Source organism: Gossypium raimondii, chromosome 13 (assembly GCF_025698545.1).
Source record: "Gossypium raimondii isolate GPD5lz chromosome 13, ASM2569854v1, whole genome shotgun sequence".
Lineage (NCBI taxonomy): Eukaryota > Viridiplantae > Streptophyta > Magnoliopsida > Malvales > Malvaceae > Gossypium > Gossypium raimondii.
This window is the reverse complement of record NC_068577.1, coordinates 44,167,258-44,239,346: the sequence shown is the minus strand read 5'-3', so window position 1 is coordinate 44,239,346 and position 72,089 is coordinate 44,167,258. Positions and strand designations below refer to the sequence as shown.

The window sequence follows — 72,089 nt, the reverse complement described above, 5'->3', positions numbered from 1 at the left end:
ATTCTATGTACATGTTTTTTAAATGTCTTTGATTGTAAGAATTTTTTTAACGGATTTGCAATTATGAGATTAGTTTTAATGTTTTTTTATAAAAGCTTTTTGTTTCTAAACTTTGTCACACCCGAATCTTTAAGGACTCAAATTTAGAGGAATTTTGGGACCTAATTGTATGCATGGTAAGATGGCGAAATCTACAAGAAAATTTGGGAAAAATTTGTGACTAACGAGTAAATAGTTAGGCTTCAATTCTAGTTTGGTTATGATTGAATTGGCAGGTTTCATAGTGGGAGACATAATGATTGATAATGATTGGCTAAAATGGACTAGGAGGCCATGCAAACTTTGGTTGTATATATATATGAGTAGTGAGGAGAAAATTCTCCTGAATATTAGTTAGAAATCTCTTTCTCGTCTGTAATGTGTTCTTCTATTGCACTGAAGAAGAAAAAGAGGAGGCTCGAGAAAGCTCTGCATGAGGTGCCAAATACGAGGTTTAAAGTTTGGGGAGACAATAATTCAATAATCTGGTAAGCCCTAAGCCTCACTGTACTCGTGGAATAGAGAAAAGAGAAGTAAGGATTCTCAAAAAGTTTTGTATAATTATGGAATCTAGGTTTTTAAAGTTTGAGTACCTTCAATTTAACCGATAAATGATTGTTATGCTTAGCTACCAGGATAAAGGAAGCTATGGCATTTGGACAAGCTAAGTTGTCCGTGATAAAGGAAGTAAGGTGAGTCTCTGCACCTGACTTTTGGATGATTATTGATGTTGTGTTATTTGTTTAAACCACATTCGTGGCTACTTTTAGTTATGTATTAAACCATGGTCGTGTATTATGATGCAGGTTAAGTAAGCTGTGCATCCATATGATTGCAAGTATATTTTTTGAGTGTTACATGGTTGCAGAATGTCGAATAGATGCATGATGAAAAGTATGTGATAGCCACTAGCTCGATGAATTGCATGAAATACATGAATATAGTGTATACAGAGCACGGAGGTATTTTACCTTAATGAGGTAGATGAAGTTAGGAATATCAGTGGAATGGAAGAATGGGCGGATTGTCAAGGGAATACATGGAAGTATGGTTATGCCGTGGAATGATATCGTCTAGCTCGCTAGAATGAAACCGTGATGATAGTTATCGACTGGTCCTTCAGGGCGACACCATGATAACAGTTTAAAGGTTCCATAAAGTAATAATACAATGACAGTCTACAGGTTCTATCAGGTACTACGAGGTGACATCTCAAAAGAGATTCAAGGTGTAAGACCATAACTTCGGTATGGTAACAAGTAAAGTCCATTAAGACATTAAACATGAGGTTACAATATGTAAGACCACAGCTCAACTATGACAACCAATAAAGTTTGCCAAGACGTTAAACATGGGGTTACAAGGTGTAAGACCAGCTCGGCTATGGCATCAGGTGAAGTCTGCCAAAAATGTTGGGCTAGGGAGATGACAGGACAAGGTAAGGAAGATATAAGTATGACCCACTCGGAGAGTAACATGAACAGATGAGTACGGCGCGTTTGAGGATGCAGGTAAACGGGATAGCCCAAGGATCCACCAAATTAGAAATATAAAAAAAGTAAGTAGGAACATCTAAGAATACAGGTAAGTTATAGGCAATGGATAACTATGTAAAGATATGAATCCACGAATTTTAGCGAGTAAACCAAAATTGGGGTGATAGTGAAATGATCAAGCAGAACCTAAGTTTAAGGGTCCGCGAGTAAAGGTTAGCCAGTAACGGGACGAACCACAAGGGCTAACAGAAGAAGAGGGCCTTCAAAGGCTACCTTGGACAGGCAATCCGTTGGGAATTAGTGGAGGATATGGCTTGTTTGGGACTATCTATTAATATAAATTTCTAGAATATTGGAACAAGATGAACTAGCAACTTAGGACTAGTTGTAAAGTATGAATTCGCTAGGGTAATGGGGCGTCTAATTGGTTAGCTTATCTAAATGTAACACCTCTAACCCATATCCATCACCGGAATAGGGTTTCGGAGCATTACCGAAGCTTATCGATCAAACATACATAAATTACAAACATTTCTTATCATATTATTTTCAGGTCAAAAGCCAATTAAACTCATACATACTGTCCCTTATTCGAGCCCTCGAGGCTCAAAATACGCGTTAGAAACAAATCAGGACTAGTTCGAAAACTCAGAGAATTTTTCGAAAAATATTAGAAAATTTTAAAGCTGCAGGGTTCACACGGCCGTGTGGGCATTTGAAATAGGGGCACGCGGTCGTGTCTCAGCCAGTGTCTATACCTGTGTAACTCTCTGGCTTGGATCACACAGCCGAACCACACGCCCGTGTGCTAGATCGTATGCCCTTTCGAAATGGCCTCACACGCTCGTGTCCCAGCCGATGTTTATACCTGTGTAACTCTCTGACTTGGGTCACACGGCCAAACCACACGCCCATGTGCCAGACCGTGTGCCCTTTCGAAATGGCCTCACACGCCCGTATGCTAGCCGTGTGTCTGGCCGTGTGGACTCAAAATGTACCGTAAACAACAAGTTTTCCATTCCCTGCAAGCTTGGACAATAAGCAACTTAAAAATCATTCGTTTAACTAATTCAAAACACAATCAAACACATCTAAATCATCTCAAACAAACATCCTAGGTGTCTAACCAATGTACCCTCATAGGTACCACAATTATATCATCATTTCATATCCTTAAAACATCATTCAAATCATCATTTTAAATCATGCCTAATTCAATTTATTTTTCCTAATTCATGAGCACTTAAATATTAACTTAATTTCACATGTTTATATATATACCAAACTGACATTATATTTATAACCTCATTTACAAACAATTCACAAAATAACTATTATTTAGACACCCTAGGTACATGCCAACACATTTCAAAAGGATAAACATCACCACATTTGAGTTAGGGATCGTTGTTGGATGCTGAATCAACAATCAAAATTAAGTACCTAACCTGCGCACGAAAAACAAAACCATACATTGTGTAAAACTCAGTGGTATTTCTATAATCCGAATATTTAAAGACAAAAGATAATATAATATGTACAATTGAATTTTAAACACATATTACTGTCTTGTATCATAACTATCATACACTATCATATTTCTCTTGTTACATAATGTCTCAATACACATATCAAACCATATTTATTTGTACAATGACATTAGTCATTCAATACTCAATTTATGAATATATCATTTCATATCATACTCAATTCTCATCACTTGATATATAATAGCTTTTTACAATTTAATCCACATATCTAATCAATAATATTATTCATTCCATATCAATCATAGTACCGTTTTATTTAATTACCCCTATTAACACAACTCGAACTTGGATGGATACACAGATCCAACCAAACACACCAGTTTTGCACTTAGTCCTCATCGGATACTTCGAAGTAGTAAATTGACACCCAGTGTCTCATCAGTTAAACCGAAGTAAATTGACACCCAGTGCCTCATCGAATAAATCTGAAGTAATAAATTGACACCCAGTGTCTCATCGACTCGAAGAAATCCCTGAACTCTTCCAATCCTATGGCATGCCATCTATATCTTACTTAGCACGATACAATTAATAGGGTTCCAATTCACTTTCCAAATACAACCAGTATCCAATACTAATTTTTCATATAATCACATATAATCATTTGAATTTAATAATCAATACATTCAATATGTACATATCAATTCCATCTATTTCAATCAATTATCAAAATATTAATTATTGACCTCAACACTTACCATGAACATTAAATTGAATTATAACAATTAACAACTAAATTCAAATTATAGAAATACAAATCGAAAATTTCGAGCTATTCCTCGTTGACTTTATCTTTCCCCTTTTTAGTTGAGGATTCTGGTACAACGTTAGCTACAGAATTAAAACAATTAAAATTCATCAATACAACACAATTCAATTTCATACTGAATATTTCAATTTTTACTCAATATTTGCCTAAATTCAAATTTAGGGATTCTAATTTAGTCCCTAAACCGAGACTAATTTTTATTTTTCACATTTAATTCTTTATTTTCATGCAAACTCCACTTTAGACTAAATTTAACTCCCTGTTTTCACTTAAATCCCTAAATTTCAAATTTTTTTCACAATTTAGTCCCTATTTCTCAAATTTTACAATTTATTATACAATTTAATCCTTTTTCATTTCTAGCTTAAAAATCTATCAATTTAATCCCTAATACTAAAATTATTTAACATTAGCAACACTTAAAAACTCAATAATTTCTAAAATTTTGGCATGGGTCGGGTAGTATTTAACACCAAGATTCCAAAAACATAAAATTACAAGAAAAATGGACTAAATTGACTAACCAATTGAACTTTGAATTTTTGAAGCCTCCAAGGCCTTCGTTTCCTTCTTTCTCCATTTTCTTTTTCTTTCTGTTTCGTTTTGCTTTGTTTCTTTTTAATTCATTCTTTTATTATTTTATTTTATTATACATTAATATATTATTATATAATATAATATAGATACTTAAAACTTTGTTTTACTTTATAATATATATAATAAATTCATAAATAATCTACCTTATGCCGCCTCATAAAGAAACAATAGCATAATTACTTCTTTAGTCCCTTTAAATTTTCTTTAATCTATAGTTCAACTCCACCCTTTATACAATTTAGTCCTTATATATAATTATTCTTAATTCATGAAAATTCACTTACCTAAAACCTAATTAACTACACAACTAACTTCGTAAATATTTACGAGTCCAATTTGCGAAAACGGTGTCCTGAAAATGCATTTTTCGACACCTGTGACTATCGGGTTGTTACATCATCATGTTTAAAACGGTGAGTTGGATTAGGAGTGTTAAAGCGGAAAAATCTCAACGTTAATGTAATAAGGAATGAACGGATCTGGGTAAGGATTTGAATTTAAAAAATAAATGAAAGTCAACCAGTAGTAGGCAACGAACCTTATGCCCAAGTGTATGGTTGATTGTGATAGAGTAAACTCGCCAGAGTATAAAGGAATCTGTCATGAGACAGAATCAGGACAGAAACATAGCGGATCATTTTTGTAAAGGTCACATTCACATCTAAGATAGAGAATAAGTCCGCTAGTGATGAATGGTAGAAAAAGGGCAATGTGTAGACTATGTCGGTGAAATCTGCGAAAGGCCAAAGATAAACAAGGAGTTGAAATCTCTGCTTTAAACTTTTATTTCTTGAAGACTTCGAATTATTTCTATTACATTGGTTTCACAAAATCTCACTAAGTTCACTTGAACTTATGAATTTATTGCTTATTTGCAGGATATAGGTTTGACTTGAGAATCAAGTGGAGAGACCAAGTTAAACACCTCCAGTTTATGGGATAGGCATGGATGTCGTTCATGTGTATAGAGGGGTTCCCTTAGAGGCCATGCCTCGGGGGTTAAGTCGAGGAAAATAAATTTAAAGTTTAAATTTAAAATTGTAAATACTGCCAAGGTTGTAGGGCAGTAACTTTTAGAATATATGTTTCTTAATATAGTTTAATGTGTAATTTGAACATTTAAGAATGTGAGGAGATTCAAATCTGAAATATCATCAAGTTATTCAATTCTTTGTATCATCCAGTACCTGAACTTGGTGATTGAGTCGGGTATAGGGTGTTACAAACTTGCTCTTTAACGACAAGATATTTTAATTACATATGATTTGCACATTAGAATATTTGTCAGTCTAGGAGAAAAATATTATTGTGAAATTATCACGATAAATTTTTAATGGCTTGGTAATGGCGTCAACTACCCTATGTTCGAAAATAAAATTCCACAACCATAGTGCAAGAATTTTAGCCTCAAAACATCCCACTAATTTCACTTTCATCATAAATGATGCAATGACAGATTGTTTAACACTTTCCCAAGATATGGCTCTATCAACTAGATAAATAAATAACAAAAAGTGCACCTTCAACTGGTAAGATAACTAGTAAAATATGAATCCAAATATCAAATCACTTTCAACCAATTGGATCTTTTATACATGAGTATATAAATCTTTATCACATAAAGATTGTTAGGATTTAGTGCCCTATGTGTAGTATATTCATCAATTTATACTCATAATTTTTCAAACAAATTGGTTTAAATAAAATTTCATTATTCATTAATATCATCTGTATATGTCCTTAATCGTTTTTCTTGCTAAGCAAAATTTAAGAAAATATTAGCTCATTGATTATCTAATGTTTAACTAATAATAATGTAACAATCTATTTTTCAGTGGTGTCGAAAATGGTGGTTTTGGAACCCTATTTTCGACGAGTGGTCCATAAATATTATATTTAATATTTACGAGGTTCGTGTAAATTTTAATTAAAGTTTTGTTCATTTAATTTTTTTCAATTGGATAGTTAATTAAGGTACAACGATTAAATTGTAAAAGTGGTAAAAGTTATTCACTAAGGATTTTTAATCAATCGAAAGACCGATTGAGTAATTGGACCCTTCCAAATGTGCCAAACAGTGGTGGATGAGCTAGAATCCACTAAATTTTGGTTAATCATACGTATGTTTTATTAATTAAAAATTAATAAAATTAATTTTGATTAATTTGTTAATAATCAAGTATAAAAGACAAATATTGCTAGTTTTTGAATATAGGAACTAAAGCGTGTAAATTTCAAAATTGATGTTAAATTTCTATAAATATAGATGATAAAGGACTGTAGAAGGATGAAATTTAGATTGGTTTTGAAATCAAAGCTCAAATTTGAAAGTGATGATAATTTCGATTTTAGAGACTAAATTGCATAAAATGTAAAATTTTAGAGGCATTCAAAGATGAAATTGAATTGACATATGCATATAATAGGATGATATAAAGTATTTAGAATTGATAAATTGAAATGAATTGTTGCATAGATTGAGAATTGAACCAAACCGAATACAATCGGGAAAAGACAAAATTATTGATTAGTTCTTGAGATTCAACTTGTTTGTTGATTTAATCATGTAAGTTCATATGGCACAGTTATATGTAATTGTAATGTATATTTGTATAAATTATGAATTTGTTTATGTGTAAATGTAATCTGAATTGTTCACGTTTTGGTACAAAAATGTGATATATGGACTAAATTGTAAAGAACTGGTTATATGTGTTAAATGTGCTTGAGTGAGCATATTAAATGATATGATACGATTGACATACCAATAGGGTTATTTGCGTTCTTGTACAGGTTTAGCACTTCAGTGCTCTCTACTTAGCACTTCAGTGTTCTCTGTTTAGCACTACGATGCTTTTTGGTGTGGTGTAGTTGCCCGTGTATCTGAATCTATTTATCATATTTCATCGGGCTAATTGATTAATGAAAAAGAAAAATAACAATGGAATATTACGAGTTTAATGTTCAAATTGTTATATGATGATTAGATAATGCAAATGGTATTGAATCGTGGATTCTATGTGTATGATATTAAATTGAATAACATATTAAATGTTGAACTAATTATATGATTCGGTTATATGATGAACTCACCTTATTGTTGTAAAATGTTATGTCATGTAAATTGTGTCAAGTTAGCTAGTTTAATACGTTTAATTGTAAATCGAGGTAAGTTTATTATTTTAACACCTATGAACTTACTAAGCATTTGAAATGTTTACCTAGTTGTTTTTCCTTTTTTTGTAGATTGTCAGTTTGTAAGACGCGTCGATTGAATCATATCAAAGCTCACACTATCCTGTTATTGACTCGATAGACTGTTAGTCGTTTTAATCTCAGTTATGTGGCATGTAGATAGGTGTTATATATATGAGTTTTCTTGAAAATGATAGTTAGGCTTGAATCTTGGCTAATGGTTGAATTTGAGAAATTTAATGTTCATATTTATATGTCTGTATGTTTGGTAATATGTTAAGTTATAAATGTGGTGCATGTATGACACATTGCTTGATGAATTGATATGGTATATTATTGTATGGAAAAGCTTAAAAGCATGATGAAATAAGTTGAATTTGGTCAGGTTGGATTGATAAGTTGACGTCAAATTGTGGAATAGTTGCATTGGATAATTTTTGCAAATGTTAAATATATGAATTGGAATAGTTTTGGTTAGTTTCTATACAGGTATAAGTGTGCCTTTAAGTACCATTTGAGTGTGCTGATATCTTAGCATGAAAGGGGTACCAAAATGCAAGTTTTTTACATTTTTGGCTCAAAGGTATCAATACCTTAGAAAGGGCTATCGGTACAATAGTGATTTTTCATAAAATTTCAAACATCAAACCTCAAAATGGTATTGATACAGAGATGAGGTGTTGCTACCTTACCAAAGGTATCAGTACTTTATGCTTGGTATCAACACTTTTATTTTTAATTCAACTTTTCTAAGCCATCGAAGCTCGAAATGGTATTGGTACTGATATGGGGTATCGATACCCGTTCTAAAAACTTTGAAAATATTGCAATTTGGTCCTATAATAGCCCGATTTTCAGTAGTGTCGAAAATAGTGGTTTGAGACCACCAAATCCGATGAGTAAGCTCGTAAATTTTATTATTTAATATTTATGAGTCAAATAGGGTTTTAAAAATATTTTTGAATTGGTAATTTATGTTTTATAATGATTTATTAGGTTCAAGTGGTAAAACCCTAGGTCAAGTAGTTTTAGAAAATGAGATATCGAGATCTCGTTTCTATAAACCGAGTCATAAATATTTTATAAATATTTAAAGAGTTTCATTAAGGTAGTATTAAAGTTTCGTTGAAAAATTTTAATGTTTTGATAGTTAATTAATTAAAAGGACTAAATTGAAAAAGGTGCAAAACTTGCTAATTATAATAATTAAGTGATTAAAAGGCTTGATTAATAAATAAAAAGGACTTGGTTTTGCATATTTGCTTCATGTGACTTCAATTCTTACCTGTTTTTGTAATTTTTATATTTTTAAAATTGTTACAATTAGGTCTAACTAAACCTTACCTTAGTTTTTATTTTATTAAAAGTTTTGGAAGTTTCGATTGATGAATCTATATGATCTTAGTTATTAAATGATGAATTTGAGATGTTGGTTGATATTTAAAAGTATTTTATTAAGTGATTTTGATGAATTTTTTGATTAGGGATTAAATTGTTAAAATAGTAAAAAAATACAAGGGTAGTTGTGAAATTATTGCAAAAATGGGCTGTATTAAATGCTACGAAAATTAGGCTAGCTTGGATTTGTATTAAAATGGTTAATTTTCATGTTTTGGGTTCAGGGACCAAATTGAATAAAAATAAAACTTTAGGGGCAATTTTGTAAAAATGTATGTTGACACCATTTTTTGGATGAAAATGGGGTCGACTTGGGTTTTGACAAAAACGAAAAAAAAAGGAGTCGCCACCAATCGTTTTTAATGAGGTGTGATTGGATCACCTCGAAAAGTGGTTATTTTTAATAAACGGTTTGATTTTATTAAAACAATGATTTTGGTCAACAAAATTCAGAAAACGGTTTCGGGAGTCGGTTACGTACGAGGAAGGATTAGCACCCTCGTAACGCCCAAAATTGGTACCTAGTTAATTAGTTAATGTCTTAATGTCGAAAATTGATAACTTTGAAGAATTTTAAAAAATACGATCCTTGTATTAAAATGTTAAAAATTTTTGGAAAAAGGAGTATATTTCACGTTAATCGAAAAAAAGCATCATACCCAGTAAGTTAGGACACAATGTCTCGAATTCCCGATACACGAATAAATGTAAAAAATTTACTTATTTAAAAGATTTTTAGCTATCTCAGATTTTAAAAAAGGATCACGACCAGTAAGTTAGGACACGATCTTTTATAAATCCCGAGATCATTTAAAACTTGAGAAAGAAAAAAGAAATCATGCCCAGTAAGTTAGGACACGATCTCTTTTTAATTCCCGAGATCGTTGAAAATTTAAGTTTGAAAAGATGCACGTATTTAGATTTATTGTGAAAATCGAAACCCAGTAAGTTAGGGTACGACTTTCTCAAATCTAAACACGAAATTTTGTTTATTCAGAAGTCATGATTCATACATTGAATGAAATAATTTAACACGAAATAGTAGAAATAAGATACGATGTTAATATGCGTAACTAAACAAAGATGAATACAATGATGTAAAAATAATACGAGTAATAGCAACGAAAATAAGATAAATAAAAAGTACAAATCAATAGCATACTGAAATAGCAATGTATACAAGCAAATAAAATTAAAGCATTCCTTCAAATCAATGATGAAAATGAAATAAATAAATAAATGAATAAAATTATAAAAAAAGAATATATATGTAAGCATACATCAAAATTTGAAAATAATAAAAATATATGTACAAGTAAATAATGATAATTTATATATAGGTTTAAAATATATTATAATATGGATGTAAATATGTATATACAAATTAGAAAATATAAAATGCATATAAGTATGTACATATAAATATAGATACTTAAAAAATTTAGAAAATATGTATATAGATATGAATATATGAATATATATAAATTATAATATATAAAAATAAGTATATATATATGAATCAAAGATATGTATGTATATATACTTTAAGTTTATAAAATACAAGATTATGTAAGTATATATATGTATGTATATATAATAATAAAGCTAAAATAATAAATATATTAATGCAATAGTAACGAATATATAAGAGGAAAATAAAACTAATAATAATAAATAGTAATAATAGTAATAATAATAACAATAATAATAATAATAAATGTAATGATAATAACATTCAAATAATTAACTAAACAATAAAATTGCTAAAAAAGGACTAAATCGAAATAAAAATGAAAATACTGGGCGAATTCAAAATAAAAAGGATTAAATTGCAACACGTGCCAAAAGGGAAGGGACCCAAAACAGTAAGTACCCCGCCTCCAAAACGCATCACTTTGTGCAGGACTAAAATGTAACAAAAATAAAATTATATGGCAAATTAAAATAAAAGAAAAGAAGGAAAAAGGACCAAATTCCAAAACGTTGCAAAAGCGGAAGGACCGCAAACGGAAATACCCATTTCTAAGAACACACGCGGATCCTTGGCGGAGCAGGTCGGGTCGACCCGATCCAGGGTCAAAACGACGTCGTTTTGGGGCTTAAGGACGCCGACCAAAACGGCGTCGTCTTGTTTGGCTATAAAATCCAAATTTTTTTTAAAATTTTCATTTTCTCTTTTCCTCTGAAAAAAAAAACAAAAAACTCTCTCAAAATCCTCTCCCCTTCCAAAAATCAGGCCAAGGGCCCGGTCATCGCCCATCGCCCCGTCCGCCGGCGCCGATGCCGCCGTGCACGGCGGCGGGAAGACCAAAAGGCTCCCCTTTTTCCCTCCGATGCAGCCCTCTGACTTCGAGCACTCTGACGACGACGAAAAGGTACGAAAAGACCTTCCCTTTGTTTTTATTTTGTATTTCGAAATAAAAAAATAAAAAATAACAATAAAAATGAAACAAAAAAAAGAGTGACCTTTTATTGCTTTTTAATCTTTGTTCTTCCTTTTTTTGAATAGATTTCTTTTTTTTCCAGAAGAACCCCCTTTTTTTACAAATTGATTCTGGCTTTTATAGCCATATTACATAGTTTATTTTTGTTTTTCTTTCCTGTTTCTTCTTGCGTGTTTCCTTTCCTTTTGCAGGTAGAGCAAGTACAAGTGGCGGGCGGCGACGTGACCGTGGCGGTGCTGGCATGGCAGAGGCTAGGGCGGCAGTGGCAGAAGAAGACCCTAGGTGCGGCGCACCTAGAGTTTGAAATTTTTTTATTTTTTTCTGTTATGGGTTTTGGGCTAGGGTTTTTTAGGTTTTGGGCTGATTGGGTTTGTTGCTTATTTGGGTTTGTAATGGGTTTGGGTATTTGTTTTTGTAATTGGGCCCTAGGTCAAAAATTGGGCCCTACAATGTAAAAATGACCAAATTACATTGAAGGAATTTTTTTATTGTCTAAATTAATATTTTGAATGAAATTATTATGTTAGATCAGGATCGGGTAGAAAATCGAGGAAAATAGATAATTACCAAAAGGCCCATAAATCTTGGTATTTCTGTAATTTAGCCAGGTAAGTTCGTGTAACTAAATTGTACATTTATTTGTTTTGAATTGAATATTATTTTGTGTGATTTGTATGATTGCCATGTATAACTATTGATCATATATCCGACAAGTACCAAGTCTCGTTTAAACCTTAAAAATTCGAATGATACAAATAAAATGTCATTAGGGTTCCCAATTTGGTTGTGATCCTGCATGTGACACACCACAGCTCTCTTGAGCTTCCCGATATTTGGCTCGCAAGAGCTTCCCAATATACAGCTCATATGAGCTTCCCAAGTAATAGCTCTCTTGAGCTTCCCGATACTTGGCTCTCATGAGCTTTCTGATTAATAGCTCTTTTGAGCTTCCCTATACTTTGCTTTCATGAGCTTCCCGATTAATAGCTCTCTTGAGCTTCTCGATACTTTGCTCTCATGAGCTTCGCAATTAATAACTCTTTTGAGCTTCCCGATACTTGGCTCTCATGAGCTTCCCGATTAATATCTCTCTTAAGCTTCCCGATAAATGGCTTGCATGAGCTTCCCGATATACAACTCACATGAACTTCCTGTTATATGGCTCGGAAGAGTTTTCTGTTTACAACTCGTATAAGCTTACGTGCATATAAATTGACGAATTACAGTTCAGTACACTTCGTGTGTACTACCCTGTATCCAACGATATTCTAAATGGTTCAACGGGAAATGTTCTGTTACGAGACGATATGAGTTGATACAAACTAATACAAGTATATATATATGAAATGCATGGAAATGATGGTATATGATATATGGATATAATGATATGGATGATATATGTTTATGAAGAAACGGTAAGAGAATGATATGTATTATGACATGTATATATGTGATTATCTTTGACATGTTGATACATGGAAATTATGTAAGTTGAGATGAGTAATAAACTCAAGTGTGACATGTTGAGAAAATAAGTTTATCAACGTTGAATTTATATGAAATATGTTCAAGTACACTAACAAGTGTTGTTGTTTGATGCTTAGGCAAGTTTCAAGCTATTGGTTAAATGGTAATATATTTATTTATATGATGCATTGAAAGGGTAAGTACTCAAATGAAAATATGATAGTGCTCATGAAAGAGTGGTAAGGTTAAGTTATGCAATTTCTTATGAAATGACTTATCATGTGATTAATTCGATAAAGGCTATGTTTAAATGCACTAGCTTGTGGCTATGGTTGAATGATAGGCTTATGACTAGTGTGTTATGCATATGGAATGAGTGTGGAAAGTAAAGAAATGCAAATGAAAATAAATAAATTTGGAAGAGTTAAAGTTGTTTAAAATCCTACTATGCTAGGAATAATATGTATAAGTGATGCTGTGGATTTATTCTCCTCGTGAGTTGTTGAATATAACTTCATGAGTATTGTAGAATCAATATTGGATTATTCTTGATATGTATAAATTTCATATTTGAAATGAATTGATATGATTAAAGTTTATACAAGCTTACTAAACATTCATTGCTTACGTAGTTGTTTTCTTTTACTTTACAGATTATTAGAAGCTCGATTGGGTTGGAAGCTTGTCGGAGTTATATCACACTATCTATCGGTTCTACCGGTACGTTTGGATGTTTTGATTTTGGTTATAATGGCATGTATAGGTTATTTTGGCTAAATGTTGGCCTATATGTGTTTTGTTTAGATTAACCACTCATTTGGCTTCTGTTTTGCTATTTTGATTGTGTACAATTTGCCTTAAAATGTTGATATGTGGAATGATTTGTGGTTGAATGATGAAAGGTAGAATAGTAGTTGAAAATGCATATGAGGTATATTTTATAACTTGGTGTGATTTGGTACAATGCTATAGTAAGTGTATATGTATTTGATGTTATTGAATAAGTGGTATAATTGGTACCAAATGGTAAGTTTTAGTAAATGATTTACATGTTGTGTATTAATGCGATTAGACATTTAAAGTTAGTGGATTACTTGGTTACATGGATTATAAGGTTAAACATATTTGTAATTATCATTTAAGATGCCTAAGGGTATATTGGTTGTATGTGAATATACTACATGTTTAGGTATTGATTTTACCTGTTTTGGATGCCATAATATGACTTGTTTATATGCACAATGTTAACTGAAGGTACATGCCTTGTTGGGTGAGAAAAATGGCTTATAAAATAGCCTATTTTCGTTCACACAGGCGTGTGTCTCAGCCGTGTGTGACACACGACCAGGTGACACGACCGTGTGCCCTCTGTATCTTTTAAAAGAATGAAAGTTAGTGAGTTACACAGCCTTAGACACGGGCGTGTCTCTTGACCATGTGAGTCATACAACCTGGTCACACGGCCGTGTGACCCTTGCAGTGTTGAAAATATTAAATGTTTCTGAAAAAAATTTGAGTTTCTGATTTAGTCTCGATTTGTTTCTAATGTGTATTTTGGGACTTGAGGGCTCGTATAAGGGACAATATGTATGATTTTAATTAGTTTTTGACATGAATGCTATATAATAGAAAATGTTTACATTTTTTATCTGTTTGATTTATAAACTCTGGTAATGCTCCGTAACCCTATTCCGGCGACGAATTCAGGTTAGGGGTGTTATAGGTCCTATTTCATGCGCTATTCTACAAAAAAGCTTTCGTAAACTCGATTAAGGCCTAGATTTAATTGTGTATCATAATATCTAGGTGTTCTAAACATGACTGAACATTTGAATGGTTTATTTATTATGTATTTGGTCTAAATTTCTTTAAATGTTTTAAAAAGTCCCTATTTATCTCGGGCTTGTCTTTAAAGCATTTGTATATTCGTATAAGACCCAGGAAAGAATGTCCATGATATTCAATGTTGTATCGTTGCTGATTGCATGAATGATGATTTTACTTTGAGTTTCTCAGTAGTTGTTATGGCAATGATTGTAGCATCCCGTAGTTCAGACCCGACGATCGGGTCGGGTAAGGGGTCTTACAATTGAGTTGCATTATATGGTTGGATCATAGTGCGAGAAGACAACTTATATTAGTGGATAATCTAAATAGTCTGTAGTCTAATTGAAATTGAGTAAATGTAACAGCCCAAATTTTGGGCTAGTCAGAATAGTGGTTTCGGGACCACAAATTCGACGAGAAAAAAATTTATTTTCATTATATTTTTATGGTCTACGATTTCGCAAAATGATTTCTTGAAAATTTCGTTCGAAAATTTTGACATTTGGGCACTCAATTTAGTCAAAAGGACTAAATTGTAAAAGTGCAAAAGTTGAGTTCTACATGTTAGAAGTGTCCAATTGCTATGAAATTTTAAATTGGAGGTTCTTAAATGGTAATTAGACCATTGGTTAACTTGTTGGACAAAAATGGAAAGAGATAAGTGAAATAAAAAATTTTTAAGTTGGGGGCATTTTGATCATTTAGTAATTAAAAGAATTAAAAAGGCTAAAATAGCCAAAAATTTGTCCATCTTCTCCATGGTGAACGGAATCAGCAAGGGGGAAGCATATTTAGGGTTTTCAAGCTTCCAAGCTCCATAGTAAGTGATTCCGAGCCCCGTTTTTAATGTTTTTTTACATTTTTAGAGTCCCGATAACTTGATTTAGCTTCTTCTAGCAATAATTTAATCTAGGGTTCATATTTGGAAAAATACCCATAGGTGAAATATGTTTATTTTGATGTTTTATGTAAGAATATGAAGCTTGAAATTATGTTAAATAACTTTTGCTAGCCGATTTTAAGTGAAAACGAGTAAATTGACATAATCGGTAAAAATACCTAATGTTCATAAGTAAGTGTTAGAGTGAGAATTTGATGTTTCTATAGGAGGGAAAAATGTTCAGCGTGTCATAAAACATAAGAAAAAGGAATAAAGTTTAATTTTTGAGCCTAGGGGCAAAATCATAATTTTTTGAAACTTTAGGGGAAAAAATGTAATTTTTCCAAAATATGGTTTTTTGATTGGATTGAATAATGTGAGTGCTAAATAAGTTAAATGTGTTATTATAAGTCAAGAAAGACAAGGAATTGAATTTGATTAGTGAAAAAGGAAAAACGAGAAAAAGTGAGAAATTTCCCGATTGAACATTCGGAATAAAAAGGGATATGAATGAAGTGACAGAAATGATCACATGTGTGGCATGGACTATGTGTAGGCCACTATGTGAAATTGAAAGTGATGGTCACGTGTGTAGTACTATGTGCAGGCTACTATGCTTACCGGATAGCTTTGATCACGTGTGTAGTACTATGTGTAGGCTACTACGTGTATCGGTTAGTGATGGTCACATTTGTAGTACTATGTGCAGGCTACTATGTGAACCGGTATCATTAATTATAAGGTAGTTGTTATGTGCTGATCCCACCGGATATCATTGATTACAAAGGGTGGTTGCTGTGTGCTGAATCCACCGTGTATCTGTTATTATTCCGAAGTGTTCATCGGGAAATTGACTAAGTGAAAATACATGAGATCATGTAACGATTAAGTGTGATTGAATGTTGAATATATGTGTGGAATTGAATTGAATAATGATTGAAAGTGAAAAAGTGAAATTATGAAAAAAGTAAAATTAGCAACAAAACAGTTTTGGATAGTAACAATAGTGTAACTTTGAAAAATCACCAAAAATGGTGAAAATTTAATTAGAGAGTGAATAAGATATGAAATGAAAGCTTAATGAGTCTATTTTTACATAAAAGAAACAGGGTAAGCAAAAGAGTTATATATTTTGAGATATTTGAATTTTAGTGAGGTAGGGTTGGATTGATTTCGAAATCCCCTGTTCTAACTTTGGAAAATAATTAAAAATTGTAAAAAATAATTATGAGTTATAATTTATAATCCTAGAATCCTTAATGATCCTATTTTCAAAGGAAATAAACAGAAATATCATCTAAATTCTGTACAATGAGATAATTCATTTTTAGTGAAGAGAGGTCAGAGATGTTGAGCAGTGAAACAGGGTGACTTTAAAGAATAAACTGTACTAATTGGATAAGCCAAAAATTCTAAAAATTTTATGGTAAGAAGATATGTGAGTTTCGGGGAAAATTAACGAAACTTAATTTGGAGCTCTGTAGCTCCAGATAAAAATAATTTAGTGACTGTAACTCGACTAGACAGTTTTGAATTTAAATATAAGTGAATAGTGAAATTATGTATAATGCTATTTAAGCATGTTATATACATAAAGGATGTGGGATGAAGAGGAGGAGGAGGAAAATAAAGTATATGAATGAATTGTGTATAATTGGTTAAATGTCTGATTATAATCGATAAATGTTGAAATAGGAGTGATGCTTATATTGGTGCATTACTGGTCATGGTAAGCTCATGAGAGAAAATAAAGTTTCATAGCATATGCGTGTGGTATATTTGGCATGAAATGATGTCATGAGTGGCTCATGAATTAACTCATGTTGGTAAGTTGATGCATAATTATAGTATTCAAATATATACATATTTGTAATATTTTTGCTATGTGATTCGGAAAAAGGGGAATAAATAGCATACTAAAAATTCGACCATGGTGATAGTTTGTGTTAAAGGAGTGTTTTATGGCATATCTTAAGTAATGGAATGTTATGAATTTTGAGATTAATTTTCTAGTCAAATAAATGACAAATGAATTGTTACGTATTCGTAATTTTGACATATGTTTGGTATATGAAACGTAATAATATATGCTTGAATAAACTTTAAGTATTCGAATGACATGGATTTGATGGTGATAAGATTTGAACATTGAATTCATGAAGCACAGGTGATGTATTATTGTTGTGTGATAGCTTGGTTCGAGAAATTTGTTAGGTAAATGGTAAGTGAAAGCATTTATGGATATAGAAGAAAATTTGGAGTGAATATGAAATTTAGCTCAATTAAATGATTTCATCAATTAAACATTGTGTATACCAGAATGTGTTAGTGAATTACATATTCGTAAATTAACATTCAAAGTTCAGTTAGTGATATATGAAAATAACATGAAAAGATTTATGATTGTGATTAATATTGATTCTGACTTAAAGTGGATTCTTCAATATTAGATTGATTTAACGGATATATTGAGCATATGAATAGGTATGTATTGGGTCTCGTAAACCCTAATTAGCGACTTGAAGATAATAATTTGAAAGTTTTTAATTTGGATGAAATTTTATAACTCGGTTTAATATGTTTATAAGTGTATTTATTCTGGTAATGCCTTGTACCCTATTCCAGCGTAGAATACGGGCAAGGGGTGTTACAATGTGACATCACCATATTCGACCCTAATGTTTAGGCCGAGTTTGGGGTGTTACAGTAAATCGATTGAAAAACTATTATATATATTCTGTCAAGTATAATTGAAGAGATTTTTTTGTCTAGGGCATCATAGCGGATGACCCTAGAAGATAGATACATAGATGTCATTGTCTAGACTGACAATACATCGGACAAGACCCAAATTAAATTTATCTTAGATCCGTTTATGAATTTATTTACTTGTGATATTCATAATAGGGCATATCTTAATCTTGAGTGGATGATGGACTATGTATGCGTGACTCGTATACTTTGATGTAAATGAAAGTTTAAGTTCAAACAGATACAGAACCAAAAGCTGGTGCGTTGAATATACGACTTCTACATGATGTAGCATCGTTCCTATAATGACCCAAAATTCACGGGCATCGAAAAAGTACATTGTTGGGCCTCCGTCTTAATTAAATGGGTTCGTAAATAATTATTAGAAATATTTATGAGTCTAGTAGTGTGTTTAATTAGGTTTTAATTAAGTGAGTTTAGCTTAATTAAAGGTAATTAGGAAAAAGGACTAAATTGAAAAAAAGGGTAAAAGTTTAATTATAGATTAAAAGAAAATAATAGGGACCAAATGGGCAATTAAGCCACAATTGGAGGTTGAGGCGGCATAAGATTGTAAAAATCTTAGATTTTTACATGATTTAATTATATAAATATATAAATTAATTATAAAGTATATTATTAAATTAATTATATTATAAATATTATATTAAGAAATAAATTAAATAAAGACAAATGTATGGTAATGATAAAACACGTGTAATAATATGTATGTGTACAATTGTAATACATGTATTTGATATTAAATAGATATTTATTTTAATTATTATTATATTAAACTAATTAATTTAATAAACAAATAAAAGAAAACAAAATGAAATAAAAGAGAAACAAAGTAAGGAAAGAACTGAACCATTTCGAAACAGAGCAGGGGAAAGGAGAAAAAGAAAAAGAAAAAGAAAAACTAGAGTTTGAAGGTTTAAAGCTTTAATAGGTAAGTCAATTAAGTCCATTTCTCTTAATTTTGATGTTTTAGAAGCTTTAGAACAAATTTTTGTTGAAATTAAGTTGAAGTTTTGAAAGTTCTTAGGTTTTTGAACATAGTTCATGTCGAACAAAATAATGAATTAGGGGTTTAATTGAATGAATTTCAAGTTAGAATTGATTAAAGGATTAAAATTGTAAACTAGGTTATAAGTTTTACATAGTAGGGATTAAATTGAAAGAAGTTTAAAATTAGGGTTTTAATATGAACCTTGAATAGTTAAGTTGAATATGGCAAGATATTAAGTAGAAATGAAGTGTGAATGGAGTTAGAAAAATAAATGAGTTAATTAGGATTAAATTGGAATTAGGGTATAAATTAAAAAAAATTCTATTAATTATTGTAAATTAGTGATGTATTAATAATGAAAAATTATTATTATTTTCGTAGCTAACAAAGAACCCTAGGCATTGGCACACAAAGGAAAGGAGAAGGCTATCGAGGACTAAAACGAGAAATTCACGGTTTGTATTACTATAATTCAAACTACTATTTATTAAATGTTATATTTAAATTTATGTGTATGGTAAGTAAAATTTTAAGGTAGGTATCAATATTGAAATGAATGAAATTGAGCTGAAGTATGGTTATGTATGAATATTTGATAGTATATTGTTGGAAAGTGGAAAATTATATCGAATTGAATTGTACATTGAAAGTGAAATTGAAATTGAGAAAGTGATTTGAATACCCTATTAACCAATCGGGCTTAGTCAGATATAGTTGGCATGCCATAGGAGTGGAAGAGTACGAGAATTTATCGCCTTTGCCGATCAGGCACTATATATGTCGTATTAGGCACCACGTGTGTCGTTTCAGGCACTTTATGTGTTGTATACTGCTTTTGATATGTTGATCAGGTACTGAGTACCGTTTTAGGCATAATGTGCCGTATTGGTGTGTTTGGTTGGAATTCATGTATCTGCCAAGGTTCGGGTTTGTTAATAGGGTGACTAATCGAAATGTGAGAATTGAATAAATTTGATTGATCGTACGACTGAAAGTATAAGAAAGAAATTGTTAGTCGAATTGTGAGATATGAAAGCAAGAACCTAAGGTTCATGAATTGATCAAATTCAAGTTATTAATATATGACATTGTTGATGAATTATTATATGAAATATGAAACTGAATATAAATTAGTTCTTATAAATTATAAATTTTTCATGTTTAATGTTATATGATTAATATTTATAATTCATAAAAGTTATATAGTTTGAATTATGGTAATACCACTGAGTATGAAATACTCAACAGACAGATTGTTTCGTATGCAGTCAAGAGAAATCAAAGGTCCCGGTTTAGCATCCAGAACAATCTCGACTTCAGAGACAATTTGGTGATGTAATCTTTTTTTTTTTTGTAAAAGTGGCATGTACTTAGGTATTATATAAATTGTGTACTTAATTCTTGTAACTTTGGTTGTAAAATGATGTCTAATATGGATTATAAGTATGAAATGAAATAATATGGCATATTTGGTAAATGTGGCATGAAACTAAAATGGAAATAAATGAAATTATTAGTTCAATTAAAAATTATTTATGAATGATCAAGTAGATAAATTGTTAAATTAATGTTGTAGGCATAATTAGGCATGTTTGATTGTGGAGATGTATAGGTTGTTATATTGGTTGCAAATTGGTTGTGGTTTGAAATTGTAGGGAAGGTTAGATAATTATAAAGGGGTTATATTGAGGTTTTTTTTTTAAATTCGGGAGCACTCGAACAAGTCCCGATTCACTTCTAATACGTCTTCTGGGCCTCGAAAGTCCATGAAAAGGGACTAAATCATTAAATTATAATATGTATGTTATTTATTTGTGAATTTAATTGTAAATTATCTAATATGTTCGGTAATGCCTTATAACTCTGTTCTAGCGACGGTATGGGGTGTTACAGTTCCACAATAGTGGAATTCATAACCTATTAAAGGGTAAATGATATCCTCTCATTAGCATTACATTACTGATGAAAAAGGAACGTGGCCAAAGGTCATTTGTCATAAGAAAATTGATGTAATATCTATATGTTAGTAATTGACTTTTTCATATTAGAAGATGTAATGGAAACCATGAGATAAAATATCCACATTGAGAAAATTGATCTTTTCCTAAAGAGATTAAAAATATCCTATGAAGGTACACACTTATGACAAAGTCATTGGACAAGCACTAAATAAAGTAGCTTTCGTAATGGTATACAATAAGAGAGAGTTCAGTATGATACTATAATGCAATGACTCAATGATCAAATAAGTTGTAAGTAATAGGTAAAGGGTCAGAACCTAATTACAAATTATTTAAGCCCTAATTATATATGTCCAATCACTCTAGGAGCTTATTCTCAAGCAATTTAGGTTTTTTTTTTCCTACATTTTTTTTGATTTTTAGTATTCATTATTAATAAACATTTTTGTTTAGTGTTGTCCTTTTTGAGACCCAAATTGGCAAAATGGTGCCATGGAGAACCTAACAAGGTGTTTGAGTTGGTGTAGAGAGACAAGAATGGCTCGACCTTGACGAAAACAACATTCAACGTGGGTGTCATGAAAATGATGCTATGGCAGTCGTGACACCGAGTCCATTTGTTTCGAAGGTGCAAAAATTTAACGAGAAATCAACCTGGAGCTGGCTATCAAAAGAGTCACGCATTGAGGGTATGATGTCGTGACACCGAGCCTCTAAGGTTGTGATATCCCTGAAGGTGTTGAAGTGAAGAAATCATGGCCACCATCGAGGATTTCACAACATCGAGAACCCCCAAAGCCAAGATCGTGCCCCCTGCCACAGATGTCACGGCATTGATGCCTCGGTGTCGCGACACTGAATTTTGACGGGTAAAACACTGCAGGGGCAATTTTGTGTCCAAACAAGCTTAATTCATTTCTTATTTAAAGGCATAATTGTCAATGTAAGGTTAAATCTTAGTAGACTATAAATACTACCTTAAAAGCTTTTAAGAGTAGATTTTGGTGGCTAAACATTTTTCTTTAGTTTTCATAGTTTTAGGTTAGGTTTCCATTCTTTTTCTTTTCATTTCATTTTTAGATTTGGTTTTCTCTTTTCATTTTAGAATAGATTTTATTTTTGTTGTTTTATTTCTTCCTTCTTGTTGAAAACTATGCAAAAGGGAGATGATCAAACTCTTGGGCTGCATTGGATTTCCATCAATTTTGACTCAACAAAGTTTGTATAGTTCGTTCATTTTGGTCTCGTGGCATGTACCTAGGGACATTTAGCTAAATGTTCAAATGGTTAAGTTGTATATGATATGATCCAATGCAAATGTTCAAATGGTCCACATTGTGACGACGTAGCTCAAAGTCACGACGAACCCTAGTCACAAAGTCACGTCACGACGAGAAAATCCTCGAAGTCGCAACGTTAAATCAAAATTTTGTAATCATTATAAGTTGATCCATTACGACCCCAGGTTAATAAAAGAGGTATCATAAGCTCGTATAAAACCTGGAAATGATAATGCAATGTATGCACATGATTTATTTGTATTTAATTGTATAATGATATTGGATTGCATATTACTAATTGTAGTTGCTCTAAGAACGAATATGACACTTTATAGCCCGAACCCAACAATCAGGTCAAGTATCGGGGTGTTACAGCATCAATATCGACATTAAGCATGTGGGGTGGAGGTTCATACATCGTAAAATCTAGTTGTGTTCAGAACTACTCCTTTTCAGTTCAATAGGAATGACTTCTAGTTCAGAAAATAATACAATTCCTGAACCATCTGGCCTAGACTCCCGAAATGGATCATCATCAATTTCTACTTCCTTCGTTCTGAGCTTCCTTTTTGTTCTCAACTTCTTCTTTATTATCAACCCCAGTTGCAGTTTCATGTCCAGAATTGGATGTCCCTTCGTTGGTGCAAGTTGTAAGGAGAAAATCATTCGATCTCATCAATCCTGTGTTAAAACCAATATTACTTATGGATTGTCTGATCTGTTGTAATTTGACATGTCAAATCAGGCTCTCCATTACACTTAACGAGCTTGTTTTCGAGTAATTTAAATGTCTTTTTCGTGTTTTTCCTTAGTTTTAGTTCTTTGTTTTAATAAGTGAATTAACACATTTATGCTACTTTTGAGACCCGAATTGGCCAAATGCACCATATGGCCCTAACGGTTGATTGAGTGTTGTAGGGAGTCAATGGTGGCCCAAACGTGAACAAAAACATCACCTAGAAGAGTGTATTGCGATATCAAAGTATGGAAGTCGTGATATCCTTAACAGTGTTGAAACGAGAAGAATTGAGACCATCTATAGTGGTATCGCGATACCCAACCTCCTAAGGACCCCCCATTTCAAAACTATCGTGGATATTGCGATACCGAACCATGGGTATCATGATACCCCCTGTTGAGCGAAGACAATATATTCCTGCAAGGGTAGTCCTTGTCCAACTCCAACACCAATAAAAAGCACACGTTAAGGGACATTTTGGGCACAATTTTTGGGTTGTAAGTAGATAAAAAGCCTTCTTTTGGCCAAAAGAAAGAAAAGACATTAGATTATTCATTTTTCACCTTTTTTTAGCGTAGGGTTTAGTTGCTTTCTCCATCTTTTAAGGTTAAAGCTTGTTCTTTTTTGGTTTTATGCTTAGTTAGTTAGTGGTTAGTTAACATTGTAGCTTGGTGTTAATTGCGTTTTAATACCTTAACTTTCTTTGTATTCACACTCTAATCCTTAGTTTAAATATCTTTCAACTTAGTTTCATTTTACCTATTAAAAATCCTTTCTTTGGTGTGTTTATTAATCTTTCTTGCTGCAATTGTTTTTTCCAAGCTTTTGCAAGAAAGTTTGGGTTTTTATTGCTTTGCTTTGTGATTAAGAAAGCTTGGGTTTTTAATGTTGAAATTTAACTATAAAGACTTTCTCTTGCCATGTCACTCAAAAAGGCTACCTGCAGGTTGGAGTGTTCAAACTTTGGTTAAAATCAAATTAACAGATCGAACCGATCTAATTTAGTTAACCAGTCGATGGTCAAACTTAATGTGATCGAAGATCGGTTAATAGTTATTAGAAATTTCAGTTACCAATTAATTTAGTTCGAAATTGGGTAATTAACTAAATTTAATAATTATGTAATGCTTCAAGACTTACAATTTCGATTAATTCGATTAACTTTCAAAACAAATGAATATTATCAATATTTTTTTTATTTGTTTTATACTTGTTATAACCAAAAGACAAAAACATCAATTTCAACTAATTTTGTTAATCAACCAAATTAACCCAAATATTTCGGTTCAATTAAATTTTATTTTAAATTTCGATTCAATTAACAATTAAAGGATTATATAGTTCGATTAATAATCAAACCAACCATTTGGACACCACCAGCAACGAACATTTTTTTCCTAAATTTCAAACGAAATGACCTAAAACCTTAAATGGCACATATGCCTAATTTTGCCAAAAATTAAACGGCAAACATAAGATCAGAAATAATTCTAACTCAGCCACAAGCCACAATAGTTCAAAACCTATCAAATTTAACAATAAGTTGACTTGGTGGTGGGATACGTTTTTCTTGAAGTGCTTTATATGCATAATTAGATAACAAAATATGACCCTGACCTTTCACAAACACTTAAAAGAAAACATTTGAACATGCACACTAAACTCTGCGCATTGGAACAATCATAATCTGGAAAAATAAAAGCAGAAGATCTGCATCTTTACCAACCAAAATAAGCTGCATTTATAAAGTTCAAAGATCCAATACAAAAATAATAACTCTCAGGGATCCAGATTAAAAGTTCAATGCTAACACAACTTTAAATGTTCTGGAAATGTGAAAGGCAAAACCTAAGGGCGGCATTCTGATATGAATGCTGAAAACTCATGCAATAATTTTTTAAGCAGCTCCCTTCCCCTTCTTTCTCTGGATCTTCTTCATGTAGAACTCCAGCTCTTTGCCCTCCAAGATGTAACTGAAAAACCCATTTCACTAATGTTAGAATGAAATCAATCATAGCTTGTAAGACAAACAAAATAGTAGGTGGATGGGAAAGCTATTAGCTATTCAAAAAATTATTCTTTTTCTTGCAATTCCATTTGAGAAGCCTAGAATAAAAAGAGAGGTTGAGGCTTTAGTATAGAACATACCCATCTGCACGGCCACATTGACCAGGCCGTGAAGAGATACAAGCCAACAGACGACCACTGCCAAATTGTTCCTCAATATGTGGGTCAAGCGCCCGATTTTGTTGACGCTTCTCCAGCTTCCTCAATATATGGTTGCTTTTCTTCACCTCCTCAGTAGCAGTTTCACCTTCCTATACACGAAATAAGTTGAACGGTGTAAAAATGAAAGCAGTGCCATAGTCAGTCAGATATTTAGAACATCAAAAAAGATAAATTTTTTATGCTCAAGCAGAATCCCTGAATACAATATTAACCACTATTTCTACTTTTATGAACCCAAATTGGAGAAGGTGCAGACATCAACTGAAATACATATGCTCGCTTGATGGTAACAACCTCTCATGTGCACAGACAACAAAATAGCAATATCAAAATTAGTTTAGACAAGTGAAACGATGCAAAGACAAGAATAGCCACTTGCAGGAAAGGGCAAAAGAGAATAACAAAATAGTTCCATTCTAAGTAAAACAGATTTATATTTATTGGATCATATCCAGGTTCAATTACAATGACACCGAAACATTAAAGGAAGAATACAAACCAAAACAACTACCAAAGCTTTTAAAATGATTCACACATCGGCATAGGAAGTAATTATAGATGTGAACCGAACAAATAAATAATCCCATACCTCTCCTTCTTTCTTGGCTGCAGCTGATTTCTTCTTGCGACCAATGTCAATGCCATAGTGCTGGAGATACCACTGCTTGAATGGAGCAGCATCAACCTGAACAATAGCACTCTTCACCAGAGTTTGAGTGCGAACCAGCTCATTGTTGGATGCATTGTACACCACATCCAAAATCCTGGTCTTACGAGTCACAGCCTCACTTCCCCATGAGTAGTTTCCGGTGTCGAGCCTCAAAGCACGCCACTTCACATTCCCACCACGAACCCTAATCCTCCTGACTGTCTTGTTGCTTGACAGCTTTGTGTTAGCAGGTTGCCTTCCAAGCTCATACCTTAAAGAAACCACTAAAACTTAGATTACTCGATAAACCAATATTGGAAACATTAAGTGAAAAGCAACCCAATACGAAAGAAAACCAGGCATCTAAACAAACAAGAAATAAATTTTAAATATAAAAACAAACAAAGTTCAATAAATTGCTCTGAAATCCTCATATGACAATAAAATGAAGCTAAATCTAAAAGTAAAGGCCAAAACTAGATTACAAAATCAGGTAAAACACAAGAACAGAATCCCATTCTTTTAATCATTCAAAATCAACTTTCTAAGCAACCAGAGAAAAAAAAGACCAGGAAAAGTAAAAACAGAAAACAAAAAAGGCAAAGAAAACAAAGGGTTTCGCTTATTACTTTCTCTTCTTCCTCCAAGCCTTCTTTTTGCCACCAGTGGCACGCCTCTTGTGCATTGAATCACGAGAAATACCTATAGTAAAATGAAATTAAACACATTAAGCAAAGAACACTAATTACATAATTCAAAGAGAAATGAAATTTTACAGGAATTTGAGACACACCCATTTTGGCTGAAGAAGAGTTCAAGCCTTAATGGGGTTTTTATTTTTATTTAAAAAAAAAGAAAAAGTGAAGCAACAAGAAGGAAGCTCAGGAATGACGGGCGGAGACTTGAAGCAGGGAAGGGATATACACACCAGAAAACCCTAGTTTTATGAAATTACCTTTACATCCTTAATGGAGTTGGGGCTGGGTTTAAGCTTCGTAGGGTGTAGTCGTCAATGGGAAACATGTTGGGCTTCATATTAAAAGCCCAACTATTATTGAATGCTTTGAATCATGTTGTCATAAAGGAAAACTTAATTCATCCGACTAATACTCATGAATATGATCTTTAAATTGCCAGAGAAAAAATATAATATTAAAATGTTTTTAGTTTTCTTTTCTTTCCCACGTTGAATTTTCTGTCTCATGAATAATGTGATTTGTATTCAATTAAAGTGAACAAGATTAGATGCACCAATGAATAGAATTTGATTCTCACTTTCTAACATTTATATCAAACATTCTGAATTGCAGAAAATAATCATCGATGAAAATTAGGTATGAGAATTTCTTCCAATTATCAACATGCCCTGAACCAATATCTAAATTTCAAACCCTAAATCCTAATCAACAAAATTAAAACGATAAGAAAATATATAAAGAAGGAGGAAAAACAAAAACATGCCCTAAATTTTAACCATGAGCTATAAGCCCAAGATTCGAAAAGAAAAACGAAAACAAAGCTCAAAGGCCAGCCATCACCTAAAACCATAACCTTAAACCTTGGAACAAATAATAAAACCCTAAACCATAATTTTAACATTAAATTTAAAATCTTAAAGATTAAACTCAAACGTAAATTAACAAAATTAATAATTGAAATTAAACCCTAATCTCAAACCAAAATCCTAATTAACAAAATTAATGTACGAGGAATAAAGATAAACAAAAGCAAACCTTAATCCCTATTTAACGAAAACATATATGAGGAACAAGGAAAATGGAAACATAATGGATGTGCAAGTTTTGTATTACTTAAGAGTTTCTGTAAAATTTATGAAGTGATCTTTTCCTTTTCTTTTTTAATAAAGTCTATCTGAATGGACAGAAGATTAAAATTAATGGTAATGGTGAGATTATTATTATTGCAGTAGTAAGATTAAAAACAATAATAAGATATGCATTTAGATTCAATCGTAACATAGGTGATGAGATGAATTATATTGAGAAAAAAAATACCATTAAAGACCTTATTTAAAATTTATAAATACAACAAAAATGTATTTTATTGATATTTATTAAATTAATAATTAAGTCAAATTTATTTATCAGGAAGATAAATAAGTCAAATTTTTAGAATTATATTTACATAAGATAATAAAATTTTAATAAATAATTAAAATACCTTCAAACTATAACGTTTTTTCGCATTTGAACTTTTCTTTTTTGTCAGAAGTGATATTTAAACTTTCATTCTGTTAACAATTTTGGTCCAACCGATTAAAAAGATCTGAAAACCAATTAAAGTTTAACATGTAGCATTTATAATTAAATTATAGTTTAATATTATCTTCATCTTTTCTCCTTGTTGATTCAAAGATACAAAATCAAGATGTTATGATTTAGCTCTTCAGAGTTCCCTTGAATTTGCTTTCTTACCATGGGCCAAGCATAAAAGGCTTTTTCTTCTCATTTTGGTTTTCTTTCCTCCATTAAAGCTGCATAATAGGATATTGGTTTTGTTAGTGAGCTTTAATCTTTGACCTTGGTGGTGGTTCTCTAACTATCTTTCGGCTTCAATTATTTTTGTTGAGATGTAGTGATAATAGGTCTGGGGAATGGGGTCTGAATGATGTTCAAGGTAAGTTTTGGGTTGTTGGAATTTTTATCAATATATGTTTTTTAAGGGTTTACGAAACAATATTGGATTCTATCACATATTCAAATGCTTTAATTAGGTGGTTGTCGAACATAATTTCCTTTTGCTAGGGCTGTAGGTGATTGCCATAACTTTTTGTTTTTTGGTAGAATTGAGAAAATCTGGGAACTGACAACAAAATAAATAAATAATTTATCTTTTTAATTTCATTATAATTTTCAAAACGGAATCTTTCTTTATGGTGTAAACATATCCATTTTGGGGGCAAAAACAGTGCCGAGGGCATTTTTTGGTTTAAGCCATAGTAATTAAAAATGCTAGTATTGTTTGAACTACTATTTTATTTATGTTTAACTTTAAATAAATATAACTTTATTAGTCCATCCTTTAAAAATGCAAGTATTCATTGAATAATTATAATAAAATAGTAGGGATTAAAAGTTGCGGTGGAAGGGGGCTTGGAAAATAAGGCTATGGTGCCCGTTCTCATTCAAACCATACCAGACTACCACTTCTCCATCCTATAATAGTTTTCAAGCTAAACACACCTTAATAGAGGTCGTAAAGTGGGGGAAAAACTTACTATAAAATATTTCTACCCAAAAATGACTTCCTTTCTTATACTAGTAAGTTGAAAGTAATCATAATCATAGGTTAATGGCCTATGATTAGTATTTATCAACCGATGAAGGAATTTAATTCTGAATAAATGGGGTCACAAGTTAGTCCATGCTCGCTCAAGGCCACCTTTGCATACAACATATAATCCATTAATAAGCTAGGTATCAAAGTGGCCACAGTCAGAAAATCAGTACTTTGGATCGACTCGATCAACGATTTGTTTTGTCTTCACAACTAATCAAAATTTGATTCATTCTTACTACTGAACCAGACAGATAATATAATTGAATCAACACAAGAAAAGAAGCAATTTCATCTTTCTGCTTGTAAAAAGCTTCAAATCTCAGACAAAACTTTCAGTCTACATTCTCAACACTTGCAAAATTCTACAAACAACAGGAAAAATGAAAAATGGTCCACCTACTACTTAGTTACCTGTAGGAAACCTACCTTTATTTGGTTTTACCAAGGACTTGCAGAACGAAGAAAAAGCTCCTTTCAGCTCATCCGGAATAGGGATAGAAAGGGGTAGTGCTAAAGGACGAGGTCCCTTGTGGTGTGCACTCTTGTTTCTCGCAGAAAATGAATGTGCCAATGCTGGCTGCTGCTTGTTAAGCCCTTCGATGATAAATGAGAATGCCCCAAAGGTGAGACAGCTCTGTAGAAGTGCCTGAGGTGCACCTGCATAACCAACCATTTCAAGCCAAAATGAGGTTCAAACTGAAACTGATATTTTTATAACATAAGAATAAGACTTGAGATTCTCGTACCTGGGAAACTTAGAGCAAGTCCAGTGCAGCATCCGGCTACACCGGCATTAATAACTGCAGAGAATGGTAATAACTCTATATCAGCAAAACAAGCACAAAAAAAAAAAAAAAAAAAGAGGCAATGTTACTCTGATTTTACAAGGCATACCATCATCTTTTCCCCGAAGCCTCTTCAAAAAGCAAACAACCAAACTGTGAACGCCGGACAAAACTGCAAATGTCTATAAAGAGAAAATAATGTGATATAACCGAAAGATTTGTTCACTCAAGAGGGGAAAAACTAGAATTGCATTATTTTGTGATCATGAGATTCTCATACCTTGGCGTAAGATCCTGCCTCCACAAAGGATCCTTTAAAGCCTTTCTTTTTAATCAATCCTGACCCTAAGACAGACATGGAAAGAGAAAAATTAAAGTATACACCTGATTTCAGGCACACAATGAGCCACAGAAAAAAGAAATGTTAATTACAAGTCCAAGATCAGATGGTCTAGTCGAAAATACTGCCCAAAAGAAAGCTCAGCCACTATTGGTCAAGCCCTAACCTTGAAACAAAATTTTCAGGACATTGAACATGCATTTTAGGACAACCAAGAACCTAAATGAAAGCATAAAATCCTACTTCTCACACAAAATCAAATACGTAATAGCTCAATCTTTTAAAAGTCTAAAGTTCTCAAAAGGGTTAATGTTCAAGCTTAAAGACAGAAGCCAAAGGAAATTATTCAATCTAAATTACAATTAGAAATGCATAAAAACAGAATAATCCACTGTTCAGATATAATGACTATCTTCTCCACTCAATTACTATCAATATTCCATAGGTACAAACGGTATTCTAAGTTTAAACTCATATGTACTAAAATAAAAAAGTTCATGCAAAAAAATAAAATTACACAAAGAAAAAAGAGTTCTGATCTGACTTAAAATTTTCGAAAACCTAGATTCACAAATAACATCAAAACTAAACTTACCAAGAAATTCAATGGAAAAATTCCCAAAAATTTGTTCTGTACCAAACTTACCAACAACGCCAAAAAAACCCCGAGAGAGGGAAAAATCATAAAATATTTAGCAATGAAAAGAGAAAAATGATACCGTAGCCAAAGATGGAGCCCATGAAGGCACCGGCGGCGGAGTCTCCTGCGAATTGGAAGAGGCATACGGCAGGGGAATTGGAATTGGATGGTGTTAGGATTATGGCTTTTGAAGAATTAGGATTAGGGTTTGTTTCAATATCAGATCCAGCTGAAGTGTTTGGAGAATCCGAAGTAGCCATTTTTGTCCAAAAACTACTATGAGTTCCTTTTCCCCCTTTCTCGACGTGCCTATCTATCTTTTCTTTACAAGACATCTGATATTTTGTTTTGATTATCTGCAAACGACGGCGTTTTATGAAGCTTCCATATTTTTTTTTGGGTAAACTACATCATTAGTCACTAAACTACAGGTATGTTTTTGTTTTGTTTACTTAACTAAAAAAAGTTACAATTTGGTCATTGAACTATTAGAAATGTCTAAACTATTCAAATATTTTATTCAAGTCACCAGGCTGTTAAGTTTTTTTTTTAATTCCACCAAAAAGCTCCAAGTGACGATTCGATGTTCAATACGATAGATTAGTACCCATTGACGAATAGAAGAACATACATTAGATCCAAGTTGATTTGACGGTTAGTGTCAGAAATCGAAAAAAGAAGTTGTTTGAGTTTTTGTTCACAGATTTGTAATATCTAAAGTTGTTTCATGAAAAAAAAAACTAAACTATAGAAGAGAAGAGGAAGAGAGCTTTCGATTTTAACAACCGAAAGCTTTTGAATAATTCAGTAGCCAAAATAAAAAAACCCACACATAATTTAGTGACTAATAATGTAATTTACCCTAATATTTTTATTGGACACCAAATCATTTTATAACTAAGCTTGAACTTGTTACCCATATTCAACCCAAATCAAAACTAATTCAATCCATTATAAAATCCAAATACTCAACCCAAAACTAGTACTTTACAATTCATCATTTTATTTAATTATAAAAAATATTTTTCCATTAAATAAATAATCGTAGAGAAATAATTCTTTCTTTTTCCTTTTATATATAGCCTTTAAGAAACCTTACAACCATTGATAATTTTAGGCCAAAGAAATAATTTTATGCAATAGCTCATTTGAAATAATTTCTTACATGAAAAGAAAAAGATAAAAAGAATTTTTAAATTGAAGATTTAAGTTCTGCATGAAAACGTTTCAAAGGCAAATTTCAATAGAAAATCTATTATTAATACCCCAAAGAATGCGTTGCTGACATGACATCGTAGACTCAAAAAAAATTTATTAGAGATCAGATGATGCATTCAATACAAGAATAGTAGTATGTGTCCCTCTTGCTCTAACCCATGTCCAACATATATATATCCGGATATGGGTATAAAATTGACTTGTAACTTTTACACACCAAAAAAAAAAAAAAACATTCTTAAAAGAATTAAATTGTGTAAGATACATACCCGTATCCGACACTCACAAACAACATAGGTATACATATCTTCATTCTGACCGAAGTAAGGTCAGATTTGTTTTAGATGAATTAGTAATGTTCTTGATATATTGCTCCGAATTCTGCTCTCCAAGCCTGATCATCATATGGAATTGCACTGCTGTTGTGTGATGCTGCTACATCTGAATCCTCTCGATATAATGGTTGCAGTGCAGATTCTGGCAATCTGCTCTCTGCAAGGTACTGTTTCATGGTCACCATTTCCATCTTGTGTTTTCTTTTCAACTTATCCACTTGCTTTTTCAACTTTTCATTCTCTTGCTGAACATTACTAAAGTTCTCCTGTAAAAAAAATTTCAAGTTAGGATCAATTCTGCAGTTCCTTTTATGTAGCAGTATAAATGTAGAAGTTAGTTTACCTCAGCAATTGAGGCAGCTTGCTCAGCTTCTCTCAGCCTAACTAGGAGTTCTCCAGCAGCGTGAACTGCCTCTGCTGTGTCTCTTAGCTGGATTCTGAGACTTTTGTTCTCTTTTTTCAATTGTTCTTTCTCCCTTTCCCTTTCCACTCTAAGAGCTGAGAGCTCAGCCGCCAGGGATTTGGCAAAACGTGCACCATGACCTTTGCTTCCTGCCTTTGCTGCTGCCTTCTTTATCTCTGCTATGCCTTCCATTATCGCCTGGTGCTTCGTAACCAGATCATTGTATTTTTCTTGAAGATCAGCATAGTGTTCAACCATTCTAGCATGACCAAGGACAGCTCTGCTAAGAGCATCATCTAACTCCTCGGTACACTTCTTCTCTAATTTCAGTTCCATCTCTACTTTTTCGGCACGGCAGCGGTTAGATTCCAGATCCATCCTGAGTTCATCGGTCAGGGATATCCAGTCACTTTCCATTTCCATCCATCTTTGTCTTTCTCGCTCAAGTTCTTCCTCGCTGTTATTACGACAGTCTACACTTTTTCGCAATTGAATGGAACGTGACAACAAAGAGGACCTCAGTATTTCAGTAGACTTGTTTGGAGATGGAGAAGCAGTATATGACTGCAATTTACTCTTCAATGTCTGAATCTCCTGAAGAAGTGCTTCCTTTTCAGTCATATCAAAATATTCTTTTCCATTTTCACCGTTGTTGGACTGCTCATCAAACGGTATTATTTCATTCTTCAGAGGCTCAGGAGCATGTTCAATTGCAGAAATTTCTCTTTCAAGTTTGTATTTTTCCACCTGTAGTAGTTTTAAACCATCAGATTTAATCCAGTTATGCATGCTCTTATTTCTAAAGACTAAAGAGGTCAATAAAATTATTACCAGCTGGGTTAACTGCTCAATTTTGGCTGCTTGCTCCTTACAAACACTTTCAAGTGTTTTCTCTTTTATGGAGGCTTCTTCCACCTGAAATGGAAGCAACAAAAAACTAATAAGTATGGAACAAGCAAACCATAAAAGAGAAAATGTTTCCTTGAACCAGAGCAAGTCTTGAACATACTGTGTTCCCGCCATCTCTCTGTTGGTTATCAACCGTTACAATCCATGTCTTCAAGCTATCCTGAACCTCATCAGGGTGGTTATTTTCAAACTTCCTTTGGCAAGATGAACAAAACACAGGAGTAGAAGAGCCATCAGGAGATGGTTTGTCATTTGGTAATGTTTGAACAGAAGCATTGGCCTTGTCTGCTTCTGGAGAAGGTTTCAGCATCAGGTGTTCGAAAGAGAAGGCAACTGAAGATCTGTTGGGAACTGAACTATGCTGGTGTTGATCAATAATCTGCAGGCCCCTTTGAAGGCTTGCAGCCAAAGACTCTGTAGGTCCTAAAAACGTCTTGCTTGTATGTAATGAGGACCTGATGTGGTCACTATATCTGAGCGACTGTCGTAATACCTCTGACTCTGAACTCTCTGATACATTTTTCTGACTGGCCAAAAGTGCTGATGGAACAGCCATGCTTTTCCTTAGATTATTTGCAATTTTGGGAGATTCAGACAATGTAGGCTCTTCGAGGATTGAAGACCGACGATGTGGGCTGATGGAGATGCTACTTCTAATTGAAGGATCAACAGCCTTCAAAGTTTTAGATGTAACTGAAAGGTCATCAGCTGGTTCAGGACTGGACATGGGAGGAAGTTCCACTTCATCAATTTCTTCTATCTCTGTTTCTTTTGGGCAATGAATGTCATCTTCACTCAGCAAGTCTGTCTCACAACTTTCTTTTACAGAAGACTGAATGGAACCTCTCTTGTCCGATGGATCTCTTAAGTTTGTCTCACAAGAGCTATCTAAATAATCTAGCTGCTGACGTAGTTCCTTTACATCTTCCTCGCCAATATTAATCTCTTCCTCGTATTCGTTATCTATGCGTGGCAGGATCAAAGAGCGGTTAAGGCTTATTCTTAACTGGTTCAAGCTTTCACGTGCATTCCACCCTTTAAAATATCCACTTTTACTCCCAACTGAGTTATATGCATCAGACTTTGCTCTTATAAGCTCTTCCTGTAATTGATATAACAGCAAGTCAAGTTATGATTAAGTACAATAAAAAGGGCAACTAATGTAGAAACTTTTCGACCTTCAGTTGACGAATCTGATCACTCAAGCCATTTACATCATCTTCAGATATTTCATTTATTACTGGCTCGTTTCTTACAGCTTTAACCCTTTGCCCAAATCTAAGAGTGCTCAGTATTTCACTTGTATTTCTGCAGTCAAAAACAATAAGCTTAGCTTAAATAATGACCTCAGAAAAAAAATTGCAGCTTATCGATTAATAAGGTTCTGTACATAAAGAACAAAGTCAAAAAATGTAAAGAATACCTGTTGTTTGCAGAAATATTGCAAATAACTGTGAGTTTGGCATTGCCACCAAGGGATTCTCTCAATATACGTGTTAAACAGGAACCCCCATATGGAACATCTTCAGGTTTTTCAGGTTGAGTTTCTTTTGCAAGAGTGTTCACCAAATACCTACACCAATGAAACAAGAAAAGATTATATCAATCAGCTCTAGCCATACGCAATAATACCTTCCAGATTATATAAAGGTAATGATGAACATACCCAAGTTGTGATAAGGACTTCTTGACATTTTTGCCTTCCTGTACATGTTGTCTACCAACATCTTCAAGTTTGTTTCTATCCAATCCTGCAAGGTCAATCAGGCTGATTCTGCTTGTTTTTGAACTGCTGAAACATTTTGATGAAGCTCCCTGCTGTATGAATCAATGATGATCAGCTCATTATTTCTAGAACAGCAGCACTTATATTCTAGATGTGCACGAGTACATTTCATAACATTGATCATGGAAGTGAACAACATCAACAGTAAAATGTCATCGAACAAAACCAGACTGGTTGACACCCAAAAGAAAAGATTAGCAACTAAATCTTGTCTTGACTTCAGTGATATAAAATCAAGATTTGGCTCTGTACCTTGCACCAAGATTCAATGAAAAAAGTAAAAACAATGTGAGACCGAGAGCTCTTGGAATTTACAGTTGTTGCTCCAACCTTCCTACTTGAAAGCCCCTGTAACACACGTAAAGAGTAATAAATACATGCATGGAACGAAAATTTCAAGTCAATAATATATCTATGATCTTCTTTATTCTTTATTATATTTATTTTTTATCACTGATAAAATTTCTCCTATCAGTACTATGATTAAAGCTTTTGCCAATTGACACCAACTAAATTAGATAATTGACTAGAAACTAATAATAGGTATCCATTTATAAAAACTACCTACAGTTTTTAGTTAAAATTTATATATACACTATTCAATTTAGCGATAACAAGTTTAACATCATTAAAACACTATTGTTAAATAGACTTATGAGTAAAGATTATACTAAATATAAATATTTTAAAGAAAACGTGTTAGATAAATATGCATTGAAAACATTATTTCAGCTTGTATGGTTGCCTGCCTACCTTAATCAAAACTTGAGTTACATCCTCATAGCTAGAAACATATTCTTCTGTCAAATTCTCAACGTACAATCCATTCTTTGGATCGTCCTTTATCTGGAAAACAATGTCCAACAAACCAATTATGCACCACCCTGAAGCAATAAACTCTGGGAAACTGCTTGAATGGGAAAATAAGTATAGGCAAACATTTACCTCAAGGTTCCTTTGAGTTGGATCGAGTAAATCCCCAATTTGCTCATTGTAAATCTGAGAATAAACGTACAGAAAGCATTACATTATGTCTAACAAAAGGTCCAGACATTGTTTTATACAAGCATTCAGATTCAGGACGGCAAACTAGACTACTTCAATCCAGTACATACCTCAAGAAAGGAGCAACGACACTGATAATTTGTCTGTCTCCCATCAGAGTTCTCTTGTTCCTACAAAATTTAAACATATGAAGCAATGAACTACACTTTCAAACTCCTAAGTCCTAATACTCATTTTCTAATAAAATTCAGAATAAGGAAAACAGAAGAGCATACCCTTTGAATCTCAGAGAACAGCATTTGGAAGATACGAGGAACAATCCCCTGGTGGCTCGCAGGTGAATGGTCCTCAACCATGGCGCTTGGTGGACCCCACATTGTATAAGTCTTTCCACTTCCAGTCTATTGACAAGTAATTTTGCATTAACCATGGTTACTTTATACACAACTCACCATCAAATTTTATTGTTATGAATGCTCATCAAACAGATAAAGAGCTTAAAATATCTTTATATATTCTAAAGAGTACCTGTCCATATGACAAAATTGAAGTGTTGAAACCAGCTAATGCATTTTTAACCAAAGGAACACCAATTAGCTGAAAAACATTCTCCTGGTAGCCACCAAAAAAATACAGTTTATTATGAGTCAACACACCCTTTTTTTCTAAAAAGGAAAAATATAAATAAAGATTTGAAAATTGCTTCTACTGACTAACCTGACTGGAATTTGCATCAAGAACAGAATCGAATGTGAATTTGCGGTCACCGACTGATAAAGAATCTGAAGAAACCTTCCTCACTGTTCGATCCACTTCTTTTTCTTGACCATTTATGGGTCTAATTCTCACTACCACCTATTTGTTCAAAAAAAAATGGAAATTGAGTCAAACTTAAAAAGCAAGTTCGGTTTTCAACTTTGCTAAAGATTGAAAAAACCCAGAAAAAGTTCAAAATCAAGTTTAGAAATATGCTAAAAGCTTTAAAATTATGAGAACTGTGTTGCACTGAAATTGAGCTTACCTTGACGGATGGATCTAAATTCGTCAATTCTCCATTTTGTTCTTCGGATTCAACCATATCTTTCTGCTTAAATTCCAAACAATGGTTCAACCTATATCATTTTTCTTAAAAGAAGAAGAAGAAGAAGGAAATACTGATGTTGTTTAACTATACCTTGACGGAAGAGTCCATAGAAAGCGGAATTTGGGGATGAGCGTCAGATGGGTTAACGAAGGAGTCAGAAGTAAGCGATTTGGAGAGTGGAGATTTGGGGGAAAACTGGGCTGAATTATTTATTTGAATAATGTTGGGATCTGGTGGAGGAGTGTTTTCAGAGTTGGATTTCTTGATGCTTTTCTTAAGTTTTGATTTAGGAAGCAGATTTCGAAGCGAAGAAGTGGAAATGCTCCCCAAAAACCGGCCATTCTCGGCAACGGCGGCTTCTGCAGTTGATTTCATTGTTTTCACTCTCGTATTTTGGGAGTTTTCAGAAAAAAGAAGAATGTATAGACAAGAAAAAGAAGAAGAAGAAGAAGAAAGATTTGAGATCTCTGAGAAAGAGAGGGAGTGAGGGAGGGCTTCGAATTTGAATTTAAATTTAAATTTGAATTTGTAGAGAAGCAGAAAGGGGGTGATGGGAAGTTTTTGCTTGTGAGAAGCGGATGGAGATGACCGTTGGGGTTTTCGAATTCTTAAATCTTTAGATCTAGCTGTGTGTTTTATTAGCTAAAAATGACCATAATATCCTTCATACACTTTGCTTTTCTCCTTAGGGTCGGTTGAAAAACGTTTTAAAGAAAATATCTTCTCCATTTTTCTGTGTTCGGTTCAAATAAAATAATTTACGAATAGAAAATAAACATTTCTCTTATAAAACGATTTACCATTTTAGAGAGCTTCTCTATTAAGTATTTTATTTTATTCAAAATTAACTTAAATCAAATTTAATATTATTATATTAATAATAAATTATTAAACATAAACATTTAATTATTTATGTTTAGTCATATAATAAATTATTAATATAATAATATAATGTATTATTTTAATAAACTATTTAATATTCCAATTTTAAAATAATAATTTTAAATAATATTCTTCACATATTATTGAAAATATTCAATATTAATATTTTAATAATAAATATTTATTACAATTATAATATATTAATGGTAAATGTTTTGTAGTATAAAGGTTAAATATGTCATAAGTCTATGTATTCTTCAAAATTTTACAATTTAGTCTCTGTAATTTTATTTTCAAGAATTTAGTCCTTCTACTTTTCAAATTTAAAAATCAAGTCCAATTGTTGACATTGTTAAATTTTTTTGCCAATTTTGTTAATGTCACATTTTAAATAAAAATACTCACTTGATAATCATGTAACTAAAAAATGATGTTGTAATGAATCAATTTAACAAAAAAATTTAATATATGCAAAAACAATGTAAAATATAAAATTTGTAGATATAAAATAAACTCAATTAAACAATAAAAGATGAAAATCTCATATAAGTATGTTTGTTTCATTGAAAATATCTTTTATAAAATATTTCTAAGAAATTTGTTAAACAACGAAAATATTTTATCTGATTTATCCAAAACACCAAAAATATTAAATTTTTCAGGAAAGTAAATTATTTTCCAAAAATCATTTTCCGAAGTAATTTTCAATAAAACAAACAAACCCTATTATCGAAAGAAAATAGAATGGGTTCGGTTAAAAGTACTACAAAAGTCCCTTAACTATATTTCAAATTGAATTTTAGTTCTTTTTATTGAAAGAGAGTAAAATATTTCTTCCTCTAAATACTTAAGACACGTTTGGTTCATTGTAATAAAATAGAGTTATAATGGAATAGAGTTGAAATGGAATAGAACTATAATGGAATAGAAGCTGTAATCGATAATTTAATTGTTTGGTTGAATGGAAAGGAATAGAACGTAATAATATTCTTGTGTTTGGTTGAATAGAATGATACTGTAATAGTATAAAAAAAACTAAAATGACTAGAGTACCCTTAATAAATTTATTTTAAGTACATAATTATTGTTATTAAATTTTACTAAGATTATTATTAAAATAATAAGTAATTTAATTATATTTTAATATAATTATTACTAAATATAATTAAATAAAATAAAATATATAATTTAATAACATTATTAATATAATTTTTATTAAAATATGAATTAACAAAAATTATAACATAATCTCATGGGATCATAGTTGTCAAAATTACAAATATTGATCCAAAAGTAATAATTATTCTCATTTTTATATATATGAAAAATATCAAACATTTATACACCAAACAAACCCATGTTTTAACTTCTATATGAGACTACCCTAACCAACCAAAAATTTGTAGACCAAATCAAAAGCCATGCAAAATGAATTCCACCATAAAGTATTGGAGACATGGGAGATATAAATTCCATTGGCAGCCAACCAAGTCATCACCAAAGTTAGATCAACCAATGTGTAATTGAAGCAGGCACATAAGGAGTAGGAGGATATGGGAGAATTGCTTTTTAAAGTCTCAGCAGTGGATAAATATTTGAATTATTGAACAATAGTGGATTAATTTACACAAACATCCATGGAAAGTAATGACAAAAAGGGGTAAGTAGGATTTTTCCACATGTTCCCTGGTTCTGTTTTCCTGGAGCTGAACATCATGTACAACACAAGACAATTTTCGTAGCGAGCATGCAGGGCATAATATGTGCCTAAAGATCTGTTTTTTCGGTGATTTCCTCATCATCCGAGGCAGCATATTCATCTTCACTCAATTTTTCGTCACTTGACTTCACTTCTTTTGCTCCTACAACATCTTCAGGCTTGACATATTTCTCACAGAGTCATAACTTATACGCATTCTAAGAATAAGAAAAAAAAAGGCATCCTTAAAATGCCATTGCAAAAAGAAGACATGAAATGTATGCTGCAGATCGATTAGAACCAGATTTTGAAAGTGCATCTGCCATAACTTGATCTAATGTTTCCCTGGCCATAGTATCTGTAATGTACAGATAATTGACATCTAAAACAATGGCATGAACTAACAGTATGTCTATTTTAGAGCCAAAAATAGAAGAAATAAACAACAAAAATTAAACAGCTATCTCAACAAGATTAAAAAATGAGTAGCAGGAAGTGCAAATGGTCGTGCACACGAGTGGAAAGGAGCAAGCTCCCTCAAAATTTGATCCAATTAAAGCTTTAAAAAAAACCGAATTTGGTTCTAATCAATCTGCAACTTCATCAAAACATCATAAACATCATAAACTGGCAACTTCATCAAACAAACACAGATAGTTCAATTCCACATCCACTTCCTATATATAAATTTGAAGTTTTCTTTATTTTCAGGGGGGAAATAAAACTAATTAGTGTCAAAAAGTAAACCTAAAAGCTGAACCATACAAAACCATAATTTAGTTTTAATCCATTTCATAATCATAACTTAAATCATTGTTCATATCTAATTATTATTCCAATTCACTTTGCAAGTACTATATTTTAAGAGTTATAGTTTGATTAACTTTTTATATATTATAACTTTGATTTTCCATAAATTATGAAGTTGGCTTTTATGGGAGCCATTAACGTTCTTCCCCATCGCTTCATTTCTGCCACATTCTAACCATATTAAAAAATAAACAAAAACTAGATGGTAAAGTGCTGTTTTTATCTTATCCAGCAAATGAATGATAATTCGTGTAACCACAATCAAATATCAAAATGTATTTCATACACTATCTAATCCTCTTTTTTACTAGTTCTTTAGAAGTTTCTAATGAAGAGACAACTTCAGTATTTTCACATAACCATGCTGCCAATAAAAGCAAAATACTGCCTTTGTTTTTTTTTTTTCTTCACAAAATGTTAATCTTCGTTGCTTTAATTATTCGAATATGAAACTATTTCTGTTAAATGCATGAAAAGTTTATTATCTTTGACTTCCAACTAAGAAAAATAAAGATGAGAACCCTAAGCTTAAAAATAACAATAAATAGAAAAAAATTCAGAGAGAGTGAAATTACCGTCGACACTGTTATAATTGGAGTAGCCAGTGATGGCATGGGCGAGAACAGGAAGAGGGTTGGGAAGGGCGTTAGAGAAAGACATAATTGACATACAAATGTAGACAGTAGAAGTGGTTCCACCATCCAATCCTAAAATAACTAGCAAGTTTGTTGCCACCGCCACTTCGTGCTCAAAGTCCTAGATTTCCCCATTCCGATATCTCTTGATTCCTTTTTGATGGCTCTAACTACCAAAAAGTTCAAATAGGGGAAATAAGAAATGTAGTGAAAAAGCCAAAAAAGAAAAGAAGAAAAAAAAAAGGTTGCAACTCTGCAACCAAAGGGAAAAAAAAAAGGTTGCAACTCTGCAACCAAAGGGTTTTATTGACTTAAAAGGTGAAGAAAAAGAAGAAAGAATGAAGAATAGATTGACCTAGGTCTTTTCTGCAATCAAAGAGAAAAAAAGGGAAACATAGAGATGAGAAAAAAAGAAAGTTACCATTGAACTGAGGGAGAAGATGATGGTTCTAGTGCTTCTTCATTCTCTAGGTAGAGGTGAGGGCAAAAATTGAAAAGGGAAAAAATGTTACTTCACACGGGAATAAATGGCTATTCAGTGGTGAGCGAAGGGAATAACTATTCAGCCTTTTCTTGTAATACAATGATAGGATCTCCTTTTACGCCCCCGAATCCCTCTCATGTGGCGACATGGGGGTGTAAAAAAGAAAGAGAGGGATGGGGTTTCTCTTGCTTTTGGCATAGCGGGCTCCTAGCGGGAGACCCGCACGACGGTCTATTAGCTTAGTGGTAGAGCACACCCCTGATAATTACGTCATTGTGCCTGTGCTGTGAGGGCTCTCAGCTAGAGGTGTCCATGGGCCGGGTCGGGCCGGGCCCAACAAAAAATTTCAGCCTACTTCCTAGGCCTGGGCCTGGCCCGGCCCGAAATATGGGCCTAAGATTTTGCCCAGGCCCGGCCCGGGAAAAAATATGGAACCCGAGCCCGGCCCGGCCCATTTTTTAATTAAAATTAAAATTATATTTTTATTAAAATTAAAACTAATTGTTATTAAAATTAATTGTTATCAAAATTAATTATTATTAAAATTGTATCAAATTATATATTTTTTGTACCAATCAACATTTTGTAAAATCTAACATTTTGTTAGTAAAATTATTAATTGTTAATTGTATTAATTATTAGTAAAATTATCAAATTACATCAAATTATTAATTGTTAATTGTATTAATTGTTGTAACAAAATCTAAAATTTTGTAACTTAAAATAAAACTAAAACTAGTATATTTTAAAAATAAAAATATATATTTAATATATTTTGGGCCGGGCCAGGCCAAAAAATCTTGTTCGAGGTCTGCCCGCTTTCTAAACAGCCTCGTTTTTTGCCCAAGCCCATATTTGGCCTATATTTTTACCCAAACCTCCCATATTTCGGGCGGGCCGTCGGGCCGGGCCGGGCCGCCCGGCCTATGGACAGGTCTACTCTCAGCCACATGACCCTGAATAGATTTGGATTGTAATAGTATTACAGCCAACCTAACTAATGTTTGGTGGTAGGCCCACCGAATTGGGCTAGAATCTATTCATATGCCCCCCAACCTAACAAGCTCTTATTTTGGTGTTTTGTGTTTAAGAGATAATAGCAATTTTAGCTCTTGATCTTTACATTTTTATTCAATTTGGTCTCTACTCTTTTTATTTAGAGAAAATTATCCCTCAAAATTTTTATTACTGACATGGTATTATAATTCTGAAAATTATGAAAAAAAAATCTCCAAAAATAAAAAATTTCTTAAAATATACACAAATTCATTATAATACTTGTATAATTTTTGAAATTTTATGTTTAGATTTTTTTTCATTTTGAAGAGTTTTTCCATAATTTTGAAATTAGAATTTTTATTCATATATTCTTTTTTTAATAATTTTAAATTATTTACCAACATGACATGTAAGATAAAATAGTATTACATCAACAATGAAAGATTGAGAGCCAATTTGCTTCAAATAAAACAATAGGGCCAAATTGAATAAAATTGTAAAGGTTAAAACTAAATTGTACCTCATAAATGCGACACGAAAATAAGCATTTTATGGGATAACTAACGAATGAACTATTTGCTCATTCATGTAACGTACATAGACCAATTTACTTATTTTTCAATAGAAAAATCAAAATACAATCCAAATATAATATAAGGATCACTATGATACTTTCACTGATAATTCGTATTTGGTATCACTTAATTTTTTCCCAACCTATTGTAAAGGACGAGCCATTAAAATACACTTATAATATGAACTCATTTGCTTACAATGTGTTATAAATGTATTTATCATCGCTGATTGAGTAGAGAATGGGGGTTTGAGTGCGTTGAAACGCATTATCCTCTTATTTAAGAGTTAAAGATAATATAATATTAAATTTGATAAAATTATCACTTAATTCATATTTGGTAGTTCTAGAGGTTATACCAAAAAATAAAATTTGATAAAAGATAATATAATATTACATGAAATAAAATAAAATAAAAATAATTAAATTTATTCTATATTAAGTGCTAAGTAAGTCCTCTCTATTTATTATTTTCCATACTTTTTGTAAAAATTATTCTATCCAATAGTTATATCATAGGTTATCAAACGTATTTAAAAATTAAGTTATTTAAAATATTAACTTTTAATTGATTGAATTTTTCAACACTTTATCAAGCAGAGCCCAACTTGAAACTTTTATTTTACTTACCATTTTATTATCATGTAGAGAAATTATTGTCAATTTATTCACATTACCAAATTTCTTCAAAAACATGTCAAGCAATTTTCAAGGTAACACATGTTTCATTTAGGATATAATGAAATGTTAAAAGAAATTAAAAGGTATAATCTCAAACTTTTTATAGTGAGGGATCGAAATAGAATTCTATTTTCTTTAGGGGCAAAACAGAAATTTTATCATTTTGATAATTAGAGCATTATAGAATATAAGGATTTAATATGCAGTTTTACCAAATCAAAAGGGTCAAAGCCTATATCTATCTTTTGGTGCCGCCCTTATTTATAAATTTAAAATAAGTTTAATTAATTTGTACACTAGTGGATAGATGGGTAAAAAGAAAATTGATTGTAATTAGTCAAATAATGAAAATTATTATATTAAATAGATTAAAGCATGCATTTGTAATTTAATTTCAAGAAATTTAGTTTCTTTATTTTACAAATTTTATAAAATATTCAAAATAACCATAACAACAAGACCTAAATTTAATAAAATATATAAATTAAATTCGGTAAAGATACAAATATTTTAATCGAAAAGATAACATTCTTTATTTGAAAATACGGTCTTTTATTAAGAAACTAAATTAATTTGAAAGAAAAAGAAAGCTTTGAATATCATTTTCTTTTTGGTTTCTAGAAACATTACGGAAGCAACGGGAAATTTAATCAAATTGAAAGCAAAAGGCTCCAAATTCAATCCAAAAAGATTCAAAAATATAGCCGTTTTGGGCGGTGCTTGGGGGGTCAACAGCTGTCATGTTAATTAAAGAATTTGCTGAGACGATTGACGACCACCAGGATAGTATCATTAACCACCAAACTTGGGTAGTCCCCAAATCAGATCCAGTGAGATATCCTCCCAAATTTGGTATGGGTAGTTCTTCATGGATGAGTTATATCCAACAGAACTGGGATACCAAGAGCTAAGAAATCAACATGATGGGGTATTTGAGAAAGCAACACCGATATTTTTCTTTTCCAGCTTTGTAAACAATGGTGAAATCAAATGGCAAGAGCTTCATCAGTAGGCCTTGTGGTTCCACTTTTGCAAGAAATTTTGATCATAAGTGGAAAATGAAAGACACTAAAATGGTCAGACTACAGAATATGCCTTGTACTGTAAATGACAACCCAAGGATAGGAAATGTGGTTAGGGCTTGCTTGAATTGAAATGGGGATCACTGAAAGGCATTCTTCTTTTTAGGTCAAATAGGTTTCTGACTATAACAAGCCGTAACCTTGAAGAAACCTACCTATTAGACCCAAGAATCTGCGTAATTCCCCTTAAATTGATGGTAAACTTGTCTTCATGCATGCTGGTCACCGTTTATCTTGAATGCAAAAGCATCTACATGCTTGACGCTTGTTCACCCATGAGTACTAATTAAGGCAAAACACTTTTGTACAGCAAATGAGAAAAACAAAAGATCACCCATGTGTTTAAGCAACCCCAATGAAGTGGGGAAAATAATCTAGCTTTATATTAATTTTCATACAACCAACCCTAATACGTTTATAAAGTATTGTAAATATTTTTAAAAAAAAAGTAATATTCTAGTAAATGGGTGGGTGGAGGGTTTGTTTTAAAACTGACTCTGAAAACTTCAAAAATTTTAATAATAAAATCAATCCAACTTGCCCCACTTTTAAGCTTGAGATCGTTAAAAAATAAAATAAAATCTTATAGAGTCAATTAAATGAAAACCACAGGGTTTCAACTCTTTTATCAACCATACTCGAGAAAAGATGTTCGAATGAAAGAATATTTGATTAGCTATGGTGATAGGATAGATTACTTAACACAATACTAATAATACTATTTTTTTTTTATTTGGTTGGATGTAAAATTCTTTTATTTGGAAGCTGTCCTTAATTGCAAATAAGGATGAACAATATTTTAAATTTTGCACAGCGTGAAAGGAGAGTATGAAAGTAGGGCAAAAATTAAGGCAACAACATAACGACGACAGCAATAATAATGAGGTTAAATCTTCTCAATTAATAAATAATTTTAATATATAAAATAATAATAAAATAATTAATTTTTTTGGTTGAAAATAAAAAGCGGATTTAGTACATGACTAAATTACCACTAAAGCTAGAACCCAAATGATGTTACTTGCATTGAGCTGTCAATATTCTCCTTCAGAAGCCTTCGTATATGTGACAGTGGATCAACAAGTACAACCAATTGATTCATTCCATCTCCCGCCGTCTTTGCTAAGCAATCAACAACTTTGTTGCTTTCTCTCAAGACATGTAAATTTAACTTGCCAGTCTCTATTACATCACTCATGAATTAGTTGAACTTCTACTGTATTAACATTTGCTGCAAAGCCGTTCCTAATAGTATCAATCAACAGGGTATTGTTGCTTTCCACCTCAACCTGTCTGAAATCCCTCATCCATGCTTGCTTCAAGTCTTCAAGGATAACTTGAGCTTCAATTTGGCAAATATCAACCATACCTGTTACCATTTCAAAACCCACTAACCACCCTCCGTTTGGTCCTCTCAACGTTCCTCCTACTGTTGCCCTTTTTCTGCTTGTCGACATCGAGCCATCAATATTAATCTTGACCCATCCCAGTTCAGGCATTTGCCAACTATGCCATTTGCTCTATGCAACCATTTTTTTCCAAACAATCTTGCTCATGTCGTAGCCGAGGCTATCAAATTCTAGCTGTTCCCCCTATCATTGTTGAAGATAAAGTCATTATAGTTCTTCCAAAGGAACCAAGTGACGATTGTACAAAACATCGACCATTTTCCTCCACCGAAATTTAATTCCCCTTTGTTTGTGATATTCCAGTGAATCCATCTCTCAAGTGTTGAGTTAAAGAAAAAATTTCCAATTTTTCCTGGAAATCAATGCTTTCCAAATCGATTGAGCAAAATCGTAGTCCTTACCACATGAATTGTCGTTTCTACAGACTAACCACATTGCTTGCAAAAAAAGAATCGATGTCATACCTCTCATTGTATGTTCCTTGTTGGCCAAAAGTCTATCTCGGATAAGCAACCATAGAAAAACTCGCACCCTTTGAAGTGCCACAACTCTCCAAATTAATCTGTCATATCCAAACTGCCTTGGTCCACTAGTGTTAAAAAGATGCTTATACATTTCTGCAAGGGAGAAATTCCCTGCCGATAGCCACTGTCAAGAGATTTTATCAAAACCTGAATCCCTTAACAGTGTGTTGCAAGCACATATTCGGACAACAATATCTTTAGGGAGCATCGTGGATAACTATTCTGTATTCCATTCTCTTTCTGGTGTCACAAGGTCACACACGCGAAGAGTTTCATCCAGGGGATCATTACCAATACACTGCAATTTTAACGAACCCGAATCCCTTAACTAAGTATCATTCCAAAAATTTACCAAGCTCCCATCACGGATAGTCCAAATGAGACCCTGTTTAGCTTCATTCCATACACTCATAATGGATCTCCATATGAATGAACAGTTACTTCGACGTATGTCTTTTGCGATGATTTCATGAACATTGCATTTATTGCGTAGAACATGAACCCGCAACTTCTCCATGTTAGCGACCAAATTAAATTACAACTTTAAAAGAAATAGTTTGTTTTGGTCTTGCAACTTCCAAATCCCTAAATCTCCATTTAACACCGTCATACAACAATCTTTCTAGTTAACAAGTGATGGTTTTCTACTTGAGCTTGATGTTCCCCCACAAGAAACCACGAGCTAGCTTTACAATTTCCTTGCAGATCATGATTGGAATTCGAGCTGTAGCCATAAAATAATTGGGAATCATAAGTAATACTGTCTTTACCAATGTGAGACGGCCAACAAATGACATCTTACTAGCATCCCAACTATTCAACTAATTTTGAATCTTATCCAAAATAAATTAGAAAGTATTAGTTCCAACTCTGTTGTGAAAAAGTGGCATACTGAGATATTTTCCCAATTCGTTAACTCTGAAGAAACCTAGCTTTCCACATATAATTATTACTACTTCCTCAGATACATTGTGAGAGAAAAATCACTGAGTCTTCTGTCTATTAACTTTATGGATAGAGAAAAGACAGAATTGATCCTGAACATGTTTCATACAATCCGTTCCATTTTCATCGGCTCTACAAAAAGCACCAGATCATCAACAAAAAATAGATAAGACACACTTGGTCCCCTGCGTGATAACATTAATGGTTCCCATATACCTTCCCCAATAGCTACTTCAATCAAGTGACCCAATCATTCCATGCCAAGTGCAAAAAGGAACGGAGAGAGTGGATCTCCCTGTCACACCCTTCTAGTTGGCTTGAAACTCTTTGAAAGTGATCCATTCCAAATCAGTTGCATTGTCGATAAAGAAACACACTACATGATTATTCTAACCAATGGTTTTGGAACCCTAGCATCCAATAGAGTGCCATTTAAAAAATCTCATCACACCTTATCATAAGCCTTTTCAAGATTTACCTTGATTGCCATTCAACCCTTTTTGCCTTTAATATTCTTTATTGTGTGAATCGCTTTCTAGACAATAATAATGTTATCAGAAATGTTTCACAATGCAATAAAACTTGATTGATTCTGTTTTACCAGCACCTACATAGCTTGTTGAAGACGAATAACAATAGTCTTTGTAATAATTTTATACAAAACTGTATATAAGCTAATGAGCCTGTATTGATTGATCAACTCTGCACCAATTCTTTTAGGAATAAGGACCAAGAGAGTTTTGTTAAGTTTTGGGTCCAAATCTCCTCCTAAAAAAACATGTTGAACCATCTGAAAGACACTACTTCCTACGATATCTGAAATTTCTTGGTAAAATTTGGCATGAAAACCATCCACACTCGGCACTTTGAACGAAGCCATGCTAAAAACAGAACATCAAATCTCCTCCATATTGACCTTGGAACATAGATCACTAACGATATGAGATTCCAAATTCGAAAAATGCCCCTTGACAGGAAAGCTCCCAATTGAGTATGGGTCCACTGTAAATAAAGCTGAAAAATACTCAACCGCATGCCTCCTAAGGATTTCATATCATAGCACCACTCATTACCCTCTATTTTCAAACCTGCAATTCGGTTCTGTCGACGCCTCTTCAATGTGCGATTATGGAAAAAACTTGTATTTCTATCCTCATTCAATAACCACTCACTCCTGGACTTTTGAAACCAAAATAGTTTCTCTTGGTTCAGTATGTTTTCAATTTCAAGTCGTACTTTTACTTCCCTCAATCTAAGCCTCGTGCTATTATACCGTTCCAAGGCTTTTTGTATGCATTCTAGTTTCGTCTTTGCTTTCCATTTTCTAGCAAAAATGTTACCAAACACTGTTCTGTTCCAAACTTGGATCGACTAAGTAAAGTTCTCTAAATTCATCACAATGTTCGCATCGTTACTCCAAAATTGTAACACAACATCTTGGAACTCGGGGTGTGTCAATGAACTAGAAGAAAATAAAAGGGTTGGTCCCCTTCCACTGACTCCTTCGGATGCGCTGAGATCAAGAGTGGCCGATGGTCAAACTTCAACCTGTGTAGGTGTCACACAGTTGTGTTAGATGTAAAAGCCTGTCAATACTTATTGTAAATAGCTCGATCCAATCTTTGAAATAAATTTCCCCTGTTCCACGTGAACATTGGTATCTAAAATCCTAAATCAAGAAGTCCATGTTGGGGGAAAACAGACCTGAAACGATTACTCCTACTCAACTAAGTTCAGAATCGCCTTGTCTTTCTTCCCCACACATAATGACATTAAAATCACTTTGCAATCATCCATGACTCTTTCACTTCAGTGGCAATGTAGTCCAACTTATCCTAGAATTGAGCCATTGTGCTTCATTTTGGACTTGCAAAACTGCAGTGCAAAAAACCAGGTATCGACTTCTATTATCATGGATTCACATATAAATAAATTGAGGATGAACTTTCAAAATCTCCACCCGAGTGCCCTCGTTACACAGTAATCATATACCCCTTGTAAAGCTTGATGCTTCGACTCTAAAAGAATACTCAAAACCCAACTTAGCAATAACCGAATCTACCTTAAGATCACTAATTCGAGTTTCAAACAATGAAACAAAATTTGGAGAAAACTTTCTTCTATACTCTTTTAAAAAATTATGGAAACGAGGGTGTCCACACCCCTGACAGTTCTAAAAAAAATTGAAATCCATTATCATCATATAAAAAAATAAAGAAATCTACTTTTACCATTTAAATCATACAGCCTCCGCATCCACTAGAAATTCATCCTCTGGACCCTCAACATCGACAATGTAATAACCAATTTTTACCCGGTCATTTTAAAACTAGATTTAAATAATAATAAAATCAAATGTCCAGTTACACAGGCCCAATGTGGCCCAACTCATTTTAACCCAAACTACCCAAATTAGCCTAGCTCTAAACCTAAACCTAGCAAATCGATTCAGCCCAAAAGGCCCAATATCATAATGCACTGTGGCAAACCCTAGCAGCCTCCACGCACACCAATTAGCCTCTATACGTGCCACGCCACAGCCACCCAGGGCCTTCATCTCCACGTGTCGAGCCTCTGCCCTCTCGTGTGCCTTCGCACGTGCGCCACCACCACGTGCCCCGCCTCCATGCACTGCACCGAGCCGTGCCACATCACCGTACGGCCTCCACATACCTGTAAGAAGGACAAACAAACAAAAAAAAAGCAGAGAAAGCAGGCAAAAAGAATAGAAATCACCAGCAAATCAGAAAATAGGAAAAAGAAAAATGTTAAAAAGGATTCTGGGGGATTTTATTTTTGATTTCGGCTATAAAATGAAAGGGGGAACCTTTTGTAAAGGGGACAGAGACAAAAAAAAATAGGCGGATTGTAAACAAAAAAATTCGTTCAAAGAAATCAAAAAGTTAGAAAGGTGATGGTGAATCTCTTTGCTTTTTTTTTTTCTTTTTCTTGGCTCTTTTGTTCATTGATTGGCATTAAAATATAAAGGAGAAAGGGAACGAGAGGCTTACCTGGTCTCCGTTCGCTCCGTCACAATCGGGGTCGGACGAGGCTAAGGGTCCCCTGAACAGTTGAGCCACAGAGGCGGGAGGGGAGTTCATTTATGTTTTTTTTTCTTTTTTCTTTTTAAAATGGAGGAGTTGGAAGCAGACTTACCTGGCGACCGGTCTCGAGTTCGCTTCGTCACAATCGGAGTCGTGCTCGGGATTCGGAAAGCCGCCGTCGATTGATGTAGCACGAAACGACGCTGAGCCCTTATTTATTTTTGGTGTTTGTTTTAGATGGAATAAGATTTTAGGTTTTTTTTATTATTTTTGTTTAGGGTAACAGATGAGGTTTAAAGAGGGGCTTAAGGGAAATCAAGAAACGTCGCCGTATTGCCTAATTCAGTGGCTCTTAAACGACATCGTTTTAGGGCGCGACCCGATGACCCGACCCAGACGCGACTAGACCCGCGCGTTCTGGCATAGAGAGGGATATTTGCACGACTAGCCCTTCCGTTTTCCTTTTTTTTGAATTAAGCCTCTTCTTCTTTTCTGATTTAGCCCTCATATTCTATTTTCGTTCCATTTCGGCCCGGCTTGCAACACTGCGTTTTGGGGAAGCGGGATATTTCCCAATCGGGCCCCCATGTAATACGCGTGTTGCAGCATGGTCCCTCACTTTTCTTTAATTCCAGCTGCTCCCTGTTAATTTGGTTTGGTTTGTGATTTAATCCCTCTTGTTGCTTAGTTTTTTATTTAGGAAATTTATTGTTTTTTTATACTGTACTTGTTCTTATTATCGTATGATTATTTTTCTTTATATATTTGTATTTTATATAGGATTAACCTTATATTTTCTTATAGAAAGTTGATTTATAATAATAATATTTTACATCCTTATATATTATGTATATGTAATATGTTTTTTACTATATGCGTATATATATGTATAATAATATATTATTAATCTCAAATAATAGTGTTACGTAGGGAAGCACTCTTCCTTTTAAATTTGTTGTTTTATTTCAACTTTTATAGATTATTACTAAGTACATACTATTATTTTACTAAGTTTTATTTATATAGATTAGAATCTAGATATTAATTCCAAGCTTTTCACTTTTATTTTACTTTTTATTTCTTTGTGTTTTCAAGATCTTTCATTAAAATTTGTTCAAACCTTTTATTCCCTTACTAATTGTAGTACATATTTGCATTATTTATTGTTATCACTGTTTTTTTTCTTTACTTTTTATTGTATTGTTTTTGTTTGTTTTTTATTGATTATGAATTTATGGATGTTTGTATAATATGATTTAAATCAATATTTGTATTGGCCTATTATTCGTTTAATTGTTTCTAATTTAAGTTTGAATTATTAGTAGTATCATTATTTAATCATGTTCCGTTTGTAAAAGTTGTATTTTATTAAGGTCATAATCATTTTATTTTATAAACTTTAAAAAGGCTTGGCGTTCGTAGGTTCTCGAGAGAATTAGGCCCTAACTTACTGGACTTCGATTCTTCTCGATGAATTCAGACGATCAAGCGTCCATTTTATTAAAATCACGATTAAAATTCTTAAGGTTTCAAAATGTTTGATCCTAACTTACTGGATACAACATTTTGTTATCTCGTTTTTTAAAATAAAGGCAATGTCAGTTGTTTAAGAATTTCGAGAGATTAAACCCTAACTTACTGGATTCGAATTTCTAGATTTGCTTAAATAATCGAATCTCCTTTTTAAATCACATGATTTTCTAAAAAGGAAAAAAATTAATTTCAAAGATCGAATTGTTGCAACCTAACTCACTGAGTGTAGCAATTTATTTCTTCAAAATGAGTCCGTCTTATTATTCAATTTGGTTTACTCAAAGTTAAACTTCAAAGATCATATTTTAAAATCTTTTCAAATTCTTGACGCTAAGACATTAAATAATCAATTCGGTACTAATTTTAGGCGTTACGAGGGTGCTAACCCTTCCTCGTGCGTAACAGACTCCCGAAAATTTGCAGACCTAAAATTATTTTCAAGGTGATCCGATCACACCTCAATAAAAAATCAGTGACGACTCCCATTTTTTTTTTAAATCGATCCCTATTTTTTTTTTAAAATGGTTTCGACAGACAACATTCCCCGTCATCACCATATCTTCCCCAACCTTATGATTCAGCTATTGTAGAATATCTTTTATTACCCCTACCATTGACATTGAAGGTTGCTCACTTTCCAGCAGATTCGTCAGTTCTTGGTCAATGTTATCACCCATTCTGCTTTCTGCCTCATCATCTAGATTTTGCCCAAAATTTTCTCCCATTTTATTTTGCGAATCTGAAACTTGAAAGCCTTCTGCGAAATAACTATTTTGGAAAGAAATTTTACTGCAACATTTTTCCTCTCGTTTAAAGATGGACCCACAACTTGAAAATTAATTTGACCCATTTTCTTATCCATTAAAATTGACCCCATTTTTGATTCATCATCAAAAGGTTTAACATTCGGCCCAGCAGAAGAGCCGCCTATTTTGTTGAACTATTTTAGCATGTTATTATTATGTTTGGGTCCACTAACCAATGCTGGCCCTTTCCCTTTACCCTTAGAGTTTCCTTTGCCTTTACCTTTTCCCTTATTTGCTTCTCCACCATGTCGCCATTCCTTTCCAACATCCTTAATCTCCCTAATTTTTGCCCTTAAATCAATTGACATATTTATCATCTAATTCCCCAGATTTTCCCCTACCAATTCCTCATGATTCTTGTTTAGAATTTTAAATCTAGAATCACTCACCATGTTGGCCTTCACGATGCCATCCGCCTTCGCCACCACTGTTCTTGCCTTCCTCCTTTGCCTTCGTTCAAAAATCATCCACGACCCATACTTTTGTGCTTCTACCTTCTCTTGCAACACCGTCTCCTGCTTTGGTGATTTATCTTCTTCCACCGCCGGATCAGTTTCTTGCCCTGCTTTGTGAGGACAGACTTATCTACAATGCCATACTTTTCACAGTTGAAACAAACCATGGGTAAGGATTGATATTCAACCCGTTGAATCCTGCCGTCAATCTTGACCTTCGAGATTAAAGGCTTCCCCAAATTCACAAAAACTGCCAATCTAGCAAACTAACCCCTCAATTTAACATTCGTATAATATTCAAATTTCACCACTGATCCAATCACATTCTCGATAAATTTTAGTAAGCTCTTATATTACATCTCCTATTGTATCCCAGGTCGACGAATCCAAACTATCAGATTATTAGGTAATGATTGATCTATTGTAAAGGCTAGAGTCCATAGCCGTACCATAAGATATTGGTTAAAGATAGTCCACGGTCCCCCCATAAAGTAGCAAGGTAATCTTTATTCTCATGAAATTTAACTAAAAAACAATCATTTTCTTAGTCCATAATCTGTAATGGATGTTTTGTTTTCCAAATGACCTGTAACTTGCTAGACATGGTGAGATAAAAGATCCTTCTGCTAAGAAGTTTAACAATTACAGTTCAAGACATGCTTTGGGTGATATACGGGTGTACTCGTTCAAAGAAAGTAATAGAGAGGATACCATTGATGACCTCATTTGTAGTATTACCTTCCATTAATTCAAAATCCTCCTCTTTCTAAGGTTTCTCACCATCAGTACTATTACCCATCAATTTGTCTTTCCACGATTCATTTGTACTACCACTCGAGTTCACCATCATTCCTTTCGCATCCACTATGGGGTCATCTGGGTCAAGTGGTTCCTTTGGTCTACAACGTACTTTCTTAGTTGAACGTCCAATACCGCCACCAGAAGACAGTGTTACACCAACGCTTTTCTCCATTTGGCCAATTTTTCTAAGTACAAAAAAATTTATATTTTTTTATTTATAAGAGGTAAAAATAAAATAATTAATTAATATTACGTAATATAATAGATAAAATGTGAAGTTTGGATAAAAATATAGTGGAATGTTTCTTGAGAGAATAATTCAAAGAACTAAAGATTTGATTTATTTGGTATTATTATTTTGTTTTAGTTTAAGGAAAATTGATCTAGAAGTAAATCCGTCACAAATATCGCAATACCAAGTTAATTTAATATTATTTAACAAATATGTAGTATTGAGATTACCTTTTCTATTATCAATTCATAAAAAAGTTGTTGAACCAAACGTGATAATTTGATGACAAAATGAGATGATCTAATCCAAACACGTGTAAATAGGCTAAATAAGGCATATATGCTAATTTTTTTATTTGGCCTTTTAGGCTATTTTTTAAAATTTAGGGAAATAAGTCTTTTTTGGAGAGAGTATGTGAAAGCGTGTCCAGTTGGGCATGCTTTCACACACTTTTATTAGATTTTTTAGGGTTAGGGTTTTTTAATTTTTTAAGGGTTAGGGTTAAAGTTTTTTTAAGAATTAGAGTTTAGGTTTTATAGGTGAAATCACAAAAGTTTATAGGTAGATTTGAGGGGTCAATGATGAGATAATGTCACTCAGAACACATACATTTCATATGTCATGCTGGGGTAGAACCATTACCTCAGAAACCCATCTTATGAAAGTCAGGTTTCGGGGTGATAGTGCTTGATATGGTCACAAGTCAAAGTCTAAGTGGAGGTCCCAGTCGGCGGGTATGATGCGGTCACGAGTTCGAGTATAATTAGGGGCCAGTTGACGGTCGTTATACGGTCACAGTTCAAGCTTTTTGGATACCCACAAATGATGCCTTATAGATGTCATACATAAGATTGAGGCCATAATCATAGGGAAAAACGAAAGGATTTCTGGTGTAACTAACGTAATTGTTTTCTCTATTTCCAGGCAGCCAGTATCTTTAACCTTTCATTCTTATCCGAAGGCTGACACTGAGATGGACACAAGAGGGCTCTCAAGAGTAGAAGTCAAACTCGGGTCAACGAGACATCGGTTGTAGTTATTAATGGGTTGTTTAATAACGACAATCATTGTTACTTGGAAAAGAACATCACCTTTACTCCACTGAAACAGTCGCTCCTTGCCTGAGAGTCCTCCTGCGTCAACAACGATTGGACCTTTAGATAAGAAGGAAGGCTAAAGATACCGGTTGTGCGGAAATGAAGAAAAAAATTACGCCGATTACAGTAGGAAGCCCCATATTTTTTTCCTATAATTATGACCTCAAACTTATGTATGGTACTTATAAGGAAACATTTCCAGGTATCTTAAGCTCGTGGCCACGTAACGATAATGAAATGGCTCCCCCGTTATACTTTGATCCATGACCGCATAACGACCGTCAATTGAGACCTCTACATAAACTTCCACCCATGATTGTACAAAGTAAAGTAACCTTGAAACCTAACCTCCACAAGATAGGTTTTTAAGGTAATAGTCCCATCTCGGTAGGATATAGGAAATGTGTGCATCTTAGAGCGATATCGTATTACCGATGACTCAAGACTACCTCGAACTAAAAATTATATTAGTGACGAAAATTTTTAACACTGAAGCAAGGAAGAAAACAAAAGAGAGAAATATTGTAAAGTAGAGGGATAGAGGCTAGAGGGGTAACCCTCTTTTTATAGGCGTGAAAGAAGGGTGAAATTGCAAAAGAAAAAATATCGTGGTCGAAAATGCGTTGTAAGACTAGTGTTTTCATTGAATATTTTCAAAACGTGCTTTAAATCTACCAAAAAAGAATGGAAATCGCGTTTGGCTAGGTGCACTTTCCTGCCATGTTAATAGGGAAGCTTGCCCAGCTAGATGAGTTTTCTCTAACATTTTCATAAAGTCTAAAAAAAAAAGTACTTGACCCCAAGAATCCCAGGTAAAATGTAAAGCATGTTTTGATGCACTGAATGCCGTTTGAAGCACGCGTCTGATTTCAATTAGTGATATGTGAAGCACGTTTTCGAGTACTGAAGAGTGTTTCATTACCATTATTCGACGAAAGCACGTCCTCAAAAATGAATTTTAAACCATACATTATCTCTCTCATTGTTCTATTTTGCTATTAAAGCACCAGAATATTCAAAATTTAGGCACGCAACAAATTCATATTAAACATCTAAGAGTTGAGTTGCGAGAGTCGTATGCATTTGTTTGGATAACCGTTTGAAGATTTTTTTGTTTTAAATATCCAATTCATTTTAAATTGAAATGAGTCAACGAGTGAAATTCGTCATTTACTACGATGGTCAAATTTGTAATATAGAAGTTGGGGTCGTATTTGCAAAAGCCCAGACTGTGGAATGGGTTTTCAACTGTACCATTCAATTGCATGAGTTACAGATTAGAATAAGGAGGAAAGTTGTGGGTTTGAGTTAGGGAAGAATTTCGAGCTTGCAATGCAGATATCTAGCATCGGTTGACCTCTTTAAGTACGAGCTATTTGATGTGAAATGTGAACTCGAGTTGGAGGCGGTTATATCATTGCATTGCTCAAGCGAAAATGCTGTAACAAAGTTATATGCCGAGTTTGTCGAGGTTGATGGAACTGGTCCATCTTCAGCCACCATTCCGACTAATGTTAGAACCGAAGTTGAAGTAGAAAGTCCTAACACATGGTTGTGTGGTGGGCTCACTGGTTTATTACAAAGCTCTTACTATAATGTCCCTTAAACAACAATGGGTAGACATTTCTCGATTTTTGGCATCGATTTAAATTTCAACGACCACTATTAGTCAAGGTATGAGCGTAACCCGAACCTCGACACCTGGGCACGATATTCAATCAATGTTTTCGATTTCAAATTCGGTGGATCGATGTCTTTGGGCGGAAATACTTATATGAGGGGGCCATCAACGTACACCGATTTGTAATCCGATACAGATTTTTCTAAGTAGTTAGGGTATAAAAGAATTGATGACTTACTCTTTACGATCGAGTCTGGCCAGGGTAAATCTAACCTTTTAGGTGAAGATGACAATGAAGGCACAAATTTAGAAGAAGATGCAGCTGAGGAAAAAAGGGCAACAGATGTAGCTGAAGGATCAGAGTCAAACCTCGATCCAATTTGAAAATTCGGTTCGGATGGTTTAGAAGCAGCATTTTTTTTGAACCAGAGTAGGTTCTAACTGAGCCAGGACCTTGCGATTCTGACGATTATAGTTCTAACAACGCTCCAAATCCAAATTTACGATTCATGGCATATGAAACTCTGCCCCACATTACCAATATCGACCTTTTCACCGAGGGTGGTTTAGAGTTCCGCAGCTACCGTACAGAACACCCGACTATGAAAGCTCATCGTTAGATGTCCAGGTATTGAAATTTGGCATGGAATATTGTAACAAAAATGTTTTTTCTAATTGCACTAAAGCAGTATAGCTTTAAGAAAGACATGAACTATCACGTCACAAAATCTCGTTTGAAGAAATTAGAAGAAAAGTGCGAAATATGGGACGGGGGGTGTAAATGGAAAATCATGGCATCTTTTCGAAAGAAGACATGCTTTTGGATTATAAAGAAATATTCTAGTCCACATACTTGTGTTGTAGAAGGTGTGCGATGCGATCACCCGATATTTTGACAAAATGTGTCTAAATTGGGGTCTTTATTTTTTTAAATAACATAACTTTAACTCGTATTTTGCAAGTGTAAGTCAGGATCATCCGAGACTAACATGATATCTGACATTATTCTATCTATGGTGAAGGCGAGTCATAGGATTCTTTTCCTAATGTTGATTACCAACATTCTTAGCCAACATAATCACACGCCATCATACTATAAAATATGGGTTGCAAAACAAAAGGTTATGGATAAGTTGCATAACGGTTGGGACAGGTCGTACAACGATTTATGGTAATGGTATCAAGTATTAGACTGGTACGTATCATTCCGTAATTGATTTAAAAACACACCTAGTGTAATTTAAGGATCATCTGGTCTTTGAGAAAAGAGTATTCCACTAATTTTTTTGGATCTTCGATCAATGTAGGAAAGCTTTCTAGAACTGCAAGCCTTTAGTGTAAATTGACGACACTTGACTGTACAAGAGATATGAGCATCAGTTGTTGATGGTCATTGCCCAATATGCTAATCTAAAGGTTCTGTTAATAGCATTTGCAATAACTTCAGGAGAAAAGGCAAATGATTGAGATTTCTTTTTTAGCAGATTGTGTCGTCGTGTTTGCCCCCAGCCTAAGAAGATATGTGCCATCTCCTATAAGAGACTGAGAATCTTGGTTGCTGTTAAACAACATAGTAGTGTTTGGGATCATGCACACCATAGGTACTGTATAAGACATGTCAGCTCCAACTGCTACTCAAAATGGTGTTTAAAAAGTGAGCGAGATTAAGTCATTCACATGGGTATGTAGTTGCCACTATTTCCACAATCATGTTATACAATATTTTGAGAGTTGTTTACATTCGTGAGTATCATTTTCTCGATAGGGTACTAGCTCATCCAACATCATTTCCATGAAATGTTGGATAATTTGAATGCCATCAATAGCTATAGTGCGATGTACCTCGCCAATACACCGTTTGAATAATGGATGCAATTGTATGATAGGGGTCTACAGTACGAACACATGTGGATGAACTTAGTCGAATGCATCAATTTCGTATTAACGGGCACTTATCATTTACCGATAACCTCAGTTGTTAAAGAAATATACTTTCGCCTGCCTACTTTATTTCCAAAACAGGAGGCAGCATATGCTGGGCAGATTACGGGCGAACATGTTTGGTGCAAGGATGTAAAGAAAGAAATTAAATGAAATATAATAAGAATGAACACTATGTATGTAATGTGTTATTGCATCAAAACCTACAATTTTGGGTCACGGTGAATGCTAGGCCCGGCAAGGACATGTTAGGGGCATCATATCATGTCGGCCTACTAGAAGGGACTTGCGATTATAGGAGAATCCAGACACTTCAGTTTTCATGTGTACATGTAATTATCGCATGTGCGAATGTACGAATTGAGTACATGTCTTATATTAGTGACGTGTATAGAATAGAATGCATACACGTTGTATGGAGACCTGACCCACCCATTTGAAATGAGAGTATATGGCCAACAGTGTCCAGCACGCTGTTCGATTTGGCCTTGAACACTAACTTGCATTGTGTCCCAAAAAGTCACCCGAATTCCACTCGAATACGCCCCCATTTGGATATTTAGGAGAAGGACAATCAACAGAGGTTATGCGGGTACTGTAGAAACTTAGGACATATGAAGGTAACATGTTCTATGGTCAGGGGTACATTGGGGCCTCAACATCACTAACATTCATTTTTTTTTTGTATGATAAAAGATTGATTATAATGCTTCCTTTTTCTTGTGTAATTTTTTTAACTTGCATTTCAACTGTATTTGCCATGATACACTAACATTTACATAGTCTAGTAATTGTTATTTTAAGCGCATTTTTAGGTACCAATTACAATTTCTCAGCACTTGAACTTTTTTCCATTTTTAAGAGTTACTCCCTGTACCTTTATTAATCACTAGTTTGTTAAAGGTGCCTATCCAAAGTTACATATTTCATTTCAAATATTAAATATATGGAAATTTAATTATAATTTGTATTAGAATTTAACAAAGACAAATATAAGTTGCAATAGAAATATAAAAATGAATTATTGTTTCTTTATTGCTGTCATCTATATTTACATCATAATAAATAAAAAAATATCATTGGCATCGTCAGCCCGAATATGTACCGCAAAGCGATGGTTGATGGTTGCGTGTAGGATATTTACGCACAATTAGTGGTGTCAGCTCTTCTATTAGATCGTGACCATCATCCCCATGTTCCTCGTCTTCATCTCTACCCTCGTACATATCTTCGAATACATCGTCTCCACCTTCAGCCTCATCTTCGTCTCCATTGTTTTCATCCGTGCTTCAGTGCAATACCGTCTTAGCCTCCCATCGTGTGTCCTCCACTCCATGAGAAGGTGGTTGCGCCACTGACCCACCTCGATAAAACAATAACACGGTGGGTGTTTGTGACACTATCGGTGAGTAACCATACGATGTCATAAAATCTAGATACGTTGGCATTGACCCGGATATCGATGATAACATCGGTATCACCATCAGTGTCATCATATATAACGGTACTTGTGTTGACGTTTGGGTCAACGTTTGCATTGGCATTGATGTCGGTATCGATGTCATCATCGACGTCGGCATGGTAGCGTAGAATGCTGGGGACGGAGGTGCCTTGAAATATGTACCTACGGGACCTACGGGGATTGGTAGAGGTAAGGTGCTGCGGTGGTGCATAGTGTTGTGCTTGTGAAAAATAACATGGGGTTAGTGAAATGAACATGAATAAGTGGAGTGAAGTGATAGGGAATTAGCATAGACATCGGTGGCGCATGTTGGGTCGGAGTCGGTTACGAACCCATCGTTGCACCTCTTCTAGATCTACGTTGCTAGGACGCTCGTTGTTGCATCTTCTGACAAAGTTACCTACTCCTCACCTCCATCGATATCGGATACGAGTTACCGATGACTCTGAACTAGAGCATGTACTCTAAATAAGCAGCGTGTCTGACGAGAAAAATAGTTCGCGAATGGGTAAGAATTCCATCCCATGATCCCAAATGTCAATATACTCATTGTGGTAATCTTGCCAATTCTCGTTGTTCTTCCCCCTGACCGGTTATACCGGCGTGCATTAAAACAACTAATTTATGAAACATTTTTAAAAGCCTGATTTTATTGTAAGTATACAAGTCAGTTATAATATTTATAGTGTTACAATGAAATACCGAAGTATTCTAAGGATTGAACCCAAAGGAAGAGGCGATTGAGCAATAACTAGCATACACAATAGAGACTAAATGACAACTAATACGATTTTATATTGCGGTGATTCATAAAAGATAAGTTTGCAAAAAAATTAAATATTCTAATTTAGGGGCTAAATTGCAAGAAATGTAAACTAGCGGGACTATATACAAAACGGCTACTGGAGATTGGTTGACTTTGATGTGGTTCACCAAATCTCGGGCTAGGGACATAAATTACGTAAATTACCAAGTGACTCCATTTTATCTTCTGATCTCAATTTTATCGACTTAGATGATTTAGGTCTTCTGATTTATCTTCCGATCTCGCCTGTTAATCCGAGGCTGAGGAACGTGTCTGCGAAAAGATTACCTTCCGGTCTTACTTTATCTTAATATTCCCTTAGCGGCGTCACTACCTAAGTAATTAGTTCTATTCAAATTAGACCAATTTGTTACGATTTAGTCTTTTGCCCCAAATATTTTAGTTTACACACATGTTCATCAACCATCCTCCTTAAACAGTTAGCTACACATGATCAAAGTCAAGAAAATATACATAATAATGGAAAACAAAGCAGCCATAAAAGTAAAACTTGAGAAAAATGTGAAAGTTGAGATTTTTATGCAAGAAAACTTAAATAACATGAAACCAAAAGCATTTAACAAAGACATCAAAAGCAAGAAACATAAAAGGAACAAACTTTAACAGATTTGAAGTGAAATAAACTAAAATACATTAAACTAGAGTTTAAAAAATCTTGAAAGCAAGGTATAAGGACTAAAAATGTAAATAAACCTTAGTTACAGTGTTAACTAACTTAACTGACATAAAGAACATCAAGAAAAAGAAGTAACTGCAGAAAAATAAACTCTAATCTAAGGTAGAAGAAGAGAAAAATAAAAATCCTAGAAAAATGCAGAGAAAAACTAAAGAAAACCTAGAGAAAACTAAACCTAAAACTAAGCTATAATGTGTCTCTCTCCTCTTTAGCAATTTTTGGCTATTTTGAAGGATGTTTTGATGACTTTTTATGCCAAATGTCCCTACATGGGCCTTGTGTGATTGGTGGATCTAGTAAACAAATGTTGCCCTTTTTGTCCAAGTTTGTCCCTTTGACGAAGGCGATATTGCGAAACCCAAAAGAGGATATCACAATATCTCAAGCAGTGTTGAACTTGGGGGTCTTCCTTGAGAGGTGGATATCGCGATACCCAAAGAGGATGTCGTGATACCACTGACGGGTATCCTTGGTCTTCTATACTGTTGGAGGTGTCGCAATTCCAAGGGTTAGATATCACGATACCCTTGCCCTAGATGCCGTTCTTGCTCTTTTTGACCTCTGACATGTCCCTACATCATTCAAACACACATTAGACCTCCCAATGGCACTATCATCCAATTTTGAGAAAAAAATAGACAAGAACGAGATATTTTCACTTATTACCCAAAAAATATAAAAATACAAAAATAACGAAAAACTAAGCTAAAAACTCTATTTTTCTCGAAAAGAAAATCCTTAAGTGTGTCAAAAAAGCCTAATTTTCCACATCAATTTCTGGCAAATCACCTTCGCAGATTTAGGTTGTGCAGTGCTTCCATGTCTCGCAGTGGCGGTGGAATTTATTGTCTCCACCCAAACTATCGCATCAATCAATCCGATTCATGCATTTCCACCGTTGTATACGCTGTCAACGACATTTTCACGTCCTACATACTCTGATTAGCCAGAAATTCCATCGGAATACAGTCTATGATATTCGGCTCGACGTATGACATCTATTTAAAATGTAGTGCACAATTGTAAATTCTGTTATGTACGGAATTTTATTTTACAAATCATTGCGTAATTATAATAAGTTTTAAAAAATAAGTAACTAACCTCGACTTCCAAGTGTTGATTTAACAAAATTTGGATATCTTCGAGCTGTTCGAGTATTTCTACGTAACTCGACCTATGGTTTCACCTATACAAGCGATATGTTAATTCAAACATATATAAATAAACAAAATTTACTATACAAACCACATATTTATTAGGAAATGATTTTTACTTTGTCACCAATGGGAACATATATGGGTTGTTCACTCAGGGACATAGAAATGGTAGTCGCCACCAGACCCACAATTGCAGTAGGAGCAGGCAATCATCGGTTGACATCTTATTTGATCCCATCACTCGACACAACTCCCGATACAATGTGGCCAACAGCTGATCCCCAAATCATTCATTCACTTTCTTTGAAGTCAACTAGGTGTAGTGGCCACCTTATGTATACCAAATTTCAAGATTTATCGGGTATTAGAATGCCCCCGATTAACCTTAGCATGAATGCTTGTGTGTATTTTTCTTTGGCGACGTCAGACGTGTTCGGAAGAAGATCTTTGAAATTGGTTTCCAACCACTTCATATCTATCCGACCACCGTAAAATTTATTCTACACCTTCCCCAAAAATACCTTGGAAATGTCCACTTTACCGGGAACAATCGTTGACCTTGTGACGACTAGCCCGTCCACCGATAAATCGAGTTATAAAGCTATGTCCTCAAGTGTGATTATACACTCGCCGCATAGAAGATTGAAAGTGTGTGTCTCAGGCCTCCATCTTTCCACCAACACGCTGATGAGTGGAGGATCGAGTTTGCAGCCCCCAAGCATAGGGGATGCATGCAAGAATCTCGCGTCTTGCAAGTAATGACGAATTTCAATATCTAGGGTCTTTGACATGTTATGTATGAACCCCTCCAAAACACGATCATCCGCCTATTTATATCGAAAAAATTAATCTAAAATATTTTCAAAAATAAAATAATTTAAATTTTATTCAATTGAAAATAAAAAAATTAAATTTTCGTCTTACTATTATCATTTGAGAGGCGGAAATGTGTTTGTCATCAAAACGAATTAAAGAGGTTGTTATTTGTGAAAATTTAATCGAAATGAATAATATATGAAATAATTAAATAAAACTATAATATTTTTAAACAAACGTATCAAAAAATTTAGAACAAAATTTGATAAAATTGAGGGAGTTGAGAGTTTAGAAAGAATTGAGAGAGTTGGATTTGAGTGAAAAGAGTGAAAAATAGTCTGATATTTATAGAAAAAAATTACCGTTGGTCCTAGGCACGTTTTTCTGTTAACTTACATTAAAAGCGCCTAATTGTACGCGCTTTCATTCTCTCTCGAAAAATTATTTATTTCATTGAATTTAAAAAAAAATGGTCTAAAAGGCCCCCTCTAAATACTCATTTTGGTTACTAGTGCTTCTATAAATGCTAGTGCCAAGAAATATCATTTCTCGTAACAACAGTCACTGGTGCTCCATAACTAGCATGAAGTGCTTCTTGGCAATTAACACAAATTATTTAAAGTCAGAAAGAGATACAACTAAGCAAAAAGTTGTAGAGCTAATGTTGGAAAATTGGTATGATTTTTATGTTCACTCCACTATTAAAATGTTCAACCGAGCATGGTTTAGAGGCTTAAATGTGAACATTGTTAAGAAGTTTGCTTTTTAAGCTTTCTTTTTTGGTTAAACAGATAATATGCTCAAGTGTAAAGTTGAAATTTTTTTCGAGGGGAAAAATTGAATTATAAATTTTTAAGAGAGTTAGCATGTAATTTTATTGTTGTTGTATTAACTTAAAATTTTATAATTTCTCAAGGGATTAAGTTATAAAATTTCTATCTTTGGAAGCGCCTAAAATTGAATTTAAATATTAAAAAGGTCAAAATGCATTTTACTATTAGATAAACTTAAATTTTTTAAATTTTTGAAGGATTAAAGGAACAAATTTTTATTTTAGCTTGCCCTTACTGACGCCCTAATTACAAATACTTATTTGAAAAAATATTAGATTTTAAGGTTTTAATTTTAATCAAAAGAAATATTTTTATATTTTGGGTTTATATTTTACATATTAATAGAATTATGCATTTAAATTTCAATGACACCCTAATTTTGAGATGGCCTTAGGCAATAAGGCAAGGTTTTCTTAAACCTCCTGTCGTAATCGATACTCGATCCTGATTTTATTTAAAATAAGGTATATTATATTTATGGTCACTTTTATTTACTTCAGGTTATATTTTAGTCATTGAACCGTTAATTGTTGTTAACGGCGTGACAGTAAGCTAACGTAGCACATTAAATCATCATTTCAAACAAAAATTTTAGGTTAAATTATACAATTGGTCCTCATATTTTTTCGTTTTGAGCAATTTAAATTTTTTCTTTTATGTTCTTTTAACTTTCTTTATTTTCCATTATCTTCTCCTTCTCCCTATATTTTCCTATTTTCTCCATTTATTTTAATGTATCATGAAGTCAAATTGACAGTGAAATTAGAAGTAAGAAGTCAAAACCCATTATTGCCTATAATCAAAACCCATAAACTCATACCATCTGTAACTATCAAAACCCTTCACCACCACCCATCATTTTTATTTCATCCACTAGCATCTTCACCACTACCATGACCTCATTCATGACAAACCCAAAAATATCATCCTCTCACCAAATAAACCTACGTTCATATCAATCAAGAATTCAAGTAAACAACAATTAATAAGCCCCCAAAATCACAGAGAGCTAAAGATTAGACAATGATCACTGATGGAGGAGCACATATTAGAAAATTGATTCAATCTAATGGTCGGTGATAGAGATTTGATCTTGGGTAGTCCAAAAGTTGAGGATTTTTTGAGATGTTTTTGAAAGGAGGTCATGGTAATGGTGAAGGTGTTAGTGGATGAAATGAAGACAATAAGTGGTGGTGGAGGGTTTTGATAGTTAGCAAATGGTATGGGTTTTGGTTATAGGTAATGATGGCTTTCGACTTCCTGTTCATTTCTTCACTGCCAATTTTACTTCCTAATATGTTAAAAGAAATGAAGAAGGTAGGAAAAAAGAGGGAGAAACAGAAGAGAATGAAAAATAAAGGAAAAAAATTAAATTGTTCAAAATGAAAAAATAATGAAGATCAATTCTATAATTTAATCTAAAATTTTTGTTTAAAATGATTATTTAACATGTTATGTCAGCTTACTGTTACACCATTAACAACAATTAATGGCTTAGTGACTAAAATGTTACAACACGGTAACATAAGTGACTAAAACGTAAAATTTAAAACATAAATGACTAAAATGTAACCTCAGGTAAACAAAAGTGACCATGAATATAGCTTACCCTTTAAAATATAACACTTCACCCTATAAAAATTACTTAACCCTAATCAGACCTAAAATATTGTATAAGTTTTTATATCATATTAATTTTTACAAGAATAAATAAAAATATATTATAAAATATGATAAAAATATAGAAAAATTAGTCAAAATATTAGAAAGTTTTAAAATGTTAAAATGACAATAACTTATATTAGGATCATCCTAAAAACATAATTTTTAGGCACCAATAAAATAGTGCCACATCATTAAATTTTAAAGGTAACAAAGTATTATTATACGAGAATAACTTATATTAGGATCATCCAAAAAACATAATTTTTAGACACTAATAAAATAAAGTCGCATCAAGAAATTTTAAAGATAACAAAGTATTATTGTACACCCATCTATATCTACTATCTTCTCTAACTTAATTTAACTTTAATTAAATTACTTAAAATAATTAATTTTTTAAATTATAAACAAACATATTTTCTTCTTTTACAATTTTTTTAATCATTTTGTTTTTTTTTCAAAAGTTAATATTTATTATTAGGACATTTGTGAGTTGGGCCAAGTAGTTTGATTTGGCTCACAATAAAGAGTCATCAAGACAGATCGTTAATGCGTCTAACCTTCCTCTATCAGGTGACTGGATTTTTTTTACACACTGATGGACCCGTTAAAGTTGTTGCAAGTTTTGCTGGTGGTGGTGGTGTAGTGCGAAATCAATTTGGCGATTGGATCTTCGGGTTTAATCATTATTTAGAGGATTGTTCAGTTTTTGATGCAGAGCTTTGTGGTATTCTTGATGGACTGACTCTCCTTAAAAGATGGGGGTTTAATAATGTTTTGATCCATATAGACAATCTTGAGGTGGCTAATGCTTTCCAAGATGGGCATTTGGTAGAGCAGCATCAACTTTAATGAGAAGGTATTATCCAGTATTACAGACTTTGGATCGATGGAATATCAAACACATCCCAAGAGAGAAAAATCAAGTGGCTGAATGCATTGCTAAGACGGCTCCCAAAATGAAAACTGAAGTGCAAGTCTTTAAAGACACCCTTGAACAACTTGGAACTGTTTTATGTGTTGATAGACTTAATGGTTTTCTAGCTTTTGATGATCTAAGTTCGTTTTCTTTTGCATTGTATTTCTCACAAAAAAGGAGAGATTGTTTTAAGTAATTTAATTAAATTTAAATTAAGTTGGAGAAGATAATAGATATAGATTAATATATAATAATATTTTGTTATTTTTAAAATTTAATGATATGACACCATTTTATTGGTGGTTAAAATTATGCAAATGTAAAAGTATAAATAAAGTTATATTTAGAATTTAGAAGCAATGAGTTTTGTTTTCTGATTTAAATGAGTTTATTTATTCAGCTTATATGTGAATTTTTTTTTCCAAATTTTTCGATTTATTTTCTGATTTAAATGAGTTTATTTATTCAGCTTATATGTTAAAAAATATTTTTTTCAAATTTTTCAATGTTTAATAAAATAAACCAAAACTAAATCAAGTTAAACATATTGGGCCATTTACATAAAAATAAAAAATATTGGGTCATTTATTAAAAAAAAAGGACGAAAAAAAAGTCACTAACTTTGCCTTGTCCAATGTGGCAAGTTAACTGGCTACGTCACCTATCCCGTTAGGTTTGTAACAAAAAAATGTTAATAATCTATCACTTTTCGATAACGTTAGTGATTATTTTATTATTTTTCAAAAATTATTGAATTGAAACCTGAGACTCTTTTGTCATATTACTTGTTAGTTTTATTTTTTATTTTTTTAACACAATATTTGTTCTGTCTGGGCAAACCAGTTCCACTTGTTTTGAACTCCCCCGCTCTCTTCTTCACCCATATTGACACACACAAAACGAAGAAAAAAGAGGCTCAGTTCTTAACCCCAAAAAAGAAGTCCAAAAAGTTCCTGCATATTGGAACTGTGGATTGTGTCCATATATCAGATTGGAGCTGCAGATTACAACGAAGGCCTTTTTATTTTTCTTTTCTCTTTAAAGAAGTCATAAATCCAACGGCCAAGGTGAATACAATTCATATTTTCTTCTTGTTTTTATTGCTTTGAACTGAGAACAAAGTTGGGAAAGTGTCATTAAGTTTTTGATATTTTACTATATATATATTCCTTGGATTCCAGTTCCTATGAAGAAAAGTTCATTGCTTTATTGGACTCTGAGTTTAACTGTTAATGGGTGTCAGTTCAGTTTCAAGCCTGGGTTATTTCTGGGTTATGCTTTGGAAACTGTTTAGTGAAAGGGGTTTCAGCCTTTTTTGCAAGTAAGGTCTACCCAGGTTTTAGATTGGGGGTTTACCTCTCAGCTATTTACATAATTTTTTAGAGGTGGGCGTGATTTCAAGTTGCATAACTTTTTAGAGGTGGGCGTGATTTCAAGTTGCCAACTTAACACACACACACACACACACAAAAAAATCTTTGACATTTTAGATACTGGATTTTAATAATCTTGGTTTCTTGTAGTAACTCAAGAGGTTAATAGCCTCGCTTCGATTTCAAATTCTCATGTACTAGGGTTTTTCTTGAAGGACTGAGGGTTTAGGTTTGAATCTTGATTTAGAACTTGTTTGTTAGTTTCAGCCTTGAGTTCTATTTGGCTAAATCCGAAAGCTTTCTTCTCTTGGAATTTGTTTGGAGAAAATTAAAATATTCTATCTTTTGATCTCTAGGTGAAGTTGATTTCAAAAGGGTTACTTTGTTTTCCTCTGCCAGGTTAATTTTCTTAGTATTTTCATGGATTCTCCACAGTTAGTTGCCTCACCATTCAAAAGCTATGTTGTAGCTGAGCCTGAGCAGCAGTAGAAATCTAAACTCTTTACTAGGAACTCTGGTGGCTTATCAGATGGTTTTGAAGTTAACACAAAGGAAGCTGTCGTTTTCGATCGACACAATTTCATTGGTGTTGTTGAGGTTTATGTTTATCAGGCAAGAGACATCCATAACATCTGCATTTACCACAAGCAGAATGTCTATGCTAAGCTTTGTCTCACCAGTGATCCTGAAAGCACATTTTCCACTAAGATCATCAATGGTAGTGGGAGGGATCCGGTGTTTAATGAAAACCTTCGCCTCAAAGCTCGAACCATTGATTCCTCTCTCAAAATTGAGATAGTCATGATGAGTAGAGTTAGGAACTATCTTGAAGATCAGTTGTTGGGGTTTGCGTTGGTGCCACTGTTTGAAGTAATCCTCAAGAATGGAAAAGCTAGAGAATGAATTCTCTCTCTCTTCCACCGATCAGTTCCATTCACCTGCTGGTTTTGTCCAACTGTCTCTTGCATATGTTGGATCATCACCTGAAGTAATGGCTATTCCAATAATGCATATGGATTTAGTTGCAGAGAAGACCGTGAAGGATTCAGAAATAAGTGAGTGTGAATTAGAGAAGATTGAGTTTCCAGATCCAAAAATTGTGAATGAAAACAAAATGATGGTTTCTGAGTATTTTGGGATCCCATGTTCCAGTTTAGACTCTGAAATTTTTGGAAGCCTGGTCATCTCCAATGCTAAAAATCGAGTTAGTTTGGATATGGCTGTTAATGTAGCGGAAAGCTTCTCAACTGCTACAGTCAATTCCATTCCTGTTCCTAAGCTAGAGTCTCCTCCAAGCAGTGTGTCAACTAATTGAGTCTCATCTCCATCAGCTGATAGTCCAGTTGCTTCAAAAACTTCTATGGAGGAACACATTTCAACCCCAAAAGAGAAAACTGCTGATGCTAGAGATGCTGACAGTAGTTCCTCCAGGGCACGTAGTGATTCCATTGAAAAACCTTTTGTTTCTGTCAGCATTGAGCCTGAGCAGAAGGTGGTGCAGCAAGAGATAGTGGACATGTACATGAAAAGCATGCAGCAATTTACTGAGTCATTGGCTAAGATGAAACTACCTTTGGACATTAACAAAGGAGCAACCAAATTGGAGAATTTGAGTACTACAATTGTTGGTGTTTTTACAGAAAACAAAGGAGAAATGAAACTAAGAACGAATGCTAAGGAAGATTGAACAAGAAGAAAACTAAAAAAATGATCTCTCTTTATTTCATTGAGTTGAGAAACATATATGATACAAGATAATTACCTAATATGTAACTACTCCCACTAGCTAATATTTGACTAAAACTTAACTTAAATTACACACAAAAGAAGCTAACATGTCAGCCATTACATCAAATTCAAATCAACAAGAAGTCTTACTAACTTGAAGTTAAATTACAAAGCAACTAAGGCAAGTTACAAATGAACAAAATGAACAAAATGTTGCTGCTCCACTGGTTCAGCTTCAATGCAAGTCTCCTGTTGCATTGCAGGCCAAAGCTTAACACTTTTCCTTGGACTG

General features: G+C 33.3%; 3 protein-coding genes, 2 long non-coding RNA genes and 1 pseudogene across 6 annotated transcripts; 1 reads left to right on the top strand and 5 right to left on the bottom strand.

Moving 5' to 3' along the window:
* Nucleotides 1-25,122: 25,122 nt before the first annotated feature.
* Nucleotides 25,123-27,233, bottom strand: LOC105783546 (40S ribosomal protein S8). The gene is made up of 5 exons (XM_012609070.2): nt 27,077-27,233; nt 26,913-26,985; nt 26,224-26,554; nt 25,554-25,723; nt 25,123-25,378 (listed from the first exon to the last, which is right to left on the bottom strand). Exons 1-5 carry the CDS (start codon nt 27,078-27,080, stop codon nt 25,303-25,305), a joined length of 654 nt encoding a protein of 217 aa, XP_012464524.1. The 5' UTR covers nt 27,081-27,233; the 3' UTR covers nt 25,123-25,302.
* A 2,610-nt stretch (nt 27,234-29,843) lies between these two features.
* On the bottom strand, nt 29,844-31,682 carry LOC105782497 (chloroplastic import inner membrane translocase subunit TIM22-2). Its single transcript, XM_012607271.2, has 5 exons — nt 31,428-31,682; nt 30,649-30,713; nt 30,478-30,550; nt 30,330-30,383; nt 29,844-30,240 (listed from the first exon to the last, which is right to left on the bottom strand). The coding sequence occupies exons 1-5, from the start codon at nt 31,606-31,608 to the stop codon at nt 29,987-29,989; spliced, it is 627 nt and encodes a 208-aa protein (XP_012462725.1). The 5' UTR covers nt 31,609-31,682; the 3' UTR covers nt 29,844-29,986.
* A 961-nt stretch (nt 31,683-32,643) lies between these two features.
* Nucleotides 32,644-38,664, bottom strand: LOC105782495 (kinesin-like protein KIN-12F). Of its 2 annotated transcripts, none has more exons than XM_012607269.2 (16): nt 38,179-38,664; nt 38,026-38,088; nt 37,722-37,859; nt 37,533-37,616; nt 37,280-37,405; nt 37,115-37,174; nt 36,945-36,998; nt 36,753-36,845; nt 36,252-36,347; nt 35,880-36,028; nt 35,637-35,786; nt 35,392-35,521; nt 34,314-35,315; nt 34,136-34,219; nt 33,245-34,051; nt 32,644-33,167 (listed from the first exon to the last, which is right to left on the bottom strand). In XM_012607269.2, exons 1-16 carry the CDS (start codon nt 38,461-38,463, stop codon nt 32,916-32,918), a joined length of 3,573 nt encoding a protein of 1,190 aa, XP_012462723.1. In that variant the 5' UTR covers nt 38,464-38,664; the 3' UTR covers nt 32,644-32,915. The 2 variants fall into 2 exon arrangements, with proteins under 2 accessions (XP_012462723.1, XP_012462720.1); XM_012607266.2 differs by having other exon boundaries at nt 35,880-36,031; nt 38,179-38,663.
* Nucleotides 38,665-40,514: 1,850 nt separating this feature from the next.
* Nucleotides 40,515-42,784, bottom strand: LOC128035931 (uncharacterized). Its single transcript, XR_008192563.1, has 3 exons — nt 42,536-42,784; nt 42,055-42,284; nt 40,515-40,887 (listed from the first exon to the last, which is right to left on the bottom strand). It is a non-coding gene; the product is annotated as an uncharacterized LOC128035931 (long non-coding RNA).
* An 8,199-nt stretch (nt 42,785-50,983) lies between these two features.
* Nucleotides 50,984-52,769, bottom strand: LOC105782498 (uncharacterized). Its single transcript, XR_008192529.1, has 2 exons — nt 51,969-52,769; nt 50,984-51,875 (listed from the first exon to the last, which is right to left on the bottom strand). It is a non-coding gene; the product is annotated as an uncharacterized LOC105782498 (long non-coding RNA).
* Nucleotides 52,770-69,534: 16,765 nt separating this feature from the next.
* On the top strand, nt 69,535-72,062 carry LOC105784271 (uncharacterized; annotated as a pseudogene).
* The last annotated feature ends 27 nt before the right edge of the window (nt 72,063-72,089 follow it).

Excerpts from the sequence above, each read along its gene's own strand:
- LOC105783546 (XM_012609070.2), bottom strand. Across the intron at positions 25,724-26,223 it reads CAGCCAAGAAAGAAGGAGAG|GAAGGTGAAACTGCTACTGA; the intron begins GTATGGGATTAT and ends TTTCGTGTATAG. Across the intron at positions 25,379-25,553 it reads CAATGTGGCCGTGCAGATGG|TTACATCTTGGAGGGCAAAG; the intron begins GTATGTTCTATA and ends TGGGTTTTTCAG.
- LOC105782497 (XM_012607271.2), bottom strand. The coding sequence starts at position 31,608 with ATGGCTACTTCGGATTCTCCAAACACTTCAGCTGGATCTGATATTGAA. Across the intron at positions 30,551-30,648 it reads AGGCAGGATCTTACGCCAAG|ACATTTGCAGTTTTGTCCGG; the intron begins GTATGAGAATCT and ends TTCTCTTTATAG. Across the intron at positions 30,384-30,477 it reads GCTTCGGGGAAAAGATGATG|TTATTAATGCCGGTGTAGCC; the intron begins GTATGCCTTGTA and ends CATTCTCTGCAG.
- LOC105782495 (XM_012607266.2), bottom strand. The coding sequence starts at position 38,463 with ATGAAATCAACTGCAGAAGCCGCCGTTGCCGAGAATGGCCGGTTTTTG. Across the intron at positions 36,846-36,944 it reads CAACTCAAAGGAACCTTGAG|ATAAAGGACGATCCAAAGAA; the intron begins GTAAATGTTTGC and ends ATTGTTTTCCAG. Across the intron at positions 36,348-36,752 it reads TAACTCAAGTTTTGATTAAG|GGGCTTTCAAGTAGGAAGGT; the intron begins GTAGGCAGGCAA and ends CGTGTGTTACAG.